The following is a 60,948-nucleotide window of genomic DNA, read 5'->3' as shown; positions in this document are numbered from 1 at the left end:
GGTCAGGTTTTTGACCAAAACAGCACATACAGTAGTATTCCCTTATCCAGTAATGTAAGAGGTACTTATTCCAGTACTGTTTTGAATTTCTCTCGCCAGGGTGTTCCTGAAAGTGTAATCTGGATAGTCAGTGCTGTGATTTTACCATGTTCCAAATTATTTCTCTGAAAACCTATTCGAAACATTTTGGTAGCAGTGTTTTGAATTAATCCCTCCAGTGCGTAACAAACAGACATGTAGTCTGTTTTTGACAGCTTGTGTGTGTTGTCAGAGGGAAAAGTTTGAATTGGGAACCAGAAGTTAGATGTTTAAATCATTGGGTGTGAGTTTTTACAATTGTGTATGAAGATTTGAGAAAATGATGAATTGTTCCAGGAATTGTGTCTAAGCAATTGAGAAACTGTAATATGGACACAACCTTACATGCCATTCCAGGGTTTAAGGCTCAGCTATACTCGTTAGACCACACTGTTTGTGAATGAGACTATCCACTGTGATGTCTTTCCTTAGGAAGATGAGTTCCAGACCCAGGGCATTGGTGGCGGAGGAACAGAGGCCAGCCAGATGAAGCAGGAAGCTGACCAGGAGAAGCGCTTGGCAGAGGCAGGAGGGCACAACTAAGTGTCTCAACTGGAGGGAGAAACAGGCGCTGGTAGACATCTTCAGCGCTAAGGAGGACCTCAAGTCTCAGAAGCAGAACAAAGCAGGAAGCCAGACTCTGACCCCTTCTGCAGCACCCAATGTATCAGCAATCATCCTACTTTTCTCAGGTAGCCGAGATGTGATCAGAATGACAGACAATAGCGCCATCTAGCTGTTGACCAGCTAATGGTTGTCAGGCCATGGGTAAATTCCTCACTTACTAGTTATTCATTTGATTTGAGGTGACTGACTTCTCCCCAGTGTCGAGCGAATATGAGGAGCTTTTTCCCTGTGCATGAAGGAGTGACCAGAGGGTGAAGATTCTGAAAAACCAAGATGGCACTCCCAGGAACATAATGGTGAGAAGGTTTAAACTACCTCTTAATCTCCACACAAGAGCCTGGGTCCAAGGATGCTGACAGGAGCTCATCCAGGTAACCAAGCACATTATCAAATTTGGCACTCATAAGATGCCTTGACCAATTTTTCCCAGTGAGGTTGTTTTTCCATTCCTTGAAATATTTTTGTTCCAAGTCAGGTTCAGTTTACATGGAATATTCAGATGTACAGTACTAAAATGTTCACACTTTTGTGACTGCTTCCTTTACCCAAGAGTATCTGCCCCCGCGAGTGGGAAAGGACCTGTCTCCTGGCATGGGGGGGGGGGGCATCCACAGAGAAGCTGGAAAGACTGCATTACACACATCGTTCCACACCGACTAGTTACAACCCACTTCAGAATAGCCTCTTGATCTAATGATATATTACAACAATGTTTTGTTTGTTATCCTTTTATAAAAGGGAAAAATGTGAAGTCAACTTTCATCATGCAAAATAAAGCCACAATTACTCATAATCGGCATGAGAAGATGTAACATTTGCAAAGGACAACAAAAATGTGTCAGTGCTCAAGTATTGGACTTTATTGACGGTTAAGCAATATCAGTGCACAATACTCATCACGTGAATACAACATGATCAAAATCCATTGCTTTCTACATACACATGGTTTGTGAGCACATTGGCTAATCTTGTTGGGCAAAGTGAAGATTTTATTTCATGACTTCATTAAGATTTAAGTTCAGTATGGTAAGCCTTTATGCGCTATACAACTTTCTCACAAGCTTTTATTCGCCAATTAAAAGACAGTATAAAATTCACTTAAACATATTGGTGTAAACTCAATATGCTGGGGAAAATATATTCCTGTACCCCACCTTTGACAAACTTTATAGGCAAAAGGGATGCAGAGGTAAGAAGTTATCCAATTAATTTTAAAAAAGGTGACTTTTGTTACGTTCTTAGACGTTCACACTAGTAAACCAGATCGAACTCCATTGGAAGTCCAATACAGGGGTTGTATTGTGTTAGTAGACCAGGATATTTATATCAACATTTCTGCATTGGGCTGGGCTTTCTTGAATAGGCATTTCTCTCTCTCTCAAAAAAAAAGGATATTCTGTATCCCAACATGAAACACAAAGCCCATCTAAGGTAAAAACAAAGGCAACTTTTGAAACGTTACAGCAGCACACCAATGATTAACTTACAGTTTATGTAACAATTAAAGAATGAGTATTGCAACCACTACAGCCTTGCGTGGGAAGAATAGAATTCCCATAAACAAAATGCAACATGCTTCTTTATCAGCAACAGGGCATTCGAAGAGATCTTTGGTTTAAAACAAAGATTTTAGGCAAGATTCAGTTGACTAAGACCATGGTTTTGTTGACTTACTCTCTAGATTGGACATATTTTGCATGCCCTTTAGGGAAAAGACCCTAAACAGGTGTCAAATAAACATTTTCTTTAAAGGGGATAACAAATCATATCATATCAAATAGTGTTAATGCAATACTTGTCAGTCAGTTATTGTGGCAAAACTAACTCCGTGGTTACAGTAGGAGCAAAACAAAAAAAGTACAGATGTGGTTTGAGACAGTCCATAGGCTACATTAAATTCATATTGCAGAAACGGGACAGGGACCCAAAACAAATCAACCATTAAAATAAAGGTGAAAGGCTTCAGTGCCTATACAGAGCTCGATGGTTATCTACTATGCCATGATAACATGCTTGGCTAATTATTACAGGACATAAGCTGTCTCTAGCAGTGGTTAGTTAAAGGGGAGATTAGGGTGGTAATAGACAGATAGCTGTACTGTATGTCAAGGTGTGTTTCTCTACTCTATGGTGCCTGACAGTTCTGGTTTGTTTCTCAGTCAGCCTCTTCTTCTGACTCCTCTTCCTCAGCTGTTTCCAGCCAGGTTAGCCACTGGTTGACCTAACAGGGGAGAGAGGTAGAGGGTTAGCAACTGGTTGACCTAACAGGGGAGAGTGTTATACAGGGTCATGTTAAATAGGGCAGAATGTTAAGCAGAAATATGTGTTGTTATTGAACAAGTTCGAGTAGGAGGCTACCTCCCTGTTTCACTCAGTTTCCAAATGCTTTCCAAATATTGAGCGCAACCCTGTTGTGGTTGCAAGCACAATTGTCATGATTTACTCACAAAAGAATAAAGGACTGGGTACACATGTTTAAGTGTATAAATCAACTACAGCTCAGAATTTAACACCATAGTACCCTCAACTCGACGTCAAGCTCGAGACCCGGGGTCTCGACCCCGCCCTGTGCAGCTGGCTACTGGACTTCCTGACGGGCGGCCCCCAGGTGATGAGGGTAGGTAACAACATCTCCACCCCGCTGATCCTCAAAACTGGGGCCCCACAAGGGTGCGTTCTGAGCCCTCTCCCGTACTCCCTGTTCACCCACGACTGCGTGGCCATGCATGCCTCCAACTCAATCATCAAGTTTGCGGACAGCAGAGGGAGCACCCCCCCTATCCACATTGACGGGACAATAGTGGAGAGGGTAGTAAGTGTTAAGTTCCTCGGCGTACACATCACGGACAAACTGAATTGGTCTACCCACAAAGACAGCGTTGTGAAGGTGCAGCAGCGCATCTTCAACCTCAGGAGGCTGAAGAAATTCGGCTCGTCACCAAAAGCACTCACAAACTTTTACAGATGCACAATCGAGAGCATCCTGTCGGGCTGTATCACCACCTGGTACGGCAACTGCTCCGCCCACAACCGTAAGGCTCTCCAGAGGGTAGTGAGGTCTGCACAACGCATCACCAGGGGCAAACTACCTGCCCTCCAGGACACCTACACCACCCAATGTTACAGGAAGGCCATAAAGATCATCAAGGACAACAACCACCCGAGCCACTGCCTGTTCACCCTGCTATCATTCAGAAGACGAGGTCAGTACAGGTGCATCAAATCAGGGCCCGAGAGACTGAAATACAGCTTCTATCTCAAGGCCATCAGACTGTTAAACAGCCACCACTAACATTGAGTGGCTGCTGCCAACATACTGACTCAACTCCAGCCACTTTAATAATGGAAATTGATGGAAAAAAATGTATCACTAGCCACTTTAAACAATGCCACTTAATATAATGTTTACATACCCTACATTAATCATCTCATATGTATATGTATATACTGTACTCTATATCATCTACTGCATCTTTCCATCTTTATGTGATACATGTATCACTAGCCACTTTAAACTACGCCACTTATGTTTACATACCCTACATTACTCATCTCATATGGATATACTGTACTCGATACTATCTACTGCATCTTGCCTATGCTGTTCTGTACCATCACTCAGTCATATATCTTTATGTACGTATTCTTTATCCCTTTACACTTGTGTATAAGGTGGAATTGTTAGGTTAGATTACTCGTTGGTTATTACTGTATTGTCGGAACTAGAAGCACAAGCATTTAGCTACACTCGCATTAACATCTGCTAACCATGTGTATGTGACAAATAAAATGTGATTTATAAGCTACCATTTGGTCAACTGTGACAGATTTCTCAACAAAACAATACCTGGAATAAAGCTTTTCCCTTTCCAGGGAATTCTTGGGTAATATCTTCTTTCCATGCAAGGAAGGCTTCTTCTTCAATGATCTCCATATCGTAGAAGTGGACATAGTAGCGCAGCAGCATACCTGAAATAAACACACACAACACGCAGCAGCAGAGACACAGTTGCAATGAAGTCGACAGAAGAATATCCTACTCGCATGTCCAAAAACGATCAAATAAATTAAAATCTTGATCACTGACAACTAAAGCAAAAGTTAATAGGTTTCCACCAAAATATTAGTTTCAATGACAGCCTGGCAAGTGGCGTGGGGCACTACCTCTGGGAAAGTGGCTGGCATGGCAGTGCACCTGCAGGGCGTACAGGGCTGAGACCTGCAGCTGGGGCTGGTCGTGTAGAAACTTCTGCATGACGGGTTTGAAGGCCAGCAGTAGCTGCTTCTCTTGGTCCAGCTGCTCTTTGGAGGGCCCTACCGCCTGCTCCTCTCCACCACTGCCCTCCTCCTCCTCCACACAACACAGCTCCCCTGAGATGTACTGCAAGAAACTGGGAGGAGAGGGGAAACAACAGTAAGAGCATGGTAAAATGGATACACTAATGAATGCTCCCAAAAGTGTATTTTACACATTCCATTAGTCTGTGTCTTCACCCACCACAGTGTGCATGAAATATTGTGCAAAAATAGACTGAAAGGGCGATTCTGTATTGTGACAAGTACAGTTTAGACTCCACTGTCATATTGGTCTCAAGCCTTGAATGAATACCTTTATTCAACCATAATCAGTCTAAATAAGATTTCAAACGTAGTCTCCGGGCCTCCGGAGTGGCGCAACGGTCTCAGGCACTGCATCGCTACAGATCCATGTCCGACCCCGGGCTGTGAAGCAGCCGACCGAGACCGGGAGACCCATGAGGCGGCGCACAATTGGCCCAGCTTCGTCTGGGTTAGGGAAGGGTTTGGCCAGCAGTAATGTTCTTGTCCCATAGCACTCTAGCGACTCGTGGCGGAAGGGCGATTGCACACCGATTTCGGCTCACCAGCTGTACAGTGTTTCCTCCGACACATTGGTGCGGCTGGCTTACAGTTTAAGCAAGCAGAGTGTCAAGAAGCATTGCTCTCGACCTTCGCATCTCCCGAATCCGTATGGGAGTTGCAGCAATGGGACAAGACTAAATACCAACTGGATATCACGAAATTGGAGAAAAGGGAGTGACAATTTTTTTTAAACAAAAAGTAGTCTCCATCATGGAGGTTCAGTACCTACCTGGTCATGAGGATGTTGACAAAACCCTTGTCGGTGTGGAGCTTGGGGGAGATGTTGTCTTTGATCCACTTGTAGATGGCCTGCGGTGAGGGGTCTGCCTTAATCTGCAGCAGCAGGTCCTTCTCAAGCTTCAACAGGGGGAACAGGAAGCTCAGGCCCTTACCCTCCAGGATCTCCAACATGCGGTCCTTGTTCTGGTCAATCTCTGGAGGACCAGAACGGACAGACAGGTCAGATTAGGTCAGCTTCTATCTCAAGGCCATCAGACTGTTAAACAGCAACCACTAACATTGAGTGGCTGCTGCCAACACACTGACTCAACTCCAGCCACTTTAATAATGGGAATTGATGGGAAATTATGTAAAATATACCACTAGCCACTTTAAACAATGCTACCTAATATAATGTTTACATACCCTACATTATTCATCTCATATGTATACGTATATACTGTACTCTATATCATCCACCGCATCTTTATGTAATACATGTATCACTAGCCACTTTAACTATGCCACTTTGTTTACATACTCATCTCATATGTATATACTGTACTCGATACCATCTACTGTATCTTGCCTATGCTGCTCTGTACCATAACTCATTCATATATATTTATGTACATTCTTTATCCCCTTACACTTGTGTATAAGACAGTAGTTTTGGAATTGTTAGTTAGATTACTTGTTGGTTATTACTGCATTGTCGGAACTAGAAGCACAAGCATTTCGCTACACTCGCATTAACATCTGCTAACCATGTGTATGTGACAAATAAAATTTGATTTGATTTGATTAGCCATAGCATCACTGTCATGGAAGATGAATGTGCTGCAGTCTCTGCTGATACTATTCAGATATTGTAATCATTAGTCTCATTTGTTGGTCATCCGTGATATCAAGTGCCTTTAGTCTAATGATTATGAGATGTCATCACATGACAAATTTTAAATCAGTGAAATCCTTCCATTTCAGTCACTAAAGCACCTTTAGAGGGAGTATGTGGAGAGAGAGGGTTGTCAACCTACCGGGTAGCATCTTTTGCATGTTGACCTTGCTCTGTTGGAAGAGGTCAGTCAGCCACTCCTTGTCCGTGAGCTTGGCAGTCTGCTGCAGACAGAGCAGAAAGAGGGGGAAGTGGGTTCCATTCTCCAGAGGGTGGGCCAGCTCAGACACGCTCACCAGCTCAGATATGAGGGCCAGGGCTGCAAACTGAGCTAGGTAGGATTTCACAAGCGGCACGTCCACCTCGATCTTAGGGCACTGGTCAAGCACGTTGAGGAAAGCCTTGGAAGCGAGGATGTAGGGAGAGACAAAGACATTAGTGAGATGAAAACAAAGCTTTACCAAGCGCATCAAAAGTATTTGACATGAATGTCAAAAATATTGCGTGGAGAGAGACATACCTGCATGAAGTTATCCCCGGTAACGAGGCCTTCTGTGCGTAGCGTGTGTATGAGGGTGCTGGCATGCTCCTTATCCTCATCTGACCGGTCCAGCGACACCACAATGATCTTACTCAGCATCTCTGGCAGGAAGTGCTTGGGAGCCTTCATCTCTCTGACACCGTTCACAGCATCATCAATGTTTTTGCTGTTCAGGTATTCCGTTACAATAGTCTCCTAAAGGGGGAGAGTGAAAAGTGAACCTTGTTTAGTGTTGCATGGTGTATGGGTGCCAATAATATACATTGTGATAGAGAGTCGTGATACCAGAATTCAGTCACATCGGTACTAAATTGTTGCCTACTGTCATTTTCAGCAGCTCCTCCCTAGCCGGCGGTGGTTTCTTGCTGGTCTTATGAGGTTTCTCATGAATGTGAGGGGGGTTGCTTTTGAGGCCAAGCTGCGGAGACTGTGGGAGAAGGGGGAAGACTAGGTGAACTACATTGGAACAATGGCAAGTCCTCAAAAGCCCAGTTGGAGTCAATTCCATTTTAAGAGGTTAACTGACATTCCAATTTCGTCATTGAACAGCAACGGGAAGAAGTTGAGTGTCAGTTTTCTTCCAGAATTGAAAATTAATCGACCCCAACCCTGGTTGGGGGTTTTAAAAGGTGAAGTGGGGTGTGCTCTGCGAGATCCCTTACCTGTCCCAATGGAGGGGTGTTGGTGCGGGGGGGCTGGGCACTGGGGGGGATCATGGTGGGGATTTGGGGCTGCAGCTTGGGAACCTGGTTCTTATTCAGGAGGAACGACTGAGCTGGTCTCAGGCTGATCTACAACACGGGGGGGGGGGAGTAGCAGAATGGTTGGCATGTTAGAATGGAAACACGTGAACATTTTAATAACAATGTGATACTATGTTAAGTATCACGATACCATGAAGTATCATCACACCACAGGATTTGCCCCGGCCACCCCTCCCCAGGATGCCTGTTCTCCTTCTCTATACATTCTGCACATGTGCTGCACAAAAAGTGTCCCTGATATTCACACCTCTACTCAATACAAGACATTGAATTTAACTTCATACTTTTTACTGTATAATAGAAAAAGGCAGGACTTGACATTCACTCTTTTTTTGCCACTTGTCCCTTGGACAAGTAGGACAGACTTTTTTAGTTGTCCAAAAGATCAAGAGACTCCTAACACCATTTTAACGTCATTGTATGATGCACGGAACCACTTTACAAAATTAAATGCATCACTATATTTTTTTTACCATAGAGAATCAGACAAAAATGTAGCATATAAAAATAGTACAACATTACAATTACAACTATATACTTATGGCTTAATAAAATGAATTCCCTCCAGGGCTCAAAATTAAGGGCGTCCGGTCGCCCGTGACCATAAAAACAAAACAAATATGTCCACGGTTCAAAACAGAATCTGGAACAGTTCTGGGACCACGGCACATAAAAACATTTTAAAAAGCAAGTGAGGCTGATGCAACAAATCAAACCCTTTACCTTAAACATTTCATAAAGTTATATAGTTCTAAATATTATAAACTCAACAATGCGCACATGGCTGTAGGCTGTGTGTGAGAATGTCCCAAAATGCAATTAGCAGGAAAACGCGTCCCAAAAGTGCACAGCACGCCGAGCAGTTGTGTGACAGGTGAAAATATTTCATAGAAATAAAGTGGAGATCTAAAGATGGGTCAACTAGCATGGGTTACTACTGCAATATGACTACGATTATGCCTTGGGCTACTGGACAATAAAAAGGAACATTGATTCGAAAACCAGTAGAACGTGAGAAATTCTGGTTTCAATGGCATATTTGTTACCTCAAAATGACACAACGACAAGGTTCCAGTTTAACAAAGTTTAATATACTATATGAACACACTACAAGGTAGCCATTCCACTCAAGGCTAGATCAACAACAAGACTCCCTGCGCAGGCGTACTCTTGACTGAGTGATAGCCCCGTAATAACAGAAATATAGGGATACTTAAAACATGAACTTAACAATCTCCCCCTTTTCTTTAAAGACAAATAAAACAACATAATTAAAAGTATTATTCAAGATCCCCATTACAAATGAGTTGTGTGACAGTTTTTAAATTTGTATTACTCAAGCTGCCACTTTCCATTACTGAGAGCCTGTAGGAGCACAAGACCAGATGCTCCTTTTTTAGTCAGTCAGCAAGCTGTTCCTTTGTGGTCGACCACAGAATCCGCTGGATTCTCTGGGCTTGAATAAGTTCCTTGATGCTGTTAAGCTCAAGACAAAGTATTTTCTCTGTGACAGACTTGGTTGACTTCACAACATCAACTAATGAGTAGTTGTCAGTGACACAAACTACAGGTAGAAAGTGCCGTTTTGACTCACCAGTGGTTAACTCTGAACAGAATTGCATGAAAGATAGCATTGTCAATTCCATCCGCAAGAGCAAGGGTTTCTCCAGCAAGTGTGCTTCGGACAACCCTTCTGATCCTTTTTGACTGCCAACAGATAGGTGAGAATCTTCCTCCTTCACCTATTTACACGATTAGATGTCCACCGTGTGCCTCCATCTGTAAGGTTCCCTAGCGAAGCATCACTGAAGACAACTATTTTCAAAGAGTCATCTTTTCCAACATGCTGAAACTTTAGTCACTTGTTGTGATTTCAGTTTACGAACAACTTTGTTCGCCTCATGAATGGTTTGTACAGTGGCGTGTTTTGTGTTAGATGCCAAGTTGCAAACATTACATCAGGTCTACTCGGGCTAGCAACCCATAAAATTTGTCCTATATTTGACCTCAATTGATCAGCTTCAATTCCACAGAGGGGAATTCCTTTGTACGAATTTTGAAGAATCCAGGTGAATGGGTTGAAGATTCTTGATATAGCTCTCCTATTGCATCAGTATTTTTCCATCAACTGTAAATCAACTCTATTCCAACATAACAAAAATGATCATGCTCCTCACCGCCGAACTAGAAAACAGCTTTGAGGTGTGGAATCACAGTTGAAGCAAAGGTCTGTGAGCCACCCCAGATAAAGTCATCAACATGACAGGCAAGTACTCCAGTCACATTGCAGTCTTGATCAAGCCAATAGAAGACTGCAGGATCCAGGACATTTTTCCACCTGTATTCAGCATTGCTGCCTTGACTTTGTTGTACCAGTAGAGTGATGCATCTGCCAGTCCATACACACACTTTTTTAGTTTCCAGTGTTCCTTCGCTTTTAGTTTCAAGCAGAGGTTGGATGTGAATGTCCCTTGACAGCTCTGTTCCCTACAAAAATGCAGATTTGATGTCTATGGAATTAAGTTTCCATTTTTTTCTGGCAGATCACTGACATCAGCAATCGGAGTGACTGAGGCGCATGTCGGTGAGTCTTTTGGGAGTTCTTTAGCAGCCAGCTCCTCAAAACCTCTAGCCACTAGACGTGCTTTAGGTACTATTCCAGTTAAGGATTCTTTAAGGGTACACACCCACCTTGTTGAGACACATTTTTGGCCAAGTCTTTGACTTCCTCAAACACTTCATTTTTCCTCCAATTACTGCGCTCATCTAGCTTAGCTGAGTCAAATGACCCGTCCTTTGTTTCAAGTACATCATCATTTTGAATGTCATTGTTTTTCTCGATTTTCCATTGGTTCAATTCTGATATGATCTACAAGTGACAAGTCAGCTGACCCTGTTATACCAGAAAGTGTAGCTAGTTCAGAGTACTACAAGTTGTACCAGCTCTGGTGTTTTCCTTTGGCTTTTCCTGCTCGTCCAATGACGGTTTCTGTATGTGGAACACCACTTTCTCTGTCCATGTTTGTCCAGTTTTCAGATTGGAACAACCATGTTCTCTTAATACATGTGGCTGTTGTTGAATGTTTTCCTCATTTGAACACTCAACAGTATTACAGGGGCATGGTTGTAGGTCTCTGCTCCATTTCCTGTGTCAGTTTCAGTGTCCATATCATTGGATGTGACATCTGGTAGGTTTGTGTCTGTTACGGTATATTTTTTGTCATTTTCATCCGGAGACTGATTATCACCAACAGCCCCTCTATCTTGTTGATCATTTACTTTCCTCTATCTTGAGTGATGCACCCTGACAATGATGCCTCCGTACCTCAAAAATATCACACCATCTTGACCAATGACTACTCCCGGTCCTTTCCACTCTTGACAGTCAACTCGTTTGTAGTACACTTTGTTTCCAGTTTCGTACTTATCATCATTATTCCCTGAACTGCTGAGTAACTTCTTAAGTCTGTCAACTGTAGCATGTCCAAACTGTTTGTGAAGCTTGAACAATACTTTGTGTTTTTCTTTTGTGTTCATGTTCTCTGTGACTTTCAGAATCTCCATGTGTTCTGTCAGTCAGAATCTAATTTTTGCATGGACTCTGTGTGATGTCTGTGTCTAAAATGTTTACACAATAGTGGCCTGAGGTAGTAAGTTCAAGAGTCACTGGTTGTTTAAACATCACTACCTTGTCATTTATGTCTAGTATAGCATCTGCCTTCTTGAGGGTAGCTTCGCTTAATAGTAAGGGGATCTGTCGGCACCACCTCTGTTTCAATGTGACACTTTTTGCTGGTGTCTTAACTCTCTTGGTAGAATGGACAATTATCCCATCTCCAAATTTGAAAGCTCTGTTGCTTGGTGTGTCAATCATATTTTGTACTTCTTTCATATTTAGTTCACTGGCATAGCTATCAAGCCATTTTGCACCACACACTGTCCGTGTACATGCAGTATCAATCACAGCAGATCCTAAGGATTCAACTATAAAAATCTCAGTGTCAGAAGCAGATTCATTTGAAATCTGTGTAATGTTACACTGCTCTTTGTTTACATTTTCCTCTGTTAGTTTAACTTGTTCATTTTTATGAGGACAGTCCTTAACCCAATAGTAAGTGCTTTGACAAATAGCACATTGATTTTCCATATTTGTCCAGTGGATTTGTGCCGGGAAATGGCACCCTCTTCTGGTTGTCTTGAGAACGCGACTTGTTGGCGCCTTTTCTCTGCTGCTCAGTGTAATATGCTGCGTCACTCACTTGCATTCCATCTGCTATTGGCGCGACAGACATTTTTTCACCAAAAATTATTTTTAGTGCCAACTTCATTGATGCAAAAGTCAGCACAGTACAAGCAGTCAAAGCCAACTGTTTCTCCCTACCATCCAGACAGGCAGTATCGAGCAACTTGAAAGATAACACTGCATCCGGGAGAACAATGTCGTACTTGCGCATCCTATTGTACCTCTGTTCGAAATCAATGATGTAGTCCGTCATGGCAACCAAAATATCCCTCGCAACACTGTCAAAGTTTGAATATGCCTCGTAGGCACAGTCTTTCTCTTCTTTAAGAAATATAGAATCCAGTGCTCTGATCAAAGTTCCCATACCGTCATCCTTGTTCAAATTCTTGTTCAAATCCTCAACGGATATTTCCAGTGCCGTATCTCTCGCTCTTCCTTCGAGCGATAATAGTGCTTGTTTTTTCTCGTCCAGATCAGTCCAGATTCCAAGTTCATTTTTCCAACTTTCGTACGGCCTCTTCTCGTTGAAGCGAGGTCGCACATTGGTAGCAGAGGATGGTTAATAACTACAATGTTAACTCGAAATGACACAACGACAAGGTTACAGTTTAACAAAGTTTAATATACTATATGAACACACTACAAGGTAGCCATTCCACTCAAGGCTAGATCAACAACAAGACTCCATGCGCAGGCGCACTCTTGACTGAGTGATAGCCCCGTAATAACAGAAATATAGGGATACTTAAAACATGAACTTAACATATGAAGTGTTAATAAAATTATTCCCTCAACATTTCTATGGTTATATTTTGGCTAGGCTACTTTGAAGGTAAGACATGCGTCATAAAATGACAAACTTAATTGTTCAAAACCTGGACGTTTTATGGTTAAAGTGAAGGTTGCACAATATAATTTCCACAAATCTGACAACGTAGACTGATTATTTTCCATATAAAACTGTCTTTTGGAAAAGTGTAAACTACTATTTTCAAAATTAATTATATTTATCAAAAACTCAAACAGGGCTTTGACGTCAAGAAAAGAACAGCATGCTGGTGGTTTCAGTGCGTTCTTATTATACCTACATTATTCATCTCATATGTATACACTGTACTCTATATCATCTACTGCATCCTTATGTAATACATGTATCACTAGCCACTTTAACTATGCCACTTTGTTTACATACTCATCTCATATGTATATACTGTACTCGATACCATCTACTGTATCTTGCCTATGCTGCTCTGTACCATCACTCATTCATATAGCTTTATGTACATATTATTTATCCCCTTACACTGTGTATAAGAAATTAGTTTTGGAATTGTTAAGTTAGATTACTTATTGGTTATTACTGCTTTGTCGGAACTAGAAGCACAAGCATTGCGCTACACTCGCATTAACATCTGCTAACCATGTGTATGTGACAAATAAAACTTGATTTGATTTGATACCTCAGTGATGAAGGTCGAATCAGGTAAGTAGGTACTAAAGTGACCAAAGAGTTGTAATGTCATGTTGCTAGCAGATAGCAAGCCAATAAGTGCACCAGGAAAAGCAAAATGAACTGGCCCACTCAGATCTAGATGGTAGGGGTAAGCCAGCAGGGGTGTAAAAAAATGGGCTATACTAGATTTTTAGCTGATGCAGAAATCACAGGATATGGTCTGATGATAGTGGTCTTTATTCAGTGACAAAATATATTTTTCAACAATGAGGACTTTGTATTACTTGGGTCTTCACCGTCTTTTGTGGACAGTGGCTTCACTCCTGCTCTGCATTCACTCTTGTTCTTCTCGATGTCACTTTTTCGACATGACTTTGCTCAAATTTGGATTACATTTTTTGGGGGCTTAAAATACTAATGTAAAGCGATATGTCAAATCGGGACTTTTAGTTGGAAGGATGAAACCAATCAGAATGTTTGGTGGGAAAGGTAGATAGTTGGTGGTTTGGGCTAGAAACTTGAGCTTTTCAGTAATGTAAAGGTGCAAGCATGACTGTCACTGTGCTACGTTTTTCCTGTATGGCAGTGGCACCCAAGCCTAGTCAGACTGGCTTGACTGTTCTTACCCGCGAAATGAAAAAAATACGTATCCACTTCGCTCGCGCTGAGTCCCGCTCCAATAATTAAACAAATGTAAGAAATGTAAGAAACCACATCACGGAAAGAAGCAGCAAAGTATGCTAATGGCTGGTTAGAGGATGTGGCTGGCCGTTCACAGTTGTCAGGCATTGGATGAAGCACTCATTCTGATGTGACATATCTGACATCACACTCTGAACTGTGCTCAGTCCTCAATTTTAATATGAGAAACATACAACACTATTTAACGATCATACAAGAAGATCCTTTCGCTTCTCTTTTATAGCCCAATGGGTGATACACTGCAGACTTTATCAGGTTATTTTTCAGTGTTTAAAACAACTAATCGACAGAGGTTGGTTCAATTATTTGAATTCCACTTAGTTCCGTTTTTTGTTTGTTTTGTGAGCTCAATGCAAGGTTCACTGCAGTTTCTTTATAGATAAATCAGATCATGCCCGAACTGTGCGATGTAGTACTTGTCCGGTCTGTGTTTCTTTTACGCCTGCTATGTAAGAGAGAAGAATGCGCAATCAAAAGGGGATAAATAGAAAGCAGTTGCTTCGTGAGGTAGGTATTGGTATTCAGCATTCATTAAAGTATTCCTTTTTACATTTGAAGACATACTAAAATTGTGATTTTGTCAGACAACATAGGAAGCAGCTCTTTAGAGATTATACACAATGACCGAAATATTTTATTAAATTAATGTGAATAACTAATGAACAGCCATAGGCAGTCACTACCATCATGGGATTTGTATTAATTAGCGCGGTCAATGTTTTTTTACATTTTTTTTTATTATCGAAACCCAAAATTGTGATTATTATTTTTTGTATAGTCAAACAAATCTCAAAAAGCACTAATCGCTCAGCACTAGTGGCCAGACTGGTGGGGAGTGGGTTAATGTACCTCTTCTAGGTTGAGTTGTCCCTTCTTGCTGAAACGTGGAGGCATGTCCTTGTTGGACTGGACCTGCTGTTGCTGGCTCTGGTGGTTCTGGTTCTGAAAATGCTGATTCTGAACCTTTAAAACAGACCAGACAAGAAACATAAATTGGTGGCGCTAGCGGGAAGAGACATTTCCTTTCCACAAGCAGGAAAAAAGGACAGCTCATCTCTGTTTACTAAACCATTAATATGGTCAAAATGCTCCCGTTATTAAAAATGACATTGAATCAAATCAAATCCAGTTATTTACCTGGTTGGACTTGATAAAAGACTTGTTGGCTCCAATTTCAAACGGAGACTGTGGTTGGGGGGCGGTGTTGTGGCCGTTATGTCCATTGACGTTGAAGAGCGGGTTGGAGCGATGACGTCCCAGAGTGGGAGAGAACCTGTCCTGAATGACCCCCGGGCCTGTCCCTATCCCACCACCTGAGGAGACAGGTTAGAGAGGAGTGAGAATTTACATCTGGCTGTCACATTTTCTCAGTCACAGAGCATGTTTGAAGTAGACTTTATAAGTCAGACTGGGTAGAATCACTGGCCTACAAAATCATGTTACATCCCAAATAACTACTCATTTTGTGATAAATGATCCCCTCAAATACGCTGGCAGACAATAAGTGGTTAATGGACGAGACCTAGACAGGCAGATGGACAAACCTACGCCCGTGCCTACCTGGCATTTGTCCAAACATGTCAGCCAATCCCCCGAGAGTCTCCATTTTCATCCTGTTTGGCATAAAAGGGCCTTCCAGGAAGAAGTCCATCCTCATTCCCTGAGCCATGGTCGCTGGGATGAAAACACCCAAATCCTGGGGAGACAAACACACACTCCAGTGAATAGTGCTTAAAAAGGCACTAAAAATACATCTTATTTGTTGCTTCTTGATGTTGTCGTTATATAGCCATGTGCATTCTCTGCCACTCATCACTCTTAGATACACTGGGCAACTACTGAATAATCATATGCTTCCAATAATCATATGCTTCCATCATCAACTGTACTGGATGAGAAGGTCCAGGGTCTCTCCTCCTTTTGAGGATGCGGCAAAGAGAGAGAATGAGATGAACAGGCCATTAATTCCAGTTCTCTCCACTGACTCACTTTCACTGCCTCTTGACGGATCTGGTTGATGGTCTTTGGTCCGTTGTCGATGAAAGCTTTGCGGGGGACCCAGTTGTTGTCTCGCAGCTCTACCGTGTCCTGCAGCAGGAAGCGGATCCTGGCGGGCAATTCCTTGTTGTTCATTAAGGATAACATACGGCCAAAGTACTGGTCCATTAAAGACTGTAGGGCAGAGATGGACAGTGGTGTTAGGAGATGGACACATTCTCAGACAGCGGGCGTATTTGGCCAAAGTACTGATACATTTCAAACTGGGAGAGATGAACAGTGGTGTCATGACAGAGAAAGAGACAGACATACAGGCCGTAGGGATGACAGCAGACAGACCGCTAGGAACAAGAGAATGTACCTTAGCTTTTTCATGGTCGAGTCTAGGCCCCACTGTTCTCATTATCTGACAGAGGCACTCCAGATCCTCCCCCATATCCTTGAGTTGGACTCTCTTCTTCTTTTCCAAAAGCTAGGGAGATGGGGATGATGGTATTATACAAGTGGCATATTAGGGACCAGTGCCAGTAGAAAAGTAAGAACTACGAAGATTGCAAAGCAGAACTCAACTAGACAAAGTTGTATCTTAAGTTGCAAATAATGACAAAAAGATATACAAAACTAAATCCAAAAGAACTACACTGAAATGGTTGAACATACTGTTTTGATGCACTTATGAAGGATAGATTCATGGATGAGGTCGAGTTTGCCAAGTTCCGAGATGAATTTAATGTTGCCAAGCATCTTGATCTTGGCAATGGCACGCTGCTCCTCCTCCTCAGAAGTAAGAGGGTTGTCATGTTTGTCATAGACTGGTAGAAAGAGAACATCAAGTTAGTACAAGCACAATAGGGAGTCAAGGAGCGGACTTGTGGTGGGCCTTGTTCCAAAAGAGCCGTGTTGGGGAGTTGTCGTACTCACTTTCAACATTTCTGCTGCGGTTTTCAAATTCATCTTGAAGCTTGGAAATTAGAAGTCTTCTGAAGGTCTGCAAAATCAGGACAAGATTTGAGATTGAACATCAGAACCAGTGACATTCGATACAGGCACTTGGGACATAAAGAGAAGATCAGAGTTGGTTCTACACTATTGTACAGCACATAGAGATTACCATACAACTAGACTAAAATACATAACCGTGCAGAAAATAAAAACTATCTAAACTTGATGCTTACAGTGCTCTGCTTTTGGGATGTTTGGATCTCGGGCGAAGGGCCATCAAAGTTTGGTGCGTCCTCTGCCAAACGCAGACATAGCTGCGCATAGAGTGAGCTATACTTCGGCTCTTCTAGGGCTTTGTCTACAATCTAGATGGGAGGGAGGAGAGAGGAAAAAATATATTTTCTTTTAATCCATTAAAGCATCAGTTATACATGGAGGATGCCAGGAAATTATAGATTACATTTGCAAAGAGCAGACACGGTTAACAGGAAAATAAATAAGAGGCTTACTTACCAGCAAGATGATTGCTTTAAGGACGAGTTTTGTATCTACGCCCACATTCAGGAGCTCAAGGCATAGCTTGTCAAACTTCTCAGGCGTGAGCTTGTTGAGTATGCTAAAGAGGAAAAGGAGGAGCGGGGAGAGAGAACAGGGACATGTCAACTCATGGACACATGCATAATCAAGAGGGGTTGGGAAATCAACAATATTTGCTTGTTAGCCATATAAAGTTGGTGGTTTGCTCTTGTAAACATCTGACAGAGAAGCATGTGTTCATGCAGGCGGCAAGGGCACAGAGCATAAAACCAAACACATTGAGAACATTTGAGGAAATAAAACTTAAACCAATTTGTGGAAAAATTGTGTTTCTTGACACTTACCCTCTCACTTTCCTAAAGATTGCATCGTGTCGCTCTTTTTCGTTGCTGGAGTTGGCATCTCGTCTAGTGCTTCGTGAAGGAACCCATTTCGGAGCGCTGTGCCCGGGGGTTTTCCCCAGGAACTCGCTGGAGTAAGAGAATAGAGACTTTGTTGAGCTACGGCACTAAGTGATCATACACCACCAGTACTACATACAGGTCACAGCAAATCACATCTGCAATGCTGGAGAGCAAATACACTGAGGATGACGTTTATCATTCGAGAGAGCATCAATTCCACTCAGATACAGATCGCATACAAAAAATGCCTTTTAGCTGAAACAGGGTTCCCAGCTCCTGGTTCCCAGTATTTATTATTTGTGGATCCCTTAGGATGATTTCTGGGAAACATGCCTGTGTGGTAGGCCTACCTGTTGCCGACAGTCTTGGGATAGTGCTGAGGTGCACCCCTACCAACACCTCCCCCCGAAGAAGCACTGTTAGGGTAAACGGAGAACAACTTTGAATATGCAAGAGCAATGCATAGAAATTGTACATGTTTAACTGATTGAAAGAGTTGATCACAGTTTCACACTCCCCTCCATAGGTCATTCATGTCCTGTAAGTGAGAGCTAAAAAGTGTTGATTGATTTAAGCAACATATGGTTGGTTCCACAAGATTAGTCAATACATTGTCACCCAGAGCCCTATAATTTGCATACAAGGCTCTGTTGGCATCTATTCATCTAGGACTATAGCCTACTTCAAGCGAAAGTTACTGTCAAGATGAATCTGGACATACACTGAACAAAAATAAACAACATCCAAACATTTTGAAAGATTTACAGTTCATATAAGGACATCAGTTAATTGAAATAAATTAGGCACTAATCTATGGATTTCACATGATTGTGAATATAGATATGCATCTGTGGTCACAGATATATAAAAAATAAAATAAAAAGTAGGGGCGTGGATCAGAAAACCTGTCAGTATCTGGTGACTACCATTTGCCTCATGCAGCACGACATCTACTTTGCAGAGTTGATCAGGCTGTTGATTGTGGCCTGTGGAATGTTGTCCCACTCCTCTTCAATGGCCGTGCGAAGATGCTGGATATTGGCGGGAATTGTCATCCACGTTGATCAATGAGTGACATGTCTAGTGAGTATGCAGGCCATGGTAGAACTGGGAAATTTTCAGCTTCCAAGAATTGTGTACAGATCCTTGTGACATTGGGGCTGTGCATTATCATGCTGAAAAAGTGGCGATGGTGGCAAACGTGCCTCAGGATCCCGTCACGGTATCTCTGTGCATTCAAATTGCCATCGATAAAATGCAATGGGTTCCTTGTCCGTAGCGTATGACTGCCCATACCATAACCTCATCATGGGGGACTCTGTTCACAACGTTGACATCAGCAAAACGTTGGCCCACACGACGCCATGTCTACCCGGAACAGTTGAAACCGAGAGTCATCCATGGAGCCTACACTTCTCCAGCGTGCCAGTGGCCATCAATGGTTAGCTTTTGCCTACTGAAGATGGTTATGATGCTGAACTGCAGTCAGGTAAAATCCTGGTGAGGATAACGAGCATGCAGATGAGCTTCCCTGATACGGTTTCTGAAATTCTTTGGTTGTGCAAACCCACAGTATCATCAGCTGTCCTGGTGGCTGGTCTCAGATGATCCCGCAGGTGAAGAAGCCGGGTGTGGAGGTCCTGGGCTGGCGTGGTTACATGTGGTCTGCAGTTGTGCGGACCGTTTTAAAACGTTGGAGGCAGATTATGCTAGAGAAATTAGCATTCAAGTCTCTGGCAACACCTTTGTGGACATTCCTGCAATCAACATGCCAATTGCACGCTCCCTCAAAACATGAGACATCTGTGTCATTGTGTTGTTTGACAAAACGGCACATTGGCTGGCCTTTTGTCCCCAGTACAAGGCGCACTTGTGTAATGATCATGCTGTTTAATCCGCTTCTTGATATGACACAGCTATCAGGTGGATGGATTATCTTGGCAAAGGATAAATGCTCACCAACAGAGAAGTAAACTAATTTTGGCACAACATTTGAGAGAAATACGCTTTGAGCGTATGGACAATTTCGGGGATCTTTTATTTCAGCTCATGAAACCAACAGCTTATATGTTGCGCTTATATTTTTTGTTCAGTATAACAAAGGCCCATCGACCATAAAGACATGACAAATCACAATGGACTGACATCGGACCGTGTTACCATCACCATAGCGATATCGCCACTGTGGACCAGAACAATGGCAGTTATTCACATTCAACATCTGGAGCATAAAGAGTAACCCACTTTTCCTTGTTTTTGCTTTGCTGAAGCCATTTGTGTTGCATAATATCCACGGTCTTAATCTTCATGGAAAGCAAGTACATACCTTATTACTAATTATTAAATTAGGCAGATCATATTCTTTGGATAACTCCTGGGTGGGTAAGGAAGTGAGTCCAAATAAATGTTCACACGTCATAACGATTCATTGCAATATTGACTGTGAAACAACGGTGGAAATGGGGAGAAATTAAGTATTACCATCGCTGGTTATCCAAAAAGCTCAGGCTCTGGTGCAGAATTAAAAATCAGTACATCTGAAATGGTAGTGGCAGGGGAAAGAGTGACCCCTGAAATCTTTATTGATAAACATTGCTGATTACCATCTCCAAAATATAGAGGAAGAAAAATGTGTCACGGTCTGGTATGACAATGTGCACATTCAGAGTAGGACTACTCATTGTAGCAGTACATTTAACAAACCTAATACTGTAGCTAAAACCCCTTACTTACTAAATCAATGGTACCTGATACATTGTTGGTGCTCAGGACATTAAAGTGGCACCCACCCACATACCATTGCACCATTCTTAACAAAGGGCCCATTGAACACAAATATTCTCCATATTTGGCCAAATCACAGTTGATGCTACACTATTTTATGTTATACAGTGTCAGCTTTAGTAATTTTTGGAGCCACGGCTTTCAATGTGAATGTGGTTTGACTGCATCCTGACCCTAAAGCCTCTGGATAACATTAATGTCAAGTGACATGTCCTAGTTTCGTAGATACACTATATACAGACACAGAAGTACATGGACACCCCTTCAAATTAGTGGATTTGGCTATTTGTTGCGGAAATGTGTATAAAATAAATGTAAAAAAAAATTGAGCACACCGCAAAAGATGGCGCCGAAAAACATGGCTGACTTTTACATTCTCCCAACCACTTGTGCTATTTTTTTTATTTTTTTGAGTAACTTATTTTGAACATAATGTTGCTGCTACTGTCACTCATGACCAAAAATAACTTCTGGACATCAGTACAGCGATTACTCACCGCGGACTGGAATAAACTTGTACTTTTAACGAGTCCGACGAGAAGGATGTACTGCTTTCACTGGAAAAGGCCCAGAACAGGACCTGTAATTTGCTTGAAGAAAAGACGCAGGAAAAGGGGCCGCAGATGGGGCTGCCTTTGAGAATCCGTTGGCGAGCGAGTAAACTCCCACTACTATTTGTTCTTCTTGCTAACGTTCACTTATTGGAAAATATAAAATGATGATCTACGATTAAGATCATCCTACCACCGGGATATTAAAAACTGTAACATCTTAAGTTTCACCGAGACGTGGCTGAAAGACGTTACGGATAATATAGAGCTGGCGGGATTTTCTATGCACCTATAGAACAGAGAAGCTATGTCTGGTAAGATGAGGGGTGGGGATGTGCGTCTATTTGTAAATAACAGCTGGAGCGCGATGTCTAATATTAAAGAAGTCTCGAGATATTGCTCGGCTGAGGTAGAGTACCTTATGATAAGCTGTATACCACACCATCTGTCAAGAGAGTTCTTATCTATATTATTCGTAGCCATCTATTTACCACAACAGAACGAAGCTGGCACTAAGACCACTCTCAACCAACTCTGTAAGGTCATATACAAAGAAGAAAATGCTCACTCAGAAGAGGAGATCCTAGTGGCCGGGGACTTTAATGCAGGCAAACTTAAATCAGTTAACACATTTTTACCAGCATGTCACATGTGCAACCAGAGAAAAACAAATCCTACACCACCATTACTCCACACACAGAGATGCATAGAAAGCTCTCCCCCGCCGTCCATTTGGCAAATCTAACCACAATTCCATCCTCCTGATTCCTGCTTACAAGCAAAAACTAAAGCAGGAAGTACCAGTGACTCGCTCAATACGGAAGTGGTCAGATGACGGATGCTACACTAAAGGACTACTTTTCTAGCACAGACTGAAATAGGTTCCGGGATTCATCCAATGGCATTGAGGAGTATACCACCTCAGTCATCGGCTTCATCAATAAGTGCATCGACGACGACGTCCCCACAGTGACCGTACATTCATATCCCAACCAGAAGCCATGGATTACAGGCAACATCCGCATCGAGCTAAAGGCTAGAGCTGCCGCTTTCAAGGAGCGGGAGACTAATCCAGGTTCTTATTAGAAATACCACTATGCCCTCAGACAAACCATCAAACAAGCAAAGTGTCAATACAGGACTAGGATTGAATCCTACTACACCGGCTCTGACGCTCATTGGATGTGGCAGGGATTGAACACTATTACGAATTACAAAGGGAAACCCAGACGCCGAGCTGCCCAGTGACCCAAGCCTACCAGACGAGCTAAATGCATTTTATGCTCGCTTTAAGGCAAGCAACACCAGCTGTTCCGGATGACTGTGTGATAACGATCTCGGGAGCCAATTTGAACAAAACCTTTAAAACAGGTCAACATTCACAAAAACGCTGGGCCAGATGGATTACCAGGACATGTCCTCAAAGCATGCGCTGACCAACAGTCAAGTGTTTTCACTGACAATATAAACCTCTCCCTGACCGAGTCAGTAATGCCTACATGTTGTTTCAAGCAGACCACCATAGTCCCTTTGCCCAAGAAAGCAAAGGTAACCTGCCTAAATGATTACCACCCCGTAGCACTCACGTTGGAAGCCATGAAGTGCTTTGAAAGGCTGGTAATGGCTCACATCAACACCATCCTCCCGGACACCCTAGACCCACTCCAATTCGCATACCGCCCCAACAGATGACACAATCTCAATCCACACTGCCCTTTCCCACCTGGACAAGAGGAACACCTATGTGAGAATGCTGTTCATTGACTACAGCTCAGCATTCAACACCATAGCACCCACAAAGCTCATCACGAAGCTAAGGACTCTGGGACAAAACACCTCCCTCTGCAATTGGATCCTGGACTTCTTGTCAGGCCGCCCCAGGTGGTAAGAGTAGGCAACAACAAGTCTGCCACGCTGATACTTAACACCGGAGCCCCTCAGGGGTGTGTACTTAGTCCCCTCCTGTACTCCCTGTTCACCAATGACTGTGTGGCCAAACAACTCCAACACCATCATTAAGTTTGCTGACAACGACGAGACGGCCTATAGGGAGGAGGTCAGAGAACTGGCAGTGTGGTGCCAGGGTAACAATCTCTCCCTCAATGAGAGCAAGACAAAGGTGCTAATCGTGGACTACTGGAAAAGGCGGGCCAAACAGGCCCATCAATATCGACGGGGCTGTAGTGGATCGGGTCGAAAGTTTCAATTTCCTTGGTGTCCACATCACCAATGAACTATCATGGTCCAAACATACCAAGACAGCCGTGAAGAGGGGACGACAAAACCTTTTCCCCCTCAGGAGACTGAAAAGATTTGGCATGGGTCCCCAGATCCTCAAAAGGTTCTACAGCTGCACCAGAGAGCACCCTAACCGGTTGCATCGTTGCCTGGTATGGCAACTAACGGCATCTGCCCGCAAGGCACTACAGAGGGTATTGCATACAGCCCAGTACATCACTGGGGCCAAGCTTCTTGCCATCCAGGACTTATATAAATAGGCGGTGTCAGAGGAAGGCCCTAAACATTTTCAGCGACCTCAGTCACCCAAGTTATAGACCGTTTTCTCTGCTATCGCACAGCAAGCGGTACCGGAATGCCAAAGCTAGGACCAAAAGGCTCCTCAACAGCATCTACCCCCAAGCCATAAGACTGCTGAACAATTAATAAAATCGCCACAGGACTATTTACATTGACCCCCCTGTTTGTACACTGCTGCTACTTGCTGTTTATATTATCTATGCATAGTCATTTCACCCCTACCTACATGTATAAATTACCTCAACTAACCTGTACCCCCGCACACTGACTCGGTACCGGTACCCCCTGTATATAGCCTTGTTTTTGTGTTACTTTTTATTATTATTTTTTACTTAAGAAAATATTTGCCAAATAGACTAAACTCTTCTTGAACTGCACTGTTGGTTAAGGGCTTCTAAGTAAGCATTTCACGGTAAGGCCTACACTTGTATTCGGCGCATGTGACGAATAAAGTTGGATTTGCAATCTCCATAGATAAACATTGGCAGTATAATGACCTTACTGAAGAGCTCAACGGCTTAATACGGCACCGTCACAGGAAGCCACCTTCCCAACAAGTCTGTTCGTCCAATTTCTGCCCTGCTGGAGCTGCCCCGGTCAACTCTAATACCCTGACTACACCGATCGCATTGCGTGCGTGAGCGTTGCAAAATAAATGTAGGAATCTATGCTATTCAATTATTGCACACACTGCTCGCGAACGTCTGCGTTGCCAAGGGCTAAATTAGAAGTAATTCCTATTGCTGATGCAGATTGCGCTGCAAGTCCTCCCCCTCCCATCTCCTTTTGGTTCACAGAAGCAGGTACCCACATGCCATCTCCTCATTGGTTATACCCACGTGGGTGACAGAGACTATGCTGTTGAATTGCTGTACTATGTTGTAATAGCAACAATATCAGACATTATAAGAAGTCAGGCACCTGATTTTCAGAAAAGCAGCATACTGATCCATGACAGGTGGGGTATGAGGTACAAATGACACAGCAAATAGGACGCTGCTTGATGAAACCCCAGTGTGTCTTTGAAAATGTCCCCTCAATATTTAAAAGGATTCATATTGAGGGAAGAACATACCTGAAACGAGAAGCACCCCCTACTGCAATCACACTCTCCACTTTGGCGGCTTGACAAAGATGAATCTTTAAAAGAATAATAATAACAGGGAGGGGTGGGGAAAACAGTGCTGTAGGAGAGAAAGATATGGATCATGCATTAGTATCATGAGTTACCAAAAATGACGATCTATTCAACTAAGATAGATTCTAATGCTGACTTTGCCTGGTGCAACAACTAGGTAGCTAACTTCAATTATACGGGAAAAAAATATATATATATATAACGCAACACGCAACAATTTCCTTGATTTTACTAAGTTACAGTTCATATGAGGAAATCTGTCAACTGAAATAAATTCATTTGGCCCTAATCTATGGAATAAAATGACTAGGAAAAGAGATGCATCTGTTGGTCACAAATAGAAAATTAAAATGGGCCTCGGGATTTGTCACATTATTTCTATACCACCTCCACCATGGGGTACTCTGTAAACAACGTTGACATCTGCAAACCGCTCGCTCGCCCACATGCCATAAAAGCGGTCTGCGGTTGTGAGGTCGGTTGGACATAGTGCCTCATTTTCTAAAACGACATTGGAGGCGGCTTATGGTAGAGACATCTATGTTCATAATTCTATGGCAGCAAATATGGTGGGCATTCCTGCAGTCAGCATGCCAATTGCACACTTCTTCAAAACTTGAGACATCTGTGGCATTGTGTTGTGTGACTAAACTGCACATTTTAGAGTGGCCTTTTCTCCCCAGCACAAGGTGTACTTGTGTAATGATTATGGTGTTTAATCAGCTTCTTGATATGCCACATCTGCCATGTGGCTATATTATGTTGAAAATTTATAAAATGCTAAATAAAACAGGTATGTACTCGCTTTGGTAACGTGATATCAGCAATTTGTGATATAAGCTAGCTAACAATAACTCATGCTACCTCAAACGTTAACTACCCAGCATACATTGAACGTAGCCGCGAGATAGTTAGCTAGGAGGAAGTATTGTGTTCAACTGCTGGTCATGTCATTAATTTGTGGAAAACAAAGATGTTCGTAATGTTTCAATATGTGTCGATAAAACACCGGTAACCGCATGGCAGCATTAAAACATGACCATGTTATTCCATCACGACGCCATTTTATGCAGTAACGTTAATCAGCTGGCGAGGATAGCTGGATTGCATCGGGCAGCCATTTTGGATAAAATGATGCGAATTTGTAAGGAATTGCAAACTTACCTTCACTAAAAGAACTTCAGTTTTATTGTTTGGGTGGCCACCAAAGAAGAAATGTAAAATCTTGAAAATAAAAGCAAATTTGGAAGCGTGAGAAAGCCAGCGATATCAGGTACGAAAAGTAGCTAGCTAGCTAGACGTACACTGTCTGCTGCTTCGTGCTGGAGAATAATGATGCGTTCAAGACAACTGGGAACTCGGATATTTCCGAAGTCAGTGCGTCCTAAACAACAGAAGTCGGAGGGGAAAAAACAGCTCAAACTCGGGAACTGTGACTTCTTTCTGGAGATCTGTTTTGCCGACCACGAAGATCACTGACGTTATGGTTCGACCTTTATTCTTTCGAGTTCCCAGTTGTCGTGAACCGATTGAAGTCAGAAGTCAGAGTTTTCCGAGATCCCAGTTGTTCTGAATGTGACATTAGACTAAAAAGTAGCCTATCTTCGACGTCATTCTTGAAATTTCACAATATGCTGTGTCATTTTTAAGAAATGGGGTGTTATTCAATTGTTGTGGAGTGTGCAACTTTTCCCATCAGTCTAAATCTCACGAACAAGCCCGGAAACTTTTATGTCCACAGCTTCTCCCCACACAAAACACCTATGTAGAACAACACATATTTTTGTTAAAACCTCTTTATTCTTCCCTAAGTGGTTAGACAAATATTTGAAATTTATTTATTTGATAAAGGGAATATATGCTCTTATAGAACATTTTTTGAAACGACTTCCCAATACATGATTCTATATACAGTTGAAGTCGGAAGTTTTACATCCACCTTAGCCAAATACAATCCTAGTAAAAATGTGTAGGCCACGTTGCTCACACATGCTTTTTCAGTTTGGCCCACAAATGTTCTATTGGATTGAGGTCAGGGCTTTGTGATGGCCACTCCAATACTGTGACTTTGTTGTCCTTAAGCCATTTTGCCACAACATTGGAAGTATGCTTGGGGTCATTGTCCATTTGGAAGACCAAATTGTAACCAAGCTTTAACTTCCTGACTGATGTCTTGAGATGTTGCTTCAATATATCCACATAATTGTCAATCCTCATGGAGCCATCTATTTTTTGAAGTGCACCAGTCCCCCCTGAAGCAAAGCACCCACACAACAATAATGCTGCCAACCCCATGCTTCACGGTTGGGATGGTGTTCTTCGGCTTGCAAGCGTTCCCCTTTTTCCTCCAAACTTAACGATGGTCATTATGGCCAAACAGTTCTATTTTTGTTTCATCAGACCAGAGGACATTTCTTCAAAAAGTATGATCTTTGTCCCCATGTGCAGTTGCAAACCATAGTCTGTCTTTTTTTATGGCGGCTTTTGAGGTTATGTCGATATAGGACTTGTTTTACTGTGGATATAGATTATTTTATACCTGTTTCCTTCAGGTTCTTTGCTGTTGTTCTGGGATTGATTTGCACTTGTCACAACAAAGTATGCTCATCTCTAGGAGACAGAACACGTCTTCTTCCTGAGCGGTATGACGGCTGTGTGGTCCAATGGTGTTTAATACTTGCGCGCTATTGTTTGTACAGATGAACGTGGTACCTTCAGGCATTTGGAAATTGCTCCCAAGGATGAACCAGACTTGTGGAGGTCTACATTTCTTTCCCAAGTTCTTGGCTGATTTCTTTTGATTTCTCCATTATATCAAGCAAAGAGGCACTGACTTTGAAGGTAGGCCTTGAAATACATCCACAGGTACACCTCCAATTGACTCAAATTATGTCAATTAGCCTATCAGAAGCTTATAAAGCCATGACATCATTTTCTGGACTTCTGAAGCTGTTTATAGGCACAGTCAACTTAGTGCATGTAAAGTTCTGACCCACTGGAATTGTGATACAGTGAATTATATGTGAAATAATCTGTCAGTAAGCAATTGTTGTAAAAATTACTTGTGTCATGCACAAAGTAGATGTCCTAACCGACTTTCCAAAACTATAGATTGTTAACAAGGAATATGTGGAGAGGTTGAAAAACGAGTTTTAATGACTCCAACCAAAGTCAAGTCAAATCAAATTTTATTGGTCACATACACGTTTAGCAGATGTTAATGCGAGTGTAGCGAAATACTTGTGCTTCTAGTTCCGACCATGCAGTAATATATAACAAGTAATCAAACAATTTCACAACAACTAGCTTATACACACACACAAGTGTAAAGGAATGAATAAGAATATGTACATAGAAATATATGGATGAGCGATGGACGAACGGCATAGGCAAGATGTAGTAGATGGTATAGAGTACAGTATATATATATGAGTAATGTAGGGTATGTAAACATTATATAAAGTGGCATTGTTTAAAGTGACTAGTGATACATTTATTACATCCAATTTTGAATTATTAAGTGGCTAGAGATTTGAGTCAGTATGTTGGCAGCAGCCACTCAATGTTAGTGATGGCTGTTTCACAGTCTGATGGGTTTGAGATAGAAGCTGTTTTTCAGTCTCGGTCAAGCTTTCATGCACTTGTACTGACCTCGCCTTCTGGATGATAGCAGAGTGAACAGGCAGTGGCTTGGGTGGTTGTTGTCCTTGATGATCTTTATGGCCTTCCTGTTACATCGGGTGGTGTAGGTGTACTGGAGGGCAGGTAGTTTGCCCCCGGTGATGCATTGTGCAGACCTCACTACCCTCTGGAGAGCCTTACGGTTGTGGGTTGTCCCCAAATGCAATATATTTGTGCTTATAAAATCTCTAGAATTAGAAAATAACAAAAAAATATGTATTCTTACAACTATATAATAGGTTTATGCAATTGTAACCCCTGACCTTATTCAATTTATTTTGAGGTACTTTAACTTTTGAACCTGCAATTAGCTTGTAGTTATTTTGTTGTTTTTGTTTATTTGCCTTAAATTTATTTTATTTTGTTTCTTTAAAAAAACATCCTGTTTTTATTTGTTATTGTATTGTAATTCAACATTAAAAAAAAACAATCTTCATTGTTCACGCAATTCATTGCTATGTCTCTTTTAGCAGATCACAACTAAGAAATAGTTTGTAGGCGATACCTAGTCTAGGAACATGCATATATGTTCATATCTTACAGTCAAAGACAGTATCTTTGCTGTAGTTACACAATTAGTGGTTATAAAATAAAGGTAACCGCCCCTTGTGGTTGATTGACGTATCTTTCACTCAGCAGCAGTGCAGGAAAGGGATTTGAAAAAGTTTATGAAATCTACAAGAAATAGCAGCAGTCCAGTGGTGTAAAATACTTAAGTAAAAATACTTTAAAATACTACTTAAGTATGTTTTTTTTGGTATCTGTACTTTACTATTTATATTTTTTACTACTTTTACTTCACTACATTCCTTAAGATTTTTTAAAACTTTTTACTCCATACATTTTCCCTAACACCCAAAAGTACTCGTTACATTTTGAATGCTTAGCAGGACAGGAAAACAGTCCAATTCACGCACTTATAAACCAAACATCCCTGGTCATCCCTACTGCCTCTGATCTGGCGGACTCACTTTTTTATTTATTTATTACACCTTTATTTAACCAGGTAGGCCAGTTGAGAACATGTTCTCATTTACAACTGCGACCTGGCCAAGATAAAGCAAAGCAGTGCGACAAAAACAACAGAGTTACACATAAACAAACGTACAGTAGAAAAATCTATGTACAGTGTGTGCAAATGTAGAAGAGTAGGGAGTTAAGGCAATAAATAGGCCATAGAGACAAAATTATTACAATTTAGCATTAACACTGGAGTGATAAATGCGCAGATGATGAATGTGCAAGTAGAGATACTGGGGTGCAAAAAGAGCAAAAATAAATAATAATATGGGGATGAGGTAGTTGGGTGTGCTATTTACAGATTGGCTGTGTACAGGTACAGTGATCGGTAAGCTGCTCTTTCAGCTGATGCTTACAGTTAGAGAGGGAGATTTAAGACTGCAGCTTCAGGGATTTTTTTCAATTTGTTCCTATCATTGGCAGCAGAGAACTGGAAGGAAAGGCAGCCAAAGGAAGTGTTGGCTTTGAGGATGACGAGTGAAATATACCTGCTGGAGCGCGTGCTACGGGTGGATGTTGCTATCATGACCAGTGAGCTGAGATAAGGCGGAGCTTGACTTAACAAAGACTTACAGATGACCTGGAGCCAGTGGGTTTGGTGACATATGTAGTGAGGGCCAGCCAATGAGAGCATACAGGTCACAGTGGTGGGTAGTAAATGGGGCTTTGGTGAAAAAACGGATGGCACTGTGATTGACTATATCCAGTTTGCTGAGTTGTGTGTTGGAGGCTATTTTGTAAATGACATTGCCGAAGTCAAGGATCGGTAGGATAGTCAGTTTTACGAGGGTATGTTTGGCAGCATGAGTGAAGGAGGCTTTGTTGCAAAATAGGAAGCCGATTTAATTTTGGATTGGGGATGCTTAATGTGAGTCTGGAAGGAGAGTTTACAATCTAACCAGACACCTAGGTATTTGTAGTTGTCCACATATTAAGTCAGAACCGTTCAGAGTAGTAATGCTAGTCGGGCGGGAGGGTGCGGGCAGCAATCGGTTGAAGAGCATGCACTTAGTTTTACTAGCATTTAAAAGCAGTTGGAGGCCACGGAAGGAGTGTTGTATGGCATTGAAGCATGTTTGGAGGTTTGTTAGCACAGTGTCCAAAGGGCCAGATATATACAGAATGGTGTCCTCTGCGTAGAGGTGGATCAGAGAATCACCAGCAGCAACAGCGACAACATTGATATATACAGAGAAAATAGTCGGCCCGAGAATTTAACCCTGTGGCACCCCCATAGAGACTGTCAGAGGTCCGGACAACAGGCACTCTGATTTGACATACTGAACTCTGAGAAGTAGTTGGTGAACCAGGTGAGGCAGTTATTTGAGAAGTCAAGGCTATTGAGTCTGCCGATAAGAATGAGGTGATTGACAGAGTCAAAAGCCTTGACCAGGTCAATGAAAACGGCTGCACAGTACTGTCTTTTATCGATGGCGGTTCTGATTTCATTTAGGACCTTGAGCGTGGCAGAGGTGCACCCATGACCAGCTCGGAAACCAGATTGCATAATGGAGAAGGTGGGATTCGAAATGGGATTCGAAATGGTCAGTGATCTGTTTGTTAACTTCACTCGAAGATTTTAGAAAGGCAGGGCAGGATGGATATAGGTCTATAAGAGTTTGGGTCTAGAGTGTCTCCACCTTTGAGGAGGGGGATGACCACGGCAGCATGCCAATCTTTGTGGATCTCAGACGATACAAGAGGTTGAATAGGCTAGTAATAGGGGTTGCAACAATTTCGGCAGATAATTTTAGAAAGAGAGGGTCCAGATTGTCTAGATTTTGCAGCTTTTTCAGAAAATCAGCTGTTTGGATTTGGGTGAAGGAGAAGCGGGGGGAGCCTTGGGCAAGTTGCTGCCGGGGGTGCTGAGTGTACACATTGTATGATTTTTAAGTAATTAATTGACATTTTATTGCATGACATAAGTATTTGATACATCAGAAAAGCAGAACTTAATATTTGGTTTGCAATTACAGAGATCATACATTTCCTGTAGTTCCTGACCAGGTTTGCACACACTGCAGCAGGGATTTTGGCCCACTCCTCCATACAGACCTTCTCCAGATCCTTCAGGTTTCGGGGCTGTCGCTGGGCAATACAGACTTTCAGCTCCCTTCAAAGATTTTCTATTGGGTTCAGGTCTGGAGACTGGCTAGGCCACTCCAGGACCTTGAGATGCTTCTTATGGCTGTGTGTTTTGAGTCATTGTCATGCTGGAAGACCCCGCCACGACCCATCTTCAATGCTCTTACTGAGCGAAGGAGGTTGTTGGCCAAGATGGCCCCATCCATCCTCCCCTCAATAGATGCAGTCGTCCTGTCCCCTTTGCAGAAAAGAATCCCCAAAGAATGATGTTTCCACCTCCATGCTTCACGGTTGGGATGGTGATCTTGGGGTACAAACGCATCCTTCTTCTTTCTCCAAACACAGCGAGTGGAGTTTAGACTAAAAAGCTAAATTCTTGTCTCATCAGACCACATGACCTTCTCCCATTCCTCCTCTGGGTCATCCAGATGGTCATTGGCAAACTTCAGATGGGCCTGGACATGCGCTGGCTTGAGCAGGGGGACCTTGCGTGCGCTGCAGGATTTTAATCCATGATGGCGAGTGTGTTACTAATGGTTTTCTTTGAGACTGTGGTCCCAGCTCTCTTCAGGTCATTGACCAGGTCCTGCCGTGTACTTCTGGGCTGATCACTCACCTTCCTTATGATCATTGATGCCCCACGAGATGAGATCTTGCATGGAGCCCCAGACCGAAGGTGATTGACCGTCATCTTGAACTTCTTCCGTTTTCTAATAATTGCGCCAACAGTTGTTGCCTTCTTATCAAGCTGCTTGCCTATTGTCCTGTAGCCCATCCCAGCCTTGTGCAGGTCTACAATTTTATCCCTGATGTCCTTACACAGCTCCCTGGTCTTGACCATTGTGGAGTCTGTTTGATTGAGTTTGTGGACAGGTGTCTTTTATACAGGTAACGAGTTCAAACAGGTGCCTGTTTGACCTCTACATGCTTTGTAAGTAGGAAAACCTGCAAAATCGGCAGTGTAACAAATACTTGTTCTCCCCACTGTAGTTGACACTAAAAATGCTTAGCCATGGTTGGTTCCACACATCCCATGCAGATTGGGGCATCATAAGCCACTCTGGGTATATCCTTCCTTTATCTGCACGGTTTGTTGTCTTAACCCCACCCTGACTTAGTTTCCCAGATGCAAGGTTGATTTTGAGACAATGGTGGACTGTTCTACTCCTAAACTATCCCTAGTAAAACACATTCTTGTTTTTGTAATGCAGTCTTTAACTAATTTGTCAGCTAAAGCCATCTGTGGTGACCATATGCCCAGATTAGCTGCAGGGAACTAGAGTGGAAACCATAAAAACACAGACACTAGTTGGACAGAAATATCTTACCATTAGTTAAATATTAATTGTTAATCTGTCACAACTTCCACCGAAGATGGTTCCTCTCCCTGTTCGATCGGCGTCGCCGGCATACTAGCCATCAACGATCCCTTTTCTTTTTGCATTAGTTTTGTCTTTGGTTCTTTCACAGCTGGTTTCATTTGCTGTCATTTCTGTGTGTATAATTACCCATGTTGCCTGCTTAGGTTTGTGCGGGATTATTCGTGTTATGTTGCTTGTTGAGGTTGTGCCTGTTTATTTTCAAGTTTTATACAGGGTGTGTATAAGTTCTAGGAGCGTTGTTTTTCCTCCTTCCGTGAGTAACAGGTTTCTCTTTTGTCAAGAACGTTTATTTTGGTATTGTACCTGACCTATGTTTTTGTGGACTTGCCTATTAAAAAACGCTACTCGGACATCTCTGCTCTCCTGCGCTTGAGTCCTTCACCTACAACTAGACACAATAGCATAACAACCATTAATATCAAATGAATCAGGTAAATACGTAATTCTTCTCACATTCCCCTCTCAAGAAACTCAGATTCTTCTATAAAAATTCAAGATTGTTAAGTATACATTAAAACTAACAAAATAATTAATTCTGAAGCCTGACATTTCATCCACAGTAAACAATCTTCATCTGGGTTGCTGAGCTTAATACCTTCTTTATCAAAACGCAGTCAATTTTCAACTTAATAAAAACCATAAAATTAACATCACACACAAGCTTCATTACAGCTGATAGGACAGTCATCACGCTGGCACCACACACAAAGGTAGTGGTCAGCATGATAAAAATATCCACCCCGTTTAGAACCCTTCCTACACCAGTGACAGAGACCCCTCTCTGACCACTTTGTGCACTCAGATAGCTTCAAAGTTCAAACCCATGATAATGTTCTGATTTTGTCAAACAGACTGTCTCACTTAAGCCCCACCACAATGCCTATTATGTCATTTCCATTTGCCAACCAGTATACCAGCAATATGAGAGAAGTTTTGGAATGGATCTCTCTTCATGCTCACTCCACGTGGTACAAGTTTCTGGCTGGGACTCAAGTCTCTTGATAGAAGTGATACAGGACAGGGCTGTATCGAACACCATTTCTTCAGCCAGTTAGAGGGGGTTTTGAGGTCCACAAAGTTTGGTAAAATGATCACTTCCATGCATCTAGATAATTCTGCATCTGAAGTTACAACCCATAATATTGACAAAGGACAGATCAAAACAACAGTTTAGTTCAGTTAATTTCTGATTCAGGAAATCCTGAAATTATTACTTTTACCAATATTCTTAAACCTCCTGTTGTGTTCATTTCATGTTAATTCATTCTGTGTTCCTGGTCCAAAATGACTGCCCCATTATAGCTGATTATAAATCCAAAATAATACATATTATCACCTAATGTTGTATTAGATATTTTTATCAACTTAAGTTCTTGTGAACATTACACGTTTTGATCTTCTATTTGCTATGTAGGGCCTGTAAGCCTCATTGACCTGAGCTCATACAACTTCTTTTTTGTTGTCCAAAAATAAAAAGCATAATGTATGGATTATTTTCAGTATAACAAATACTCAGATGAAACATGCGTGCTTTTTATCACAGACTACTTTGTGTCGAAGTCTAACAATGAATCTCTCCTCCTCACTAGTGTCATGATCAAATATATGATCAAGAGCCTCATATAAAGCATATCATTTGGTCATTGTGCTGCCATAGAATGAATTGTGAACAAGATCTCAAAAAACCTTTATATACCAGAGCTGTGAGAAAAGCTATATATATTATTGAAACAATGTTGCAATTGTTTGTGATAATGCCAACAGGTGTGATTCTATTGGGGAAAGGTTCCCGTGGGGTTGCCACGGAAGCTTAAGGACAACAAAGTCAAGGTATTGGAGTGGCCATCACAAAGCCCTAACCTCAATCCCATAGAACATTTGTGGACAGAACTGGAAAAGCAAGTGCAAGCAAGGAGGCCTACAAACCTGACTCAGTTACACCAAAATTCACCTAACTTATTGTGGGAAGCTTGTGGAAGGCTACCCAAAACGTTTGACCCAAGTTAAACAATTTCAAGGCAATGCTACCAAATACTAATTGAGTGTATGTAAACTTCTGACCCACTGGGAATGTGAAATAAGAAATAAAAGCTGAAATAAATCATTCTCTCTACTATTATTCTGACATTTCACATTCTTAAAATATAGTTGTGATCCTAACTGACCTAAGACAGGGAATATTTACTAGGATTAAATGTCAGGAATTGTGAAAAACAGTTTGAATGTATTTGGCTCAGGTATATGTAAACCTCCAACTTGAACTGTATATAAAGCTGACACTAGCTGACACTAAAAATGCTTAGTCATGGTTGGTTCCACCCATCCCATGCAGATTGGGGCATCATAAGCCACTCTGGGTATATCCTTCCTTTATCTGCACGGGTTGTTGTCTTAACCCCACCCTGATTTAGTTTCCCAGATGCAAGGATGATTTTGAGACAATGAGGGATTGTTCTACTCCTAAACTATCCCTGGTAAAACATGTTCTTGTCTATGTAATGCAGTCTTTAACTAATTTGTCAGCTCAAGCCATGTCTGGTGACCATACGCCCAGATTATCTGCAGGGAACTAGAGTGTAGACCATAAAAACACAGACACTAGTGGAACTGAAATGTGTCATTATTAGTTAAATATTAATGTTAACCATTAATATCAAATTAATGCGTAATTCGTCTCTCACAGATGTTACAAAGACGCCTTGATGTTGCTATGCTTCTCACTGAAACTGGTATTCTATATATTTTTCAGGAAGGAAACAATGTTTCTGCCTTGTATAAATGCTATATAAACAAATGATGTAGCTAGCACAAACTGGGATTTAGGCCTACTAAATCTACTTTTAAATGTGTTGCCAACTGTTCCTAGAGAGCCACAGTATACAATATTTTTCTCCAGCTAAGCCTCAACACAATTGAATCAAACGAATCAACTTATTATGACATTAAATCGAGACTGGAGACTTCATAATTAAGAGACAGTTGTCTACTAATTGTCTCTTCCTCCTGAGTCAGGTGTATAAGGTGTAAGAAAAGTAACAAAGTTATGTCTAATATGGCAATTCATATCTTTTTTACTAAATTAATTATTGGTCATTTACAGCTCAAAGCCATGCATGCAAGAAGCCTTGACCTGGTGCACACATTTATCTGACCTCAATCTGTATTTTTCCCTTGTAACTGATTGCTTCTAAAAAGAGAGAAGGAACAACACATGATCACAATGTGCTAGCTACCAGTTTAAAGCAATAGAATAACAAATTAATATATGGGTTTCATTTATGAGAATAATGCATGCATTTGCCTACCTTATCAATTAATTTATCACTCAAAAAAGTGTTGTGTTTAGGAAAATCATTAGTTAGTTAGCTATCACATTAATTGTGCAGAAATATGCTAGCGAAGCACTAGCCAGTCACTAGCGCTGAGAGAGTGAAACTGGTATCAACAAAATGTGTTTCACTCTATCCCATAAAACATGACATTGCTAACTAGACATATATTAGCTAAATGTATTAGGAAGTTGGGTGTTATCATCCTCCATCAGCACCGGTCTGTACCCTACCTGCCCTAAACTCTCTCCTGGCCCCTTAAACTAAGTCTGAATTTGTCCTGCTAGGTGATCTAAAGTGGGGCGTGCTTAAACTACCTGAACAAATTCTAAAGCAATGGGACTCCCTAAATCTTTCTCAGATTATTACCAATCCCACAAGGTATGACTCCAAACACCCAGAAAAGGCTACTCTCCTCTATGTTATCCTCACAAATAATCCTGATAGGTATCAGTCTGGCGTTTTCTGCAATGACCTTCGTGATCACTGTTTTACAGCCTGTGTTCATAATGGCTGCTCAGTGAAATGACTTGTTCTAATTTGTCATAGATGCTTGCTAAAAAACTTAAATGAGCAAGCCTTCCTTCATGAACTGGCCTCTGTCAAGTCGTATAGAATCAGCTTGATCCCCTCTGTCGAATACACTTGGACCTTCTTTTTTATGTTTTCAGTGGTATTGTTAACAAACACGCCCCCATAAATAAAATGATAATTAAAAACAGGTTCAGCCCCTGGTTCATCTGTGATTTTTGCAGATTTTTTTCCACCTCAAGAATTACATTTGGCGAAAGGCTCGGCACACGCTTCCTCAGGCTGACTGGCTCTCATTCAGGAAAATGAGAAAAAAGTGCACTCGGGCTTTCCGGGAGGCCAAAGTTAGGTACTTTATGGAGCAGTTCTCTCTCTGTGGGTCTAACCCCAAGAAGTTCTGGAAAAGGGTTAAAGACCTGGAGAATAAACCCTCCTCGTCACAGCTGCCCATGTCCCTTAAAGTTGATGATGTGGTTGTTACTGACAAGAAGGCTAAGCTTTTTAATCACCACTTCATTAAGTCAGGATTCCTATTTAACTCAGCCATGCCTCCTTGCCCTTCCAACACTTCCTCATCTCCCACCCCTTCTATTGCGACTAGCCCTGATGCTCCTCCCTCTTTATCCCCTGCCCCATTACAAAAGTTCTCCATGCAGGCGAGGTGCTAAAGGAGCTCCCTAAACTTGACCCCCAAAACATGTCTGGGTTTGGACCCTTTCTTCTTTAAGGTTGCTGCCCTTATAACCACAAATCCCATCTTGTACCTTTTCAACCTATCTCGGGGAGGTTCCCATTGCTTGGAAGGCAGCCATGGTTTGTATTTTATTTAAAGGTGGATATCAAGCTGATCCTAACTGTTATAGGCCTATTTCTATCAAAAGTGTTGTAAAAACTTGTCAGTTGTAAATAATCAACTGACAAGCTTTCTTGATGTCTATAGTATTCTTTCTGGTATGCAATCTGGTTTCCTCTCAGGTTATGGATGTGTCACTGCAACCTTAAACGTCCTCAATGATGACACCATTGCCCTTGATTCTAAGCAATGCTGTGCTGCTGTTTTTATTGACTTGGCCAAAGCTTTTGATACGGTAGACTATTCCATTCTTGTGGGTCGTTTAAGGAGTATTGGTGTCTCTGAGGGGTCTTTGTCCTGGTTTTTTATCCCAGTTCCTGTCCCCGCAGGAGGTGTTTTGCCTTTTGGTAAGCAGTCAATGTAAATAAGAATTTGTTCATATTAATAAAATGTAGCCTAAATCAAGTGTATTCATTTGCTCTTGACTCATGTTCAGGCTATAGTAGCCTCATACAGTGGCTTGCGCAAGTACTCACCCTCTTGGCATTTTTCCTATTTTGTTGCCTTACAACCTGGAATTAAAATGTATTTTGGGGGGGGGTTGTATCATTTGATTTACACAACATGCCTACCACTTTGAAGGTGCAAAATATTTTTCATTATGGAACAAACAAGAAATAAGACAAAAAAATTAAAACTTGAGCATGCATAACTATTCAAACCCCAAGTCAATACTTTGTAGAGGTATCTTTTACAGCTGCAAGTCTCTTGGGGTATGTCTCTATAATTTTTAATTTAATTTTACTAGGCAAGTCAGTTAAGAACAAATTCTTATTTTCAATGACAGCCTAGGAACAGTGGGTTAACTGCCTGTCCAGGGGCAGAACGACAGATTTGTACCTTGTCAGCTCGGGGGCTTGAACTTGCAACCTTTTGGTTACAAGTCCAACGCTCTAACCACTAGGCTACCCTGCCACCCCATAAGCTTGGCAAATCTAGCCACTGGGTTTTTTGCCCATTCTTCAAGGCAAACTGCTCCAGCTCCTTCAAGTTGGGTGGGTTCTGCTGGTGTACAGCAATCTTTAAGTCATACCACAGATTCTCAATTGGATTGAGGTCTGGGCTTTGACTAGGTCGTTACAAGATGTTTACATTTCTGGGCTTTTGCAAGGCAGGTAATAATCTATCCACCATCGAGCTGTGAGAGCGTATCCTGTTTTATCTAACGTAATATACTTCAATATAATTGATTCATGTCATTACACAGCGTATACATCATTCATGCCTTTAAATTAAGCTGCGCTGCCTGTCGTGGTCTTGTAGATTAACATTCTCCCGAATGCACTCCAGCGTATTCGTATCGCATCTTGGCTTCAAATTTCTCTGGCCCAGTCAATATTGGAATCCTCAGCTGTTGCTGAAAGAGATCCGTCGTAAAAGTTGCGCAGACACGCACACCCACCCAGCCCGAATCAATTCACAGAATTGGGCTCCATTGGGTTCAGGCTGAGAACTCTAATTTATTGTATTAGTCATTTCAGGGATCCTTCTTGAAAACGTCAAAGAGTCAATAGACATGAAATCATAAAATTAAAAACCATATAGGATATCATTAAATACTTCATAATAACAACCCAAATGTTAAAAGTTACAGAGTTGTAGCCTAATGGGTAGAACCCAGCTAACAACAAACGTTCCCACAACTTTAAAGCACATTCCCTTATTAAGGGTTTCAGTAGTAATACCTAACATTTTCATAGGAATGTATGTTCCAGTGACGAGCCAGGACAGTTTCCAAGAGACCATTCCCTTAATGTCAAACAGAACTTACCTAGAACGTGGTTACCATGTTCTCCGAATATTATTGGCCTGACAGTAGCAGGCTTTTTCCGGGATTGTCTGTAGAGCTCCGAGACATGATTGTGTCGAGACACAGAGCTAGGGAACGGTACCAAAAACATTTCTGCAGCATTGAAGGTTCCCAAGAACACAGTGGCCCCCATCATTCTTAAATGGAAGACGTTTCTGACCACCTGGACAAATTGATAAATCGTGGGAGAAAGGCTTGGTCAGGGAGTTGACCAAGAACCTGATGGTCACTCTGACAGAGCTCCAGAGTTCCTCTGTGGAGATAGGAAAACCTTCGAAGGACAACTATCTCTGCAGCACTCCACCAATCAGGCCTTCATGGTACAGTGGAGAGGCAGAAACCAATCCTCAGTAAAAGGCACATCGCAGCCCGTTTGGAGTTTGCCAAAAGGCACGTAAAGGACTCTGACCATGAGAAACAAGATTCTCTGGTCTGATGAAACCAAAATTGAACTCTTTGGCCTGAATGCCAAGCGTCACGTCTGGAGAAGCATAGGGGTGGCAGCATCATGCTGTGGGAATATTTTTCAGTAGCAGGGACTGGGAGACCATCCACAGCCCAGACTTGAACCAATTCGAACATCTTTGGAGAGACCTTAAAATAGCTGTGCAGTGGCGCTCCTGTAATCGCTGCCAATGGTATTTCAACACTGAGTAAAGTGTAAAAATACTTATGGAGATGTGATATTTCAGTTTATTTTTAATGCATCTGCAAAAATATAAACAACTTTTGCTCTTTCATTGTGTGTAAATTGATGAGGGACAAAAACAATTTAAAACATTTTAGAAGAAGACTGTAACGTTACAAAATGCAGAAAAAGTCAAGGGATCTGAATACTTTCCGAAAGCACTGTATATACAGTGCCTCAACAGGACCCTGAACAACTTCCCCCCAAGCCACAAGACTGCTAAATGGTTAGTAAAATAGTTAACCAAATAGTTTACCGTTTTTGGACTCATCACATATGCTGCTGGTACTGTTTATTCTCTGTCACTTTATTCCTAGTTATATGTAAATATCTACCTCAATTACCTAGTAAGTACCCCTGCACATCGACTTGGTACTGGTATCTAGTGTAACTAGCCAAATTATCGTTACTCACTGTGTATTTCTGATTACTTTTATTATTATGTATTTTACTCTTCTATTATTTCTCCATTTTATTTCTCGCTGCATTGTTGGGAAGGGCCTGTGAGTAAGCATTTAATTCTTAGTCTACACCTGTTGTTTACTAAGCATGTGACAAATACAATTTGAATTGAATTCTGATTATTTCCAGAGATACACAACATCCTCAAATATATGTAGATATCTTTGTTAGAAAGAATACTATATTTCCGTTGATGGAGTAATGCTGAATGTAGAAAATGTCTCAACTTACCCCACTCCTCCCTACATAGAATGTTTCCTAACTAACAGAAAACTGGACACTCAAACATCTGAGGAACATTACGGGTAACATTATAAAAACATTCTTTCTCTCCAGAATTGTTAGCTGGGCACACCCCTGTTTTTAAAGTATAAAGGGATTACAGGTTTATTTAGCTGAGGACCTTTCTTCAGGGTGATTCATAAATCCATATTGATATTTCTGCCGCATGTGTAAATAGGGCATGGGCTCGTCCTTATGATGAGATACTGTAACACTTTCGTTGTGGGTGGAAGAAGAGGAGGACCAATGCGCAGCGTGCTAAGTGTTCATATTCTTTAATGAAACAACTGAACACTGGAAAAACCGACGAACAGTCCTGTACGGTGAAGAAAAACACAGAACAGAAAATATTCACCCACAAAACACAGGTGGGAAAAGGCTACCTAAGTATGATTCTCAATCAGAGACAACGAACGACACCTGCCTCTGATTGAGAACCATACCAGGCCAAACACATAAACACAACCTAGAAAAACAAACAGACTGCCCACCTCAACTCACGCCCTGACCATACTAACACAAAGACAAAATAAAGGAACTAAGGTCCGAACGTGACAGCAACAGAGATGCTACTGCAGAAAGGAGGGTATGAAGTGATGATTTGCAACTTTTACTCTCAACTGTTTACTTTTTCCCAGCGGCTAATCCCTTTATTGCTTTATGCAGAGCATGGCAGCAATCGATGTTGTTTCAGTACGAGTAATTTGGATTTAATAAAGAGGCCTGCTGCCAGGATAGCTGCATTTCTCGTAATGATGATAACCAGTAATCACAGAGTTATTGAATTCATGTTGGACAAGTTTAGAGTCTTGATATATTATTAATAAAAGTGATATTCAATCAAATCAGATTGTATTTGTCACATGCTTCGTAAACAACAGGTGTAGACTAACAGTGAAATGCTTACTTACATGCTTACTCACAACAAATGCAGAGAGAAATAAAATCGAGAAATAATAGAAAAGTAATAATACGTAATAATAAACGTACAATGCGTAATGATAACTTGACTATATACACTGGGTACCAGTACCTTGTCGATGTGCAGGGGTATGAGGTAATTGAGGCAGATATGTGACTAGGCAACAGGATAGATAATAAACAATAGCAGCAGCATATGTGATAAGTCAAAAAAGTGAGTGCAAAAACTGTAAATGCAAATAGTCCAAGTAGCTATTTGGTTAACTACTTAAACTAGCTTCGGGGTAGAAACTGTTCAGGGTCCTGTTGGTTCCACACTTGGGGCATCGGCATCGTGTACAGAGAGGTAGCAGAGAGAACAGTTTATGACTTGGTTGGCTGGAGATTTAGGGCCTTCGTCTGACACCGCCTGGTATAGAAGTCCTGGATGGCCCCAGAGATTTACTGGGTTGACGCACTAAGCCTTGTGGTCGGATGCCAAGCAGTTGCCACACCAAGTGGTGATGCAGCCAGTCAAGATGCTCTCAATGGTGCAGCTGTAGAACTTTTTAAGGATCTGAAGGCCCATGCCAAAAATGCATTTGTGCCATCTTCACAACTTCACAGCGAGAGCAGCAAATGTTAGGTAGCTGTATTATCTATTTAGCCTTACAAATATGCAACACTGTAATAACATTTATCTTAAAAAATTATTGGACAGACGCTTTTAGTACTACCAAGTGACTCGTGACTCAAGTATTAAGGACTCTGACTCAAACACCATGGACTTGGGACTCAAGGTTATGTGACTTGTCTAGATCACTACACCTGTGTCACACCCTGACCATAGTTTGCTTTGTATGTTTCTATGTTTTGTTTGGTCAGGGTGTGATCTGAGTGGGCATTCTGTTACATGTCTAGTTTGTCTATTTCTATGTTTGGCCTGATATGGTTCTCAATCAGAGGCAGGTGTTAGTCATTGTCTCTGATTGGGAACCATATTTAGGGAGCCTGTATGGTGTTGGGTTTTGTGGGTGATTGTTCCTGTCTCTGTGTTTGCACCAGATAGGGCTGTTTTAGGTTTTCACGTTTCTTGTTTTGTTAGTCTGTTCATATGTAGAGTCTTTATTAAAGAACCATGAATAGAAACCACGCTGCATTTTGGTCCGCCTCTCCTTCACCACAAGAAAACCGTTACAAACTGCCCAAAAGAGAGACTGAAGGAAGTGCTTATTTCAAACGACTGTGTAATTTAAAATGGGGATCAGACTGAGGGATAATTCAATCAAATTCAATTCAAGACTGTGTATGTTTAAAAAAAATATATATACATGGCTCAAAAAAATAAAGGGAACACTTAAACAACATAATATAACTCCAGTGAAATCAACCTGTCCACTTAGGAAGCAACACTGATTGACAATAAATTTCACATGCTGTTGTGCAAATGGAATAGACAACAGGTGGAAATTATAGGCAATTAGCAAGACACCCCCAATAAAGGAGTGGTTCTGCAGGTGGTAACCACAGACCACTTCTCAGTTCCTATGCTTCCCGGCTGATGTTTTGGTCACTTTTGAATGCTTGCGGTGCTTTCACTCTAGTGGTAGCATGAGATGGAGTCTACAACCCACAAAAGGGGCTCAGGTAGTGCAGCTCATCCAGCATGGAAAATCAATGCGAGCTGTGGCAAGAAGGTTAGCTGTGTCTGTCAGGGTAGTGTCCAGAGCATGGAGGCGCTACAAAGAGACAGGCCAGTACATCAGGAGACGTGGGGGAGGCCGTAGGAGGGCAACAACCCAGCAGCAGAACCGCTACCTCCACCTTTGTGCAAGGAGGAGCAGGAGGAGCACTGCCAGAGCCCTGCAAAATGACCTCCAGCAAGCCACAAATGCAAGTGCATGTGTCTGCTCAAACGGTCAGAAACAGACTCCATGAGGGTGGAATGAGGGCCTGACATCCGCAGGTGGGGGTTGTGCTTACAGCCCAACACCGTGCAGTACGTTTGGCATTTGCCAGAGAACACCAAGATTGGCAAATTCGCGACTGGTGCCCTGTGCTCTTCACAGATGAAAGCAGGTTCACATTGAGCATGTGACAGACGTGACAGAGTCTGGAGACGCTGTGGAGAACGTTCTGCTGCCTGCAACATCCTCCTGCATGACCGGTTTGGCGGTGGGTCAGTCATGGTGTGGGGTGGCATTTCTTTAGTGGGCCGCACAGCCCTCCATGTGCTCGCCAGAGGTAGCCTGACTGCCATTAGGTACCGAGATGAGATCCTCAGACCCCTTGTGAGACCATATGCTGGTGCGGTTGGCCCTGGGTTCCTCCTAATGCAAGACAATGTTAGACCTCATGTGGCTGGAGTGTGTCAGCAGTTCCTGCAAGAGGAAGGCATTGATGCTATGGACTGGTCCGCCCGTTCCCTAGACCTGAATCCAATTGAGCACATCTGGGACATCATGTCTCGCTCCATCCACCAACACCACGTTGCACCACAGGCTGTCCAGGAGTTGGCGGATGCTTTAGTCCAGGTCTGGGAGGAAATCCCTCAGGAGACCATCTGCCACCTCATCAGGAGCATGCCCAGGCGTTGTAGGGAGGTCATACAGGCACATGGAGGCCACACACACTACTGAGCCTAATTTTGACTTGTTCATGTGCCATGGAAATAGGTACATCGAAAACCTCTTCCCATTTATTTTGCAACCTGTATTTTTCGATTTATGTCAATTCCTATCAGCCAATTTAAAAATGTGTATCTCATTAAATAGTACCTGCTAAACAGCAAAGTCAACAGTGAAGAGGCGACTCTGGGATGTTGGCCTTCTAGGCAGAGTTGCAAAGAAAAAGCCACATCTCTGGCTGGCCAATAAAAAGATGGGCAAAAGAACACAGACACTGGACAGAGGAACTCTGCCTAGAAGGCAAGAATCCCGGAGTCACCTCTTCACTGTTGATGTTGAGACTGGTGTTTTGCGGGTACTATTTAATGAAGCTGCCAGTTGAGGACTTGTGAGGCATCTGTTTCTCAAATTAGACACTAATATACTTGTCCTCTTGCTCAGTTGTGCACCTGGACCTCCCACTCCTATTTCTCTTTTGGTTTGGCCAGTTTGCGCTGTTCTGTGAAGGGAGTAGTACACAGCGTTGTACGAGATCTTTAGTTTCTTGGCAATTTATCACGTAGAATAGACTGTCGAGTTTCAGAAGAAAGTTATTTGTTTCTGGACATTTTGAGCCTGTAATCGAACCCACAAATGCTGATGCTCCAGATACTCAACTAGTCTAAAGAAAGACATTTTTATTGCTTCTTTAAATCAGGACAACATTTTTAGCTGTGCTATCATAATTGTAAAAGGGTTTTCTAATGATCAATTAGCTTATCCAAGTTTATCATTTTAAAAAGGCTAACACAACGTACCATTGGAACACAGGAATGATGGTTGCTAAAAGAAATCTGCCGTTTCCAGCTACAATGGTAATTTACCACATGAACAATGTCTACCCTGCATTTCTAATCAATTTGATGTTATTTTATTGAACAAAACATGAACATTTCTAAGAGACCCCAAACTTTTGAATGGTGGTGTAATATGGTACACTTGTCATATTTAGGATTTAGTACAGAGAGGCGAGAAAAGTGATCTTCAATGAGACTGTGCAGGGATCCAGATTGCAGATTTAAGAAACAACTTGAGTCATGACACTTGTTTTTATCCACAGGATTTCTGATGATGTTCTTGTTGGATCTCATTTTAATAGCTAACATTTCAATGGCCAATGGAATGTCTTTATTTACTCCTCTTAAAAACTCAATACTTTCTGAAAAGTAACCTTTATTTACTCTTTTACATTTGGGGTTGCTGTACATAACTTTAACCCATTGTTTAAGAGATTCACTGAAATTAAAGTTCATGCAAGCATTTATACATAAATTCTATACTGTATCAAACGCCTTTTCCAAATCTGCTATGAAGACCAGGCTTGGTATCTTTGATGTTTCATAATGTTCAATTGTTTCATGTAATTGTCGTATATTATCTCCAACTTATCGTCCGTGTAAAAAAAAAAAACCTGTCTCATCAGGATGAACAATATCGGCAAAAACCTTTTTTTTTCTATGTTTCATGCATTTCTCAAGGATTTTTGCATCACGACATTGAAGTGTAAGAAGCCTCCAGTTTTTTAAATGGACTGGATCTTTATACTTACCACCTGGGTCCTGTTTTAGTAGTGATGAAATCTGAAAGTCTACCATTTTTATAGGAGTAATTAAAACATGCTAATACTGTATCTTTGAGTACATCAAAAAAGGCCTGATATACCTCTACTAGTATATCTACCATCAAGTCCTTGTTGTAACGCCTGTCGTCGGAAGGAGTGGACAAAGCGCAGCGTGAAAAGTGTTCATGATTTTTTTATAATAAAAAAAAAAAACACTCGAACAAAGTAACAAAACGAAAGCGAACAGTTCTGTCAGGTACAGAGACTAAACAGAAAATAACTACCTACAAACACAGGTGGGAAAAAGGCTGCCTCTGATTGGGAACCATACTCGGCCAAAACAAAGAAATAGACAACAGAGAATGCCCACACCAAATAGAGACATAAAACGGCTCTCTAAGGTCAGGGGCGTGACACTTGTGTTTTTACAAAAGTTCCTCTTCTGTATGTTGGCCTTCACACAGGTCTTTCTGTACATTTGTTAATTTTACATTATTATTAATATTATTAGGAAAGAAATCCTTACAGTTGACATCATTCATTGGAAATGGAGGAGACTGCAAAGAAAACACTCTTAAAAGATTTTGCTTCCTTTTTCAAAATATAATTTTGTTAATCATTTGTAACGAGTTTCTGTCAATTATTTTTGGTAGCATTTCTATGTTGAATATTCATGAAAACTGTGGTGAATATTTCAACATTTTCCCTCCAATTAGTTTTCTTTTTGTAATACAATACACTTGATCGTTCTTGAATAAGTAACTACAATTAATTTTGTTTTTCCTCTACCCTATTTTGTGTCTCTATGGTAGAGTTATTTTCTTTATTAGTCTAATCTCTTTTAACTTAAACTGCTTTAGTTTTAATGATGAGTATTGTATTGAATACCTCTAAAAGTACATTTTAAATGTGTCCCATCCAATAAAGGAATCTGCTGTACCTATGTGCAGAAAAAAGTCAATTATTCATTATCTTGTCTTAGTGAAGAACAAATTGTTATCCAATAGGCTTTGATTAACTTTTCAATATCTCCTACAACGTGGAAATTCTGTATGAGTTACAAGGAGGCTAGCTTGATTAAGCCTCCTCCATATGTATCTCACTAGGTCAGTGTTTTTCAAACTACATATATCTACTAGTTCTAATGTATTCATGATCTCCTTAAGTGTTTAAGGGTGATAGTTTGTAGTGTGATTTCTTTTATGATGCATTGCAGTACTTAAAACCATATTATAACCTCCCACCATAATAATAGATTAATTTGTTGCTGGTGAGCTTAATAGATTATTTTATATATATTTACAAAGAAGTGTGGATCATCATTATTTGGCCCATATAGATTAATTAGCTCGATCTGTTTTTGGTCCAATAGCATATTTAAAAGAAGCCATCTTCCTTGAGGATCTGTTAGTGTCACGCCCTGGCCATAGAGAGGCTTTTATTCTCTATTTTGGTTTAGGCCAGGGTGTGACTTGGGTGGGCATTCTATGTTCCTTTTTCTATGTTTTTGGCCGGGTATGGTTCTCAATCAGGGACAGCTGTCTATCGTTGTCTCTGATTGAGAACCATACTAAGGTAGCTCTTGCCAACATGGGTTTTGTGGATAGTTGTTTTCAGTTTTGTATCTGTACCAGAAAGAACTGTTTTGGTTATTTGTTTTGTCATTTTTGTATTTAGCGTTCAGTTGCTAATAAATAAATAATGAACATGTACGACGCTGCACCTTGGTCCTCACCTTCTTCCTCTGAATGTCGTGACAGTTAGCACCGTTTGCACAATCAAATCAAATATCTGCTAAGCCATTACAGTTGTAGCTGGCTACACTTATTTCCCCACTTACCATAAAGATACCCAAGTTTCAATTATACTTAACACAACCAATGTTTGTAAACGTAACATTAAAAAGCACCACAATGATTAAGTGCCCATATAGCTGTACAATAATGTTTGCACTGTGCATACTGTAGCTGCAACTTTGTAAGCCTACAATTTTCCTAAAGCACAATCACACCTCATGCTTCACGGTGGGAGCCACACACACCTTCATGTCAGTAATGATGGACTGTTGTTTATTTTTGCTAATTTGAGCTGTTCTTGCCCTAATATGGACTTGGTCTTTTACCAATTAGGGCTATCTTCTGGAAACCACCCCCACCTTGTCACAACACAACGGATTGGCTATAACACATTAAGAAAATAAATATGAACTTTTAACAAGGCACACTTGTTCATTGAAATGCATTCCAGGTGACTACCTCATGACGCTGGTAATTGCAATTAGCTAATTCATATTATGGTTTCTGTCAGCCGAGAGTTTGCTAAATATGACCGCTTGTGTTAAGTTACTCTTTCCTCAGTTAGTACTATGACTAGGGCTGTTGCGGTGACCTTATTACCGCCACACCTGCGATCACAAGTCATGAATGCAATCAAATTCCACGTGACTGTTTAGTCACGGTAATGTGTTCTCCAAGCTCTGATGGTCATTAGTAGCATACCAGACTTGCTAACTGCCTCGTACTCAGCACTCTATTGTCCCTCTAATCACTCTGACATCAAAAATCTAATCAAACACTTAATGAGAGCCCATGAGCTCATTTTGCGCAACATTTCTATAGGCTATGAAATTATGTGAGAAAAAAAACAGGAGGATCCCATTAGCTAGGCCTTCTATATTTCTTTCTCAACTTTTCCTAATATTAAGCAAATATTAAGTCATTGCTTATCTTTATAACAGTATAGCCTACCTGGCTGGCATGAAAATTAATCACATGAAAAGCGTCCTCCATTCGCTGTTAAAATGCAGACATGACATGCCTCTGTTTCGAGACAGGTGCATAATAATGGTCCATTCTAAATCAAAACGAATTTCACACATTAGTTAGTATATGTAAAGACAAGATTAAATCAATAATAGTCTGAGTGACAATATTATATTATCACTTGATACCCAGTTTAAGGCAATAAACAATGTCATTTTTTAATCATAGTCACATACCCCATGTAGCCTAGCCCATAGGGCTATATGTTTTGATAGGTTTGTATCACAACTAAAGTTTCCAAATAACTTCTTAACTCTCTGGGATTTGTGGGACGCTAGCGTCTAACCTCATTTGAAATTGGCGCGTTATGTTTCACTTAAAACAAGCGGTCAATGCATTGTCTAAAACAAACATCCGTTGAAATTGCAGAGAGCCACATTAGATTACAGAAATACTCAAACATTGATGAAAGATACAAGTGTTACACATAGGATTAAAGATAAACTTGTTAATCCAACAGCTGTGTCCGATTTCAAAATGGCTTTACAGCGAAAGCACACCATGTGATTATGTTAGGTCAGCGCCTAGCCACAGAAAACCATACAGCCATTTTCCAACCAAGGAGAGGTGTCACAAAAGTCAGAAATAGCTTTAAAATTAACACTTACCTTTGATGATCTTCATCTGATGGCACACCTGGTCTCCATGTTAGACAATAAATGTTAATTTTGTTTGATAAAGTTCATCTTTATGTCCAAATTTTTGTTAGCGGGTTTAGTCCACTAATCCAAATGCACAAAGCATGGGCACAAAGTCCAGACGAAAAGTAAAAAAAGTTCCATTAAAGTTCGTAGAAACATGTCAAACGATGTATTTAATCTTTAGGATGTTATCATAAATCTTCAATAATATTCCAACCGGACAATTCCGTTGTCATTAGAAAGGAAATGGAAGGACCGTCGTGCTCACGGCCCCGCTCGAGACTAAACTAAAAGATTTCAGCCTGACCACTTGTTGAAACAGCTGTTATTCTCTCCCCTTTCACAAAAGAAGCCTGAAACAACTTTCTAAAGACTGTTAACATCTACTGGAAGCCTTAGGAAGTGCAACATGACCCCATTTACACTGGATATTGGATACCTCAGATTTCACACTTCCTGGTTGGATTTTTCCTCAGGTTTTTGCCTGCCATATGAGTTCTGTTATACTCACAGACATCATTCAAACAGTTTTAGAAACTTCAGTGTTTTCTATCCAAATCTACGAATAATATGCATATCCTAGCTTCTGGGCCTGAGTAGCAGGCAGTTTAAATAGGGCATGCTTTTCATCCGGACGTGAAAATACTGCCCCCTATCCCAAAGAAGTTATAATTAAGCACATTAATCCACTTCACAAGGGATGTAGAGCCTAACTGGTATACATAAGCAGCGCATGAGTTTCAAGTTTGGGGATGATAATTTTCACCTTAAAAATGCACCTTTATAATAATAGCATCGCATTTGTGGTCTCTTTTGATGCTAGTGGTTGTATTAATGGTTGTATTAATTTGGGATCTATCGCATCCCACAACTGTCCCAGACTATGTTTGGAATTTTATTTCTCGCACAGAATATAATAGGTCAACATTTGTACTATGGGGGATAGTAGATTGACATAGACTGGTGCTTTTGCTGTTCGTTAGGCCTACTCATCTTGTTGGCTGACAAAAAGTAAATGTTCACAGTTCTTCCAATATCTTATGCATCTCGGAATTGGATAAGAATGCACACAGTTGCATCCCTGTGTGTGTCTTCACCTGTAGCCTGTGGGAAAGATCAGATCAGCTAATGCGGTGTAAGTGAGAAGTGCTTTCAGCAGGCAGCACTCAGGGAGAAGGGCTGAAAAAGGCATGGATTTTCTAGGGTGCATTATGGCCACACAAAGGGGATGCCGCCTTCTCAAATTGTGAAGAGCCTGCGCAAAAAAACAAAGCAGAGCTCATGCCTTTGAGAGGCGGACCCTCAGTCTGCTGCTTTCTCCCTAAGCTGAGACTGACCATCAGATGTAGGCACGATCAGCCCAGTAAAATAAAAATAAAAAGCAAATTATGTAAATGTATTCTCACTCAGCTGTACCTCGCAATTAATACAACAACGGACCTATTACCGGTGTGATCATATAGCCTACCTCAAATTTTGCCCAAACAACAATTCATTGGAAGGGCAATTCAAGCAAAGACAATATGTGGTGATAATCAAATCAAACGTGATTTCTCATATGCGCTGAATACAACAGGTTTTCAGCCAACTCTAGCCAGCTGTAAACCTCACAGTGAAATGCTTACTTACAAGGCCTTAACCAACAATGTAGAAAATATCAACAACAAAAAATTAAGAGATAACAAATAATTAAAGAGCAGCAGTAAATATATAGAGGGGGTACTGGTACAGAGTCAATGTGCGGAGGCACCGTTGTCGAGGTAAATATGTTCATGCAGGTAGGGTTATTAAAGTGGCTTTTCATAGATAATAACAGAGAGTAGCAGCAGTGTGGGGGGTGGGGTGGAAGAATGGGTGCAAATAGTCTGGGTAGCCATTTCATTAGCTGTTCTTATGGCTTATGGCTGTTAAGAAGCCCGCTTGCTGCGCGGTAGAATAGAGAACAGTCTGACTAGGGTGGCTGGAGGCTGACAATTTTTAGGGCCTTCCTCTGACACCGCCTGGTATAGAGGATCCTGGATGGCAGGAAGCTTGGCTCCGGTGATGTACTGGGCCGTACACACTACCCTCTGTAGTTCCTTGCGGTCGGAGGCCGAGAAGTTGCCATACCAGGCAGTGATGCAACCAGTCAGGATGCTCTCGATAGTGCAGCTGTAAAAACATTTTGAGGATCTGAGGACCCATGCCAAATATTTTCAGTCTCCTGAGGTGGAATAGAGTTTGTCGTGCCCTCTTCACAGGTGTCTTGGTGTGCTTGGACCATGACTGTTTGTTGGTAATGGAGACACCAAGGAACTTGTATGGTACTATGGTGTTGAAGGATGAGCTGTACATCATTCTTATATACTGTAGGTATTCCTCTTGTCCAGATGGGATAGGGAAGTGTGCAGTGCAATGGTGATTGCATCATTCATGGTATGCAAATGGCAGTGGGTCTAGGGTGTCAGGTAAGTTGGAGGTTATATTGTCCTTAACTAGCCTCTCAAAGGATTTCATGATAAGAGAAGTGAGTGCTATGGGGCGATAGTCATTTAGTTCATTTTCCTTCACTTTTTAAAGTACAGAAACAATGGTGGACATCTTGAAGCAAGTTGGGACAACAGAATTGGATAGGGAGGGATTTAATACAGTGGGGCAAAAAAGTATATAGTCAGCCACCAATTGTGCAAGTTCTCCCACTTAAAAAGATGAGTGGCGTGTAATGTTCATCATAGGTACACTTCAACTATGACAGACAAAATGAGAAAACAAATCCAGAAAATCACATTGTAGGATTTTTAATGAATTGAGTTGCAAATTATGGTGGAAAATAAGTATTTGGTCAATAGCAAAAGTTTATCTCAATACTTTGTTATATACCCTTTGTTGGCAATGACAGAGGTCAAACATTTTCTGTAAGTCTTCACAAGGTTTTCACACACTGTTGCTGGTATTTTTGCACATTCCTCCATGCAAATCTCCTCTAGAGCAGTGATGTTTTGGGGCTGTTGCTGGGCAACATGGACTTTCAACTCCCTCCAAAGATTTTCTATGGTGTTGAGATCTGGAGACTGGCTAGGCCACTCCAGGACATTGAAATGCTTCTTACGAAGGCACTCCTTCGTTGCCGAGGCGGTGTGTTTGGGATCATTGTCATGCTGAAAGACCCAGCCACGTTTCATCTTCAATGCCCTTGCTGATGGAAGGAGGTTTTCACTCAAAATCTCACGATACATGGCCCCATTCATTCTTTCCTTTACACGGATCAGTTGTCCTGGTCCCTTTGCAGAAAAACAGCCCCAAAGCATGATGTTTCCACCCCCAGACTTCACAGTAATATGGTGTTCTTTGGATGCAATTCAGCATTCTTTGTCCTCCAAACACGACGAGTTGAGTTTTTACCAAAGAGTTATATTTTGGTTTCATATTGACCATATGACATTCTCCCAATATTCTTCTGGATCATCCAAATGCTCTCTAGCAAACTTCAGACGGGCCTGGACATGTACTGGCTTAAGCAGGGGGACACGTCTGGCACTGCAGGATTTGAGTCCCTGGCGGCGTAGTGTGTTACTGATGGTAGGCTTTGTTACTTTGGTCCCAGCTCTCTGCAGGTCATTCACTAGGTCCCCCCGTGTGGTTCTGGGATTTTTGCTCACGGTTCTTGTGATCATTTTGACCCCACGGGGTGAGATCTTGCGTGGAGCCCCAGATCGAGGGAGATTATCAGTGGTCTTCTATGTCTTCCAGTTCCTAATAATTGCTCCCACGGTTGATTTCTTCAAACCAAGCTGCTTACCTATTGCAGATTCAGTCTTCCCAGCCTGGTGCAGGTCTACAAATTTGTTTCTGGTGTCCTTTGACAGCTCTTTGGTCTTGGCCATAGTGGAGTTTGGAGTGTGACTGTTTGAGGTTTTGGACAGGTCTTTTATACTGATAACAAGTTCAAACAGGTGCCATTAATACAGATAACGAGTGGAGGACAGAGGAGCCTCTTAAAGAAGAAGTTACAGGTCTGTGAGAGCCAGAAATCTTGCTTGTTTGTAGGTGACCAAATACTTATTTTCCACCATAATGTGCTAATAAATTCATTAAAAATCCTACAATGTGATTTTCTGGAAAAAAAATTCTCAGTCATAGTTGAAGTGTACCTATGATGAAAATAACAGGCCTCTCTCATCTTTTTAAGCGGGAGAACTTGCACAATTGGTGGCTGACTAAATACTTTTTTGCCCCACTGTATATCCGTAATTACTCTAGCCAGCTGGTCTGCACATGCTCTGAGGACGCAGTTAGAGATCCATCTGGGCCAGCAGCCTTGAGGGGGTTAAAACAATTAAATGTCTTACTGACGTCAGCCACGGAATGAGAGCAGTGGTGGCCCACGTCGGCGGCATTGTGTTTACCTCAAAGCGGGCAAAGAATGTGTTTTGCTTGTCCGGGAGCAAGACGTCGGTGTCTGCAACGTGGCTAGTTTTCCCTTTATAACCCGTGATTTTCTGGAGTCCCTGCCACATAACGTCTTGTGTCTGAGCAGTTGAATTGGATATTGTATGGCTGTGGGCTCTTTTTTTATACACTTGTCAGCAATGGGTGTGTCTGAAATAGCCGACTCCACTCATTTGAAGGGGTGTCCACACACACTCCACCTTTCTTTTCCCCAGAGTTCTACATTCCTGTCTGTGCAATGTACTGAGAACCCAGCTGGCTGTATGGATGGGGACCGTATATACTGAGAGAGCCATGATTCCATGAAAGAGTATTTTACAGTCCCTGATGTCTCTCGAAGGAGATCCTCGCCCTGAGCTCATCTACTTTATTGTCCATGGACTGAACATTAACAACTAATATACTCTGAAGCAGTGGATGGTATGCACACCTTCTGAGTCGGACTAAAAGTCCACTTCGAATACATCTTCTCCGCCGGCAGCATCTTGCAGCAGTTTGTTATAACTGGAATTGCCTTGGGAGGTATGATCAAAGGGTCCAGCTCAGGAAAGTTGTATTTCTGGTCAAAATGCAGGTGAGATACCACCGCTCTAATATCCAACATTTCTTTCCGCCTTATGTAATAGTGCAAAGGACATTCTTAGCTAATACTGTGAGGAATAACACACACAACAAAGTTGCTTAGGAGCCATAAACAGGGCTACCATCTCTATCGATGCCATATTTGCACACCAATATCTCTACCTGTACATGACCATCTGATCACTTATCACTCCATTGCTAATCTGCAAAATTGTAATTATTCGCCTACCTCCTCATGCCTTTTGCACACAATGTATATAGACTCCCCTTTTTTGTACTGTGTTATTGACTTGTTAATTGTTTACTCCATGTGTAACTCTGTATTGTCTGCTCACACTGCTAAGCTTTATCTTGGCCAGGTCGCAGTTGCAAATCAGAACTTGTTCTCAACTAGCATACCTGGTTAAATAAAGGTGAAATAAAAAAATAAAAAAATAAATATTGTGAATTAACTTTTTGAGAACATTCCCAATGTCAAACCAGTTGGACACTGTTCCTAGAAAATTACTTTTCTTTACGTAACCACGTTTGAACTTTTAGGAAACGTTCTGTTAATTGAGTTTTGAAATTCCAAGAAAATTAGGTTATTTTGTCAAGTTCCTTAAATATGCTGAGAAAGCAACTATCCTGCATCATTCCCATAATGTGGTGGGGAGGGTGTATGCAAAATAACCATAGGACAATCACACTCTCACGAAGCTCTAACAAACAAGCTGGAATGCGCACCATAAGCAAGTAATCAAGTTAATCCTGCAAGTTTTAAATAACATTCTTTGAATGTTTTGTGAACGGTAAAAATGTTTTCTTGTGGTCTTCATGGAAACATTTAATATATGTTTTTATAGGACATTCTCTGAATGTTACTAAAGTTTTCAGAAATTCCCACAGAATAACTTTGTTGTCTATGCCTGCGACTTAATTTGGTGGCCTAACCATATCGATGTAACCTAGTACAGACAGAAGTTATGTCTGCGTACTGTTTGCAATGTAATCAGACACATTAAACATGTCTGACATGATTATAAATGTGACTGTCAAACCTAGTCCAATCTTTGTGATTGCAGCATCTCATATGGAGATAGGAATCTCCAACCAAGACTCATACAATGTAGGAATGGGTCCATTTGCAATACAGGAACAAGAGATGAGGAAAACACACACAACACCATCCTTTGATTTATATTCAAATGAGCTGGACACAAGAACATTTGATTTTATCTTCCAAAGGCGTCGTTCTTTCTATGTTATTATTCATCTATATGGATAAGAGTCGATTCCTCATTTTGCAGTGCAATGTATCCACAAAAGAACATCATGCACCAAAATTAACATCTGCTTCATCCAATTCTCTCCTTGAAGGAATTGCTAAGCTAACACAATAACCCATGGCCCTTTTAATAAATCTCTTTCTTATACATTTACACATGAGACACTTCTTTTTATTTTTTTTCTAAAGACAGACTTAAACATTAAAACTTTCCATAAAAACCACAAGAAAACATTAATAACGTTCAAAAGTTCTGAGAACGTTATTTAAAGGATACATAGAGGTCCATAGTAGCAATAGCACATTAAACCTACACCATGTAGTGCACTAAATATTGTAACATTTCATCCAATGCAACTCAATTTATCAAGGAGAGATCCATATTCTGTATTTCCTTGTGTTAAGTCACCACAGTACCTAGTATAAGCAAACTTATGGAATAGACTTGGAGCAACCAGAAATTCTTTATTTGTAAGATATGGCACACAAAACACGATTAGTCAGGCCAAAATTGTAATATATTACCTTTATTTAACCAGGCAAGTCAGTTAAGAACAATTTCTTATTTCCAATGATAACCCACTGTTCCTAGGCTAACTGCGTTGTTCAGGGGCAGAATGAAGGATTTTGTACCTTGTCAGCTCTGGGATTTGATCTTGCAACCTTTCTGTTACTAGTTCAACACTAGAACCACTAGGCTACGCTGCCGCACCGATATTCCATGATAGACGATCAGAGAATTGGCTCTTGTTGGTAATTAGACGCTATGATGGGGTTTTCCTCGGTTGACATCACACTGAATGGTATTCTTCTTTCCTCCTGTGATTAATCATTAGATTTTAAGTGTATGTGTCAGCTGGGAAAAGGTAGGATAGTTCAGATTTCTGTTGTTGACATTCAGGTCTGTGTTCTCGCTCTCCCTCTTGTTCATTCTCTCTCCAGCAGCTACCGTAGCTCCCTTTTGTAGTTGACAGAACTCTTGCTCTCCCTCTCAGCTAACACCTCTCAAAAACAAAATCCTTGACAAAATGTGGTGATGGATTTTCCATGTCGAAAATGCCACTTGATATAAATCAAATATAACATGGGGACCATAAGTCAGCTTTGTGACATTTTAGTTATTATACCTCCAAGTGGGGGCCATGTTTTTATTTAGAACAGTGATGATTGCCCTTGACATCCTTTGTCAACACCTGATTAAAATGTCACCGTTTTCTGCTCCCCCGTCTCTGTTGGTTCATTCTGCGCCTTGCTGTGTCCCGACTCAACGCAGCAGCCCTCCAGCGATCTGAGCAGGGACCTGCTTCCAAAACACAAATAAGAAATCACAAACTGGTTTGGTTTCCCACCGTGCTAATGCCACAAAGTAGGGAGCAGTGTGGGGGAAATGTGAGACTCTCTCTTGAAAGTCAGCCTGGGCATATGCAGGTGGTATTATTTGGCCACAGCAAGCTAAGCATAATGAGTGTATGTGCTGCAGCTCTATTCGGCTCGTCTTGCCATGGCTGTCGCAGCTGGGCACGTAGTTTGTCATTCCGGGGTTTTAGTTGGTCGCCTGAAAGATCAGCCGGTGGAAGAGTCAAGATTCCATTGACCTACCTCCTGCGGAGAACCCACAAATTCTCATCACAGGTTAAACCATTTTTTAAATCTCACAGCAAATAACACCTTATGGACCATAAGCTATATATGCTTTATACACTGCTCAAAACAATAAAGGGAACACTAAAATAACACATCTAGATCTGAATGAATGAAATATTCTTATTCAATACTTTTTTCTTTAATAGTTGAATGTGCTGACAACAAAATCACACAAATTATCAATGGAAATCAAATTTATCAACCCATGGAGGTCTGTATTTGGAGTGACACTCAAAATTAAAGTGGAAAACCACACTACAGGCTGATCCAACTTTGATGTAATGTCCTTAAAACAAGTCAAAATAAGGCTCAGTAGTGTGTGTGGCCTCCCTACAAAGCCTAGGCATGCTCCTGATGATGTGGCGGATGGTCTCCTGAGGGATCTCCTCCCAGACCTGGACTAAACCATCCGCCAACTCCTGGACAGTCTGTGGTGCAACGTGGCATTGGTGGATGGAGCGAGACATGATGTCCCAGATGTGCTCAATTGGATTCAGGTTTGGGGAAAGGGCGGGCCAGTCCATAGCATCAATGCCTTCCTCTTGCAGGAACTGCTGACAAACTCCAGCCACATGAGGTCTAGCATTGACTTGCATTAGGAGGAACCCAGGGCCAACCGCACCAGCATATGGTCTCACAAGGGGTCTGAGGATCTCATCTCGGTACCTTATGGCAGTCAGGCTACCTCTGGCGAGCACATCGAGGGCTGTGCGGCCCCCCAAAGAAATGCCACCCCACACCATGACTGACCCACCGCCAAACCGGTCATGCTGGAGGATGTTGCAGGGAGCAGAACGTTCTCCACGGCGTCTCCAGACTCTGTCACGTCTGTCACATGCTCAGTGTGAACCTGCTTTCATCTGTGAAGAGCACAGGGCACCAGTGGCGAATTTGCCAATCTTGATGTTCTCTGGAAAATGCCAAACGTCCTGCACGGTGTTGGGCTGAAAGCACAACCCCCACCTGTGGACGTCGGGCCCTCATACCACCCTCATCGAGTCTGTTTCTGACCGTTTGAGCAGACACATGCACATTAGTGGCCTGCTGGAGGTCATTTTGCAGGGCTCTGGCAGTGCTCCTCCTGCTCCTCCTTGCACAAAGGCAGAGGTAGCGGTCCTGCTGCTGGGTTGTTGCCCTCCTACGGCCTCCTCCATGTCTCCTGATGTACTGGCCTGTCTCCTGGTAGCGCGTCCATGCTCTGGACACTACGCTGACAGACACAGCAAACCTTCTTGCCACAGCTCGCATTGATGTACCATCCTGGATGAGCTGCACTACCTGAGTCACTTGTGTGGGTTGTAGACTCCATCTCATGCTACCACTAGAGTGAAAGCACCGCCAGCATTCAAAAGTGACCAAAACATCAGCCAGGAAGCATAGGATCTGAGAAGTGGACACTCCTTTATTGGGGGTGTCTTGCTAATTGCCTATAATTTCCACCTGTTGTCTATTTGCACAACAGCATGTGAAATTTATTGTCAATCAGTGTTGCTTCCGAAGTGGACAGTTTGATTTCACAGAAGTGTGATTGACTTGGAGTTATATTGTGTTGTTTAAGTGTTCCCTTTATTTTTTTGAGCAGTGTAGATGTGTTTGTAATCTCCAACCGACACAGCCAGAAGATGACTGGCCACCCCTCAGATCCTCGTTCCTCTCTAGGTTTCTTCCTAGGTTCCTGCTTTTTTTCCTAACCACCGTGCTTCTATATCTGCATAGCTTGCTGTTTGGGGTTTTAGCCTGGGTTTCTGTTTAAAAGCACTTTGTGACATCTGCTGATGTAAAAAATAGCTTTATAAATACATTTGATTTGATGATTGATATTAGAGGTTGGCCGATTAATTAGGGCTAATTTCAAGTTTTCATAACAATCGGTATTCAGCATTTTTGGACGGTGATTATGGCCAATTATATTGCAATCCACAAGGAGACTGCGTAGCAGGCTGACTACCTTACGCGAGTGCAGCAAGGAGCCAAGGTAAGTTGCTAGCCAGCATTAAACTTATCTTATGAAAAACAATCAATCTTCACATGCTCTCCAGTTACAGTGCCTTGCGAAAGTATTCGGCCCCCTTGAACTTTTTATTTTATTGATTTATTTCACCTTTATTTAACCAGGTAGGCAAGTTGAGAACAAGTTCTCATTTACAATTGCGACCTGGCCAAGATAAAGCAAAGCAGTTCGACACATACAACAACAGAGTTACACATGGAGTAAAACAAACATACAGTCAATAATACAGTATAAACAAGTCTATATACGATATGAGCAAATGAGGTGAGATAAGGGAGGTAAAGGCAAAAAAAATGCCATGGTGGCAAAGTAAATACAATATAGCAAGTAAAACAGTGGAATGGTAGATTTGCAATGGAAGAATGTGCAAAAAAAAATGTAGAAATAAAAATAATGGGGTGCAAAATATAGGAGCAAAATAAATAAATCAATTAAATACAGTAGGGAAAAACAATCATACCGTCAATTACACAATAGGTAGTTGTTTGGGCTAAAATATAGGTGGGCTATGTACAGGTGCATTAATCTTTAAAAATTGAGCTGCTCTGACAGTTGGTGCTTAAAGCTAGTGAGGGAGATAAGTGTTTCCAGTTTCAGTGCTGTTTGTAGTTCGTTCCAGTCATTGGCAGCAGAGAACTGGAAGGAGAGGCGGCAAAGAAAGAATTGGTTTTGGGGGTGACTAGAGAGATATACATGCTGGAGCGTGTGCTACAAGTGGGAGATGCTATGGTGACCAGCGAGCTGAGATAAGGGGGGACTTTACCTAGCAGGGTCTTGTAGATGACATGGAGCCAGTGGGTTTGGCGACGAGTATGAAGCGAGGGCCAACGAGAGCGTACAGGTCGCAATGGTGGGTAGTATATGGGGCTTTGGTGACAAAACGGATTGCACTGTGATAGACTGCATCCAATTTGTTGAGTAGGGTATTGGAGGCTATTTTGTAAATGACATCGCCAAAGTCGAGGATTGATAGGATGGTCAGTTTTACAAGGGTATGTTTGGCAGCAT

The 60,948-nt window shown here is 41.6% G+C and overlaps 1 protein-coding gene across 1 annotated transcript; it reads right to left on the bottom strand.

Moving 5' to 3' along the window:
• Positions 1-1,543: 1,543 nt before the first annotated feature.
• On the bottom strand, positions 1,544-32,772 carry LOC135524964 (eukaryotic translation initiation factor 4 gamma 2-like). The gene is made up of 21 exons (XM_064952781.1): positions 32,613-32,772; positions 25,233-25,341; positions 18,635-18,700; positions 18,225-18,350; positions 17,857-17,959; positions 17,577-17,708; positions 17,323-17,389; positions 17,062-17,213; positions 16,763-16,873; positions 16,393-16,575; positions 15,964-16,099; positions 15,541-15,716; positions 15,253-15,366; positions 7,904-8,032; positions 7,564-7,668; positions 7,221-7,436; positions 6,843-7,101; positions 5,816-6,020; positions 4,870-5,096; positions 4,553-4,674; positions 1,544-2,926 (listed from the first exon to the last, which is right to left on the bottom strand). Exons 1-21 carry the CDS (start codon positions 32,770-32,772, stop codon positions 2,861-2,863), a joined length of 2,964 nt encoding a protein of 987 aa, XP_064808853.1. The 3' UTR covers positions 1,544-2,860.
• Positions 32,773-60,948: the final 28,176 nt, after the last annotated feature.

The sequence above is a fragment of the Oncorhynchus masou genome, chromosome 31, assembly GCF_036934945.1.
Source record: "Oncorhynchus masou masou isolate Uvic2021 chromosome 31, UVic_Omas_1.1, whole genome shotgun sequence".
Lineage (NCBI taxonomy): Eukaryota > Metazoa > Chordata > Actinopteri > Salmoniformes > Salmonidae > Oncorhynchus > Oncorhynchus masou.
Note: the sequence above shows the minus strand (reverse complement) of the source record. Positions and strands in the feature narration are given on the sequence as shown.

Excerpts from the sequence above, each read along its gene's own strand:
- LOC135524964 (XM_064952781.1), bottom strand. The coding sequence starts at position 32,772 with ATGACGGTCAATCACCTTCGGTCTGGGGCTCCATGCAAGATCTCATCT. Across the intron at positions 16,576-16,762 it reads TCGACCATGAAAAAGCTAAG|TCTTTAATGGACCAGTACTT; the intron begins GTACATTCTCTT and ends TCTGCCCTACAG. Across the intron at positions 5,097-5,815 it reads GTCAACATCCTCATGACCAG|TTTCTTGCAGTACATCTCAG; the intron begins GTAGGTACTGAA and ends CTCTCCTCCCAG.